Source organism: Callospermophilus lateralis, chromosome 4 (assembly GCF_048772815.1).
Source record: "Callospermophilus lateralis isolate mCalLat2 chromosome 4, mCalLat2.hap1, whole genome shotgun sequence".
Classification (NCBI taxonomy): Eukaryota; Metazoa; Chordata; class Mammalia; order Rodentia; family Sciuridae; genus Callospermophilus; species Callospermophilus lateralis.
The window spans coordinates 81087281-81159369 of NC_135308.1; the positions used below are offsets into that span (position 1 = coordinate 81087281).

At 38.1% G+C, this 72089-nt stretch overlaps 2 protein-coding genes and 1 pseudogene across 2 annotated transcripts; 1 reads left to right on the top strand and 2 right to left on the bottom strand.

Moving 5' to 3' along the window:
• Window positions 1-8499: 8499 nt before the first annotated feature.
• On the top strand, window positions 8500-29573 carry Crebl2 (cAMP responsive element binding protein like 2). Its single transcript, XM_076854136.1, has 4 exons — window positions 8500-8813; window positions 20101-20298; window positions 21662-21806; window positions 26425-29573. Exons 1-4 carry the CDS (start codon window positions 8799-8801, stop codon window positions 26427-26429), a joined length of 363 nt encoding a protein of 120 aa, XP_076710251.1. The 5' UTR covers window positions 8500-8798; the 3' UTR covers window positions 26430-29573.
• Window positions 29574-39886: 10313 nt separating this feature from the next.
• On the bottom strand, window positions 39887-41134 carry Gpr19 (G protein-coupled receptor 19). Its single transcript, XM_076852676.1, has one exon. It carries the CDS (start codon window positions 41132-41134, stop codon window positions 39887-39889), a length of 1248 nt encoding a protein of 415 aa, XP_076708791.1.
• A 29538-nt stretch (window positions 41135-70672) lies between these two features.
• LOC143398390 (solute carrier family 35 member C2 pseudogene) lies at window positions 70673-71680 on the bottom strand (annotated as a pseudogene).
• Between the last annotated feature and the right edge of the window lie 409 nt (window positions 71681-72089).

The following is a 72089-nucleotide window of genomic DNA, read 5'->3' on the forward strand; positions in this document are numbered from 1 at the left end:
CAAAGAACTTTTGTGTCAAAATATGTAGTTGCCTATACAAAGTCCCTATACTCAGCTTTGTCCAAAAGTTCTAGTTAAAGGCCCCAGAAAGTCTAAGGTTAGTACCAATCTGGAACAGAAACGGAAACAGAATATTTATTTTACTCAGATTAAAAACCAAGAAAATAGGACTAGGGAACAATTCTATGTACAAATAAAAAAAAAATTTAAAGATATATCCTGGAATGGAAATCTTCCTGTATAAACAAGAAAAACCTTTTAAAGCCTTTTAAAATTAAAGCAACTAACTATTCTTTAAAAAAAATTATTGGGGTCGGGGGTGTAGCTCAGTGACGAAGCATATGTTTGGCACTCACAAAGCTCTAAATTCCATCTCTTCTGGGGAGGACCTTAACCTAAATATGCAAGTGAATAAAAAACTACGCAAACATATATGACTATTATATGATCCCAGATAGAAAACTCAGAATACCCACAACATTTCAAAGTAATGCCAAAGAGAATCAAAGTTATGTACCTCTAACAATAGAGAGGGTCTAACTAGAGGCAGACAATACTGTTAGAACTCACATTCTGGTAAATATTGTTTGTGGCCCTTTGAAAATATCTTTAGAAGTATTTTGGTAGGCTCCCAATAGTAAATTTTAGTTTGCATCTTTTTCCCTCCAAAGTGGGTAAGATTGAAACAAAGGTTGAATAGTTAAGTCTACATATAAAGTAAAAGATGATTCCTCTGCTGCTCTTTTGAAGTTTCTAGGTACTGAAAGGACACTTATTTCTGAATGACCAAAGAGTCCTGTCTTTCACTCCTTAAAATGCAATATTCCTGGACTGGGGATGTGGCTCAAGCGGTGGCACGCTCGCCTGGCATGTGTGCGCCCAGGTTCGATCTTCAGTACCACATACAAACAAAGATGTTGTGTCCGCCGAAAACTAAAAAATAAATATTAAAAAAAAATGCAATATTCCACCAGGAACAGTGGTGTTGGTGGCAGCAAACACCTCTGATCCCAGCCTGAGGCAGGAGTATTGCAAATTCAAGGCCAACTTGGGCAACTTAACAGAACCTGTCTCCAAATTAAAAATAAAAAGAGCTGGGGATCTAGAGTACCTTGGGTTCAATCACCAATACTGGGGCCAGGGGCATGGAGGAGGAGCAAGATACAGAAGAGGAGCCCTGTCAGAATTCTATTCAGCAAGGTACTCTGGATTTATCAAATTTTGTGCTAGAAATAACCATTGAAGAAGTGAATTTTGATGGAAGCTGCTTTTTAAAAACAAAGTCTTCAAGGTACTGAGGCAGGATATAAGAAAGTTAAAAAAACTAGAAAGGAAATATAAATGAAGAACAAGGAAATAAAATGTTAATTGAGAAGTTGGGCACACTTTCCATGTTTGTTATTCCCTTCGTGACAATCTCTCTTCCAGGCCTTTCACTCCCAAATTTTTGGGAAATCTATAAATCTATCTTGTGCACTGTGGGTTAGTCTATCAATAAAGAGAACAAATAGGGGCTAGGTCTGCAACTCAGTGGTAGAGCATTTGCTTAGCGTGTGTGAGGCACTAAGTTCCATCCTCAGCACCACATAAAAATAAATAAAATAAAGGCATGCTGTCCATCTCTAACTACAAAAAAAAAAATTTTTTTTTAAAAAAGAGAATAAGTAAGAAGAGATATGACATTTTAAGAAACCTATTGTTAGGGGATTGTTTCTAACATTATCTGCTAGATCAGATAATGGAAACCATATCAGCCTGACAATGTGAAAATGACCAGACCATCAAAAACCATCTTGAAATCACCAGACTGATGTCATTCTCACATACCTTCCCATACCCACCCCTCACCAAGTTTCCTTTAAAAGAAGAGCCAGGAACTCCAAAAGCATGTCTCTTACTCACAAAATGGTGCACATTCTCCCTAGCATATACTCCCTGCTTTTATAAATAAATCTCTGTGCTTCTACTGACACATACTGAAATTCTTTTCCATCACTTTTGTCCCATATGTCAAAGATCCCACTGGTTCTGAGTCACGTTCCCCTTTCTTCTTGGGATCCTCTTCTAGAAATATCTGTTCTTCCCTGACACTCTCAATGCTGGCTGAGGTTTTTTTTTTTTTTTTTTTTTTTACTTGCTCTATAACATGCCGCAATAAGTTTAGACATCTTCAGGGCTGAGTCAATAGAATAAAATGTGCCTGGCCCGTTGTGCTGGTTAGTTAAACCCTCAGAGAATTGTGAAAGAAAGTACCTGATTACTTCTTTCTTCAGCAATCTCCTATCTCCTCACCATAGTTCCAATAGATAATTCAGTGTCTACTTGCTGATCTTTAAATGCTTAAAGCTCCATCACAGCAGTCAGATATACCTCCTTTAAAACCATATATTCCTCTATTCTCCCCCATATAAACCTCAGATTGGAGAGCCAGTAGTTCAGTTTTAAGCATTTGTTTGTTGGCTAAATAAATAAATTTTCTATTATTTCCTTGAATAAGGACATACCTTGTTCTTTTTCACTGGGTAAGGTATGGCTTAGGCAGGGCAGCAATATTTCAAGTAGAAAAGGGTAGATAGGACAGTATTAAGAACAGCTGTTGTTGAGTTTGAGGAGCAGCTTTTAGTACTTTGGTGAAGAGGAAGAAGTGAAGGAAAGTTTGAAATTGGAAGGTTTTGGTTCCTTGAACTTCATTTTCTCTTCCTTATTTTTATGCTGATTGGGTCTCTTTTTCTTCCCTGTCAACAAACTGTTTCAGTACTTTTGGACTTTATTTATTTATTTTGCTCCTGCAGACAAACTGGAGGCTGAGTTATGTGCTCACTCTGAAAACGTTCCTTCAGACTCGCAGAAAGTTAGTAGGTACTGTGCTGTATGCAAACGGGGGCATATTTGTGTAGGCCAAAAGGAGGAGAGGCATATTGCCAAATGCCTTTAGAACAAAAACAAACTTTTGAGATGGAATATTTTGTAGCATCATTGAAAATAAGCTACACTTTTAGAAAACAAAAAGTACAGAGGAATACTTATCTATAAAATAAATTTTGGGGAAAAAAACCACACACAAAACAAAACATGACTAATACTTCAACAGTGAGTTCACCTCAAGCATTTCATGAATTTCACATGACCCACCCACTTTTCCTCTGTACCTCTGAAGATTACCATATCAGCAGCAATAATACTCTGTTGTTCAAGGGCCAGATTTACATATCAACGTGGCCATGGCATTCCTGAAAGTAGAATATTCTACTGTTCCCCTCATTTGTGGTTTCTATTATAAGGTTAATTTTTGTTCTCTTACCCTCCTCTCTTAATTTCATGCCACCCCCTACCTCTCTCCAATCAGTGAATTTTTTTTTTCTTTGAATAGTTTTCCTTTCTCCTGGGTCATGATTTTAACTATCTGCAAACATCATGCAAACTATGCTATATTTTAACATCCTCATCATTCAGCACAGCTGATCAATTCTTAGAAAAGACAAACCAGGAACAGAGAAGTAATGAATGGTCATTTCTGAAATGACCCTGGGATGCTTTCTTCCCTAAGATCACCGTGTATGGTATAGACAGATCTCTTGGCCCACTTTGTCTTTCTTTCTTCCTTCCTTTCCCCCTTCCTTCCTTCCTTCCCAGGGATTGAACTCAGGGGCATTCAACCACTGAGCCACATCCCCAGCCCTATTTTGTATTTTATTTAGAGACAGGGTCTCACTGAGTTGCTTAGCACCTTGTTGTTGCTGAGGCTAGTTTTGAACTAGCAATCCTCCTACCTCAGCTTCCCAAGCCACTGGGATTACAGGTGTGTGCCACCATACTGGTTTCATCTCTTTCTTGAGAGGTCCTCCCTCCCTCTCTTCATCCCTTCTTCCCCCTTCTCCTTCTTTTTTAAAATTTTTTCCCCTTTTTAATATTTATTTTAGTTGTCAATAGACCTTTATTTTATTTATTTATATGCAGTGCTGAGAATCGAACCCAGGGCCTCACATGTGCTAGGCAAGTGCTCTACCACTGAGCCACAACCCCAGCCCCTCCTTCTTTTTTAATGATTGATATTTCTAGATTATATTGGAAATTGTTTAGCAAAAATTTCCCTGCCAAAATTGCATCAAACAATTTTCATCTTCAACGAAAGTTTGGAAAGGGCAAGGCATTATTAAAAATTTCAGGCTCATATGTGTCAAACTTAATGGAAAGTCAGCTGGAGTCTAACAAGCTATTTTAATGAGCTTCCTTTCTTTCTGATGTTCCTCTGGGAATATGTGCCTAAGCAGACCATGAGACTCTGGGAGTAACATGATCATCTTGGCTCTGTTTAGACACCTGTGTGCTCTTTTAGCCTGCAGTAAGAGAAACAGCAGAAGGAGAGAGATGAACAGAGGGAGAGAGAGAAATGAGGGCAGAGAGGGCGTGCAAAATGTGAGTGGGCATAAGGCCCCGCTGCTTAAGATGTTCCTACAAGAAACTTTTCAGCAGCAGTAGAGGCTGGATGCATCATAGGCCAACAGTGCCTCTGTGTGGGGGTGCAATGTATTTGTGTGTATTGGGGAGGGAGTGAGGAGGGAAGGAGAGGCACATACTTTTTTTTAAAAGGAATTGCATGTGTTGGAGGTTTCTTTCGAGAAGACAATATAGAAAGAAAGATTGAGAACCATGGATATAGAGAGTATGCCCCAGGATCCTAAGAGCACATTCTTCTAAATTTCTCCAGCCCCTTTTTAAAAAATGTTTGCTGTGTTCACTTTTTCTTGCCCTCAATCTCTCTGATGCTTGGCTCTCCCTACCCACCATAAACATCTTTTAAATCTCAATTCATCAAGTAGATATTAAAGTTGATTTGTATTATTTTTTACCAGTGCTTGTTTAGTGAGTGATCTTGATCTCATGCATGTATGGACTTCCCCTACTGGATTATAAAAGCCATGAGGATTTGTACTTAGAGAAGTTAATAAATCCTCTTGTTCTCTCTCCACCTCTTCCTCGACAATTCTGGGTACTTCTTTTTCTAAATCTTTTGTTTTATTTTTGCTGTGCTGGGGATTAAACCCAGGGCCTTGCACATGCTAGGATGTGCTCTACCACTGAGCTACCTCCCTAGTCCTCTGAGTACTTCTGAACATATGACTATACTTCTTCATAATATTTTCTTCCCTCCACAAAGTCTTTTATTACATGATTAGGATTCATACTTTCCAAATTAAGAATTGTTTACAAGTATTTCTATACTGTTTTTTTTTTTTTTGTGTGTGTGTGTGTGTGTGTGTGCTGGGGATTGAACCCAGGGTCTCTTGCATGCTAAGCACCTACTGTAACACGGAGCTACACTCCCAGCTGTACACTTTTTAAAGTGAGCAGGTTTATTTACACTTTAATTTTTAAAAATTCTATTCTGTGAAAATTTTTAAATATGCAGAAATATAAAAAATATGATATATACTTCATACCAACCACTACCATATTTAACATGTTTGTTTTTCTCTTTAAAAGCTAAATTATACAGCTAACTGCCCTAGGCCTTCCTTATCCTATTCCTCTCCTCTCTCCCCAAGAGATAACCATTCTCCAAAACTGGGGTCTAAGAGTCCATGACATGGCTCAAAATATCTTGGTCCTCCATCCTAAGAGGTGGGCTGAACTCTTGAGCCCAAGAGCTGCTCGCACACAGCCAAGCGTTGCAAGCAATTCTTAGGTCTCTTGAATGCTCCTTTCTTGAATTCTCCTGAATGCTGGGTGAATTTTTGTCACCTGAGAACATAACCTTCCTTTTTCTTTTTTCCTTTTCTTCCTGCACCCTCACTTCTTCTCTTTTTCTTTCTTTCTTTGTTTTTCTGGTACTGGAGATGGAAAACAGGGGTGCTTTACCACTGAGCTACATCTTCATTCCTCTTTATTTCATTTTGAGACAGAGTCATGCTGAGTTGCTGAAGGTCTCACTAAACTGCCAAGGCTGTGATCCTTGAGTCACTAGGATTATAGCTCTGAGCTACCATTCTGGCCTTGAGATAACTTTCCTTATGGCAGCTGGGATTCAGGAAGAGAAAGGAGCAGAGGACCAACCTAGAAAAGAAGTTCAACTCTAAAGAAGAGGGCTTAGCAGTGGCCAGGGCTTGGCTGGGTTGGAATATTAAAGCCTTGATGGACCCGAGGCAAAGAAGTGCCCTGAGGTGGAAAAGACTCCAGATAGGCTTTCCCTCTGCTCACGATCAGAAAAGACAGGCTTGATGTTTCTCATGCTGTAGGGACAACCAGGCTAGGTGGCCTTACATGGAAACTGACCTGCTGGAGTTCCCCCCCGAAATATTGTATAGACCTGATAGAGACCATTCAATCTTTCTGTTATTCCTCCTCAATTTAGAGTTGTCAGATAAAACAGAGATTATCCAGTTACATTTGCTTTTCAGATCAACAACACATAATTATTTTTTGGTAAAAGTATATTTCCAATATTGCATTTGAAATACTTATACTAATAGGATATTTTTCATTTGAAATACAAATGTAACTGGGTGTCCTATATATTTATTAATAAATCTGGTAAGTCTACCTCAGTTGAATTTTGGGTTACCAAAACACATTAGGAGTCTTTGAAAAGGTACAAGCCAAAGGCTTTTCAGGAGTGATATCAGTAAACACAATGTCAGGTTCTCAAAGGCCTATGAGAGGGGTCTGGGGTTGTGGCTCAGTGGTCAAGTGCTTGCCTAGCACATGTAAGGGTTTAATTCTCAACACCACATAAAAATAAATAAAAAAGATATTCTGTCCATCTACAACTAAAAATTTAAAAAAAAACAAAAGCCTTTGATAGGTTTAGACAATGACAACAAAAACAAGTTCACTGACTTTATTAGGACACAGATATTTTTAGTTATTTTTTAATCACTTCATTGAAGTATATAATTCACTCAAAGCATAAAATTCAGTGAGATTTTAGCATATTCAAAGGGTGGGCAACCACCACCAAAATCAATTTTAAAACATTTTCACCACATAAAAAGAAATCCAGTATACATTAACATTCACTTTTCTGTCCCTGCTTCCCTCCTTCCCTTTTATTCCTCTCCCTGAGCACTTGGCAACCTCTAGTGGACTTTTTGTTCCTTTAGGCCTGCTCATTCTGGGACATGTCATTAAAAATTGAATCATACATTACATGGCCTTCTGTGATTGGTTTCTTTCACTTAACACACTATTTTCAAGGTTTAAGAACAAGGTAGTATGTATTTGTACTTTATTCCTTTTTATGCCCAAATAATATTCTTTTATAGCTATGGTCCACAAATGGTCTCTCGGTCCATCCATTGATGGACATTTGGGTAATTTCTACTTTTTTGACTATTGGGAATCATGCTACTAGGAGAGAACATTATACTAAAGTGTTTGTGTAGTCACACGTTTTCACTTCTCTTGGGTATATTCCCAGGAGTGGTCACATGGTAGCCCTATGTTTAATATTCTGAGGAACTGCCAAACTGTTTCCTAAAGCAGCTGCACCATCTTACATTATAATTATCATTTTTTTTTTAAGGTGGACAGAATGCCTTTGTTTATTTTTTGTGGTGCAAAGGTTCTAATCTAGTGCCTCACACATGCGAGGCAAGCACGCTGCCACTGAGCTACAGCCCCAGCCCTCTAATTATCATTTTTAAAATAAAGAATTTAAACCAGGAGCAGTGGCACATGCCTATAATCCCAGCGGCTCAGGAGGCTGAGGCAGGAGGATCCTAAAATCAAAGCCAGCCTCAGCAAGCAAAAGTGAGGCCATAAGCCACTCAGTGAGACTCTGTCTCTAAATAAAATACAAAATAGGGCTGGGGATTTGGCTCAGTAGTCCAGTGCCCCTGAGTTCAATCCCCGATACCAAAAAAAAAAAAAAAAGAAAAAAAAAAAAGAAAAAACAACAAGAAAAGACGACTTAAACCGGGCACGGCGGTACAGGTCTGTAATCCAGGAGCTCGGGAGCCAGTTCAAAGCCAGTCACAGCAATTTAGCGAGGCTCTAAGCAACTGAGCAAGACCCTGCCTCTAAATAAAATACTTTTTTAAAAAAAGGGCTGGGGGTGTGGCTCAGAGGTTAAGCTTCCCCGGTTTCAATCCCCAGTACCAAATAAATACATAAATTAATTTTTAAAAATAACTTTATTTTGCACCTTCCCAGAGTCCCGTAAAACGCCTGCTCCCGGGGCCCTGCCTCTATCGTTGCCTCGCAGGGTCCCAAAACCTCACTCTTACTGCCCGGCAACCGCTGGCACTCCAGAACCAAACCGAAGGCCCTCCGCGCTGTGGGAAACGCAGTTTCAGAGTTCCGCAGGCCCCGCCTCCTTGGTGCTGGTAGGCCAACGGGAAAACAGACGCCCCTTTCTGAGGCTCTCTGGATATTGTAGTTCTCTTTTCAGTCAGCTGCGCAGTGACTACGCAAAGGAAAACTACAATTCCCACAATTACCGCAGCGCTACGGAAGCCGAAGGGACCATTACGCGCGCGGCACTACCGCCCACTTTCAGGACTCGGCGGCTCTCCAGGGCCTCTGTAAACACACCCAGAGACTGTCATGGAAGGGGAGGAGGAGGCGGCGGCAGTGAAGGGAGGCGTTTTGGGCTACCTCCAAGGTCCGCTCTGCCATTCCTGAACTAGTCCCTGGTCCCCGTGACTGGCATCAGGGAAGTGAACTGTTAGGCGAGAGGAGGAGACAGTCAGAACCATATCTCCTTCTTCCCCGGGGCGGGGGCCGGGCCGGGCCGGGCCGGCTGAGCCAAGGGAGGGCCGGGGGAGGGAGTGCCTGGCCGGGCCGGCCTGTCTGCCGAAATGGATGACAGTAAGGTAAGTTCTGTGGTTTGCACGCGCAGCTGCCGCCGCCGCCTGCTTTTCGCTAAGTGCTAGTCCGCCGCTGAGCCTCAGCTCAGAAGTCCATGCCAACACCCAAGCAACACCTCCCTTACACATCTCTGCTCCTCTTCACTTATTGCCTGATGGTACCCAACCAAGAATTCAGGGAACACCGAGGCTGTGTTTTTCCAGGAAGGGCCCTGTCTTTATTCCCAGCACAACCCTGTTTGCTAGCTTTTCCAGAGAATTCTAACCATCGTCCTTGACCTGCCTAGGGAAATAAGTGAAGAAACTACTCTGCTTTTTCTTTTTGCCCTTCCGTGCGCCTTCTCAGCTGTCTTCGGTTTGGAAGATTTTAACTAGTGAACCCTGAACCAGCCCTATTCCCTTTGACTAAATAGTCCCCTTCTCTCAGAATCCCTCACTCAATGCCCCATTCATATAATCAGTTCACTCCCCTTATGAGTTATTTTCCTGTGGTTGGTTGGAACACTGCTAAGCTCCTGTTGCTATTTGGCCAGAGTCTGGAATTTAACCTCCTCTAGAAAGCCTTTCTCTAAAAAGAGTAGTGAATTTATTCTTGTTAATTTACCTTAATATTCCATCTCCATCACACTTTTCCTGTCCAACATATCCATCTCTGTGATTTAAGATAATAGAGAATGTTCATTGTTGGTTAATTCATACAGTTGAACTATGTATAACCTATTCATATTGTCTTCATATCTACCAAAGTTTGTATTGTTTAGTTTTATTCCATGAATAAAACTAATATGCATTTCGCTAAGTGCTAGTCCGAAGACAGGGATGGTCAGGGATTTGCATATTGGTGTTTTACAATGTTTAAGAATTGGGCCTTTTTATTTTAAGGAATCAAACTTTTAAAAATTTGCCAGTTTTTGAAATCAGCCCTTCCCAGAGCTTTTCAAAGCCTCATTTTCTGAAATCTCTGGCATGCTCCTTGGGATAATGGTTTCCTTTGTTTGGATGCCCTTTTTACCTCCACCTAAACTACTAAATTTTGCTGTTGCTGTTTTGTTTCACACATCCTCAGAGAGATAAAAAAAAAAAAAAAAAAAAAAGTCCAGCTTTTCTTTGCTGTTTTATTCTACATTATCTTCCTTTCTTCTTCATGCAGAAGGCCTTGAGAAAAGTGATAGAAGGTAAACCCCAGCACAGTACTCTGGACTTAGTACTCACCTAGAGGAACGGATTGCTTGTGAAGCAGCAAACATTTCCTATTAGGATTGATATTTCTAACATAAGTGGTTAGTTCCAAAATTTTTCCAGAAAAAATAGAAAATAATTTTTCATAGTCTTTGCTAGTTCAGTCTTTTAGGGTTAATATCTTTTTAAAATATTTATTTTTTAGTTATAGGTGGACACAATATCTTTATTTTATTTTTATGTGGTGCTGAGGATTGAACCCAGTGCCTCACATATACTAGACAAGCGCTCTACCTCCGAGCCACAACCCCAACCCCAACCCCTTTAAGGGTTAATATTGAAAGTATATCTGAATTCGGTCCATTATAGTTCCCAGAAAATAATAATTTTGTAACCATTTAAGGATGCTGAAAGAACATATTGTTCTTTAATTTTCTCATCTGTGACTCCTACCGTATCCTAATTTTCAGTTGTTTCCTTTTCAGATCTCTAAAGCACAATAGCTTTCTTAAAGTCTTCAGTAATCTCAAATAAGTCCCAAGAAATTTTGGGTTATTCTTCTTACATATAAAATCACAAGGGGGTTATTTTTAACACTAGCACACAGTAGTAGAAGGAGGATATAAAATTTCATCTAGCAGTGTACCTCAAACAACAGAAAGTGTTACTTAATAATGATTAATTGGAGGGCTGGGGTTGTGGCTCAGTGGTAGAGCATTTTCTAGCATATGCGAGGCACTGGGTTCGATTCTCAGCACCGCATATAAAATAAGTAAATAAAATAAAGATCCATGAACAACTAAATATAAAGATATTTTTTAAAATGATTAATTGGAACAGAATAACATTAAGGTGATTGCCCAGAAGTACTTGGGCTTTATTAATCAATGTGCTCTAGTTGAGCAAAAGAGTGAGAGCATATATATAATAGCAAACGGCGAACATAGAGCAAGAGGTAGAATGGGCATCTAAGAAAGCTATCTCCCACTGATCAAAGAAAAAAGCTGTGTGCCTAGCCACACTGCTCTTTACAGCTATGAAGAAAAAACAAAGCAAGTAGTGACATCTTCATTGAATACTTTTTTTTAGTTGTTGATGCACCTTTATTTATTTATTAATTTTTTTTGTGGTGCTGAGAATCAAACCCACTGCTTCACACATGCTAGGCAAGTGCTCTACTACTGAGCCACAACCTCAGCCCATCTTCATTGAATGTTAAGGGCTACTGTTAACTTCCTTCACCACCACAACCTAGGTCTTTTATTTACCACATCTTCAGAAAGTGAGAATGTCTGATCACTTCTTTTCTGCTGCTAACCTTTCTTCCAGTTTCTCCAATCAGAAGAGAAAGAAGATAAAGTAGGCATCTCTAAATTGAGGGTTAATTCCTGCCACTCTTCTTTCAACTCCATGGCTTTGCCTTTCTCCCAACTATTCTCTTTTGAAGCTGGAGCTAAGTATACCTTCACCTAAATATAAAACAATGGCTGAAATGGTTACAAACCTATTTTAACAATGCCTGAAATGGTTACAAACATGGCTCAGCAAGATGGTCTTTATTTTACTGTCTTTGTGTCTTTCCCACCCAACTCTTCTCAAAATTCAGTTAACACATGAACCACTCCCTGGGGAACTATTAAATCCAAAAATAGACCCCATTCCCAGGGACTCTGATTCAATAGGTATCTTCTACACTTTGAAAAATACTGACCCAAAATTATCAAGCCTAGCTTATAATTTGGCCCCTGATTATCTTTCCAACATTTTCTCTGATGACAATTTTACTTGTGCCTTATGCTATAATCTCAGGGTTAGTAAAGTATGCCCTGACAGCAAGCCAAATATTGTCTGCTGCTTGCTTTTGTAAATAAAATTTTATTGGAACATAGCCATGCTCTTCCAATACATTCTGCCCATAGCTATTTTTGTGAAACAATGGAAGAATTGAATAATTACTAAAGCAATCATATGGCCTACAAGTATTTACCATCTGGCCCTTTACAGAAAGTTTGCCAATCCCTGATAATCAAAATTGGGCATCTAAAGTGGGGAGTATGGGAACATGTTAAATAGTAGAGTAAAAAACAGTCCTGCTAAAGTATATCTCCTACTAGACTAGTTGGGTAGGAAAAAATCTTAGCTAAGTTATTTAGCCTTTCTGAGTTTCTACTTTCTTATCTTTTAAATGAGGCCAATACCTTCTTTGCAGGCTTTGGTAAGGATTACAAATGAATCACATACAGAATCTAGTTCAGAGTCTTAACACATAGTTGGTACTAAAGAGCATTACTGGGGGCTGAGGATATAGCTCAGTTGGTAGAGTGTTTGCCTCATATGCATAATGCCCTGGGTTCAATCCCTAGCACCACCAAAATAAATAAATAAATAATCGCTTATGCCTTTGGGTTTAAAAAAAAAAAAACAACATTACTGTGAGGCTGGAGATGTAACTCAGTGGTAGAATACTTGTCTAGTATGTGTGAGGCGCTGAGTTTGATTCTCAGCACCACATATAAATGAATAAATAAATGTTCATCAACAATTGCTCTTTAAGATGTGTGTACCATTTTACATTCCTACCAGTCATGTATATGGGTTCCAGGTTCTCACATCTGCACAAACACTTGTTATGGCTCCCTTTTTTGTTATATAGCCAAGTCCTAGTGGTTATAAAGTGGTATCTGGTTGTTTTGATTCACAAAAAAACTAGTGATATTGAGTATTTTATTATTAGCTTATTGGCCATTTATGTATCTTTAAATATCTATTCAAATCATTTATTCTCTTTGCTTCTTTCCCACCCAACTCTTCTCAAAGTTCAGTTAGCACATGAGCCACTCCCTGGGGAACTATGAAATCCAAATTCCTAGGATGATTGCAAGTTCAAAGCCAGCCTCAGCAAAAGTGAGGCATTAAGCAACTCAGTGAGACCCCATTTCTAAGTACAAAACAGGGCTGAGGATGTGGTTCAGTGACCGAATGCCCTTGAATTCAATCCCTGTTACAAAAAAAAAAAAAAAAAAACAGATGGCAATACACCAAAAATTGATTTATAGATGGAAAAGATATGCTATCAGAATTCCACCTTTTTGCAGCAATTGTCAAGACAGTTCTAAAATTTATATGGAAATGCAAGGAATCCAGATTAGCCAAAACAATTTTGAAAAAGAAGAAAGTTGGAGGGCCCACACTTTCCAATTTCAAAACTTACTAAAAAGCCATAGAATACTCTGTTTTCTCTTCAGATCGTATAAATCTTTTGCCTTTTACTAAAAAGCCATAATATAATAATAGGCTATAGGGATATAACCCAGTGGTGGAGTACTTGCCTAGCACATGCAAGGCCCTGGGTTCCATCCTGTGCAGGAAAAAAAAAAAAAAAAGGAAGAAAAGGAAGGGCGAGGAAAGGAAAGGAAGTTGCAGTACTCAAGGCAATGTGATACTGGCACATGAATTGATACGCAGATTAATGGAAAAGAATCTAGAAATAAATCCTTACATTTGTGGCTAAATGATTTAAAAAAGTGCCAAGGGGGCATAAGGGTGTAGCTCAGTGGTAGAGTGTATGCTCAGCAAGTGCAAAGCCCTGGTTGCACTTGAGATGGATGTGCACTTGGATAGAGGATACCCAACATCCCTCTCCCACAAAACAGTGCCAGAATAATTTAATGGGGAAAGACTAGTCATCTCAATAAAGGTTGCTGGGACAGCCACAAGCCACAAACAAAGTCGGATCCCTATCATGCAATATACAAAAATTAACTAAAAATCAAAACAAAGATTGAAAAAATAAGAGCTAAAACTATAAAACCATTTTGTTTTAAGGGTACTAGGTATTAAACAGGGGCAATCTGACACTGAACTACATTACTAATCACTTTTTTATTATTTATTTTTTAAAATATTTTTTTAGTTGTTGATGGACCTTTATTTTTTTAATATTTATTTTTTAGCTGTAGTTGGACACAGTACCTTTATTTGACTTATTTAATTTTATGTGGTGCTGAGGATCGAACCCAGGGCCTTGCATGTACTAGGCGAGTGCTCTACCGCTGAGCCTCAACCTCAGCCTGAGACCTTCATTTTATTTATTTATATGTGGTGCTGAGCATCGAACCCAGTGCCTTGCACATGCTAGGCAAGTGCTCTGCCACTGAACCCAACGCCAGCCCCACCCCTTTTATTTTTATATGGAGACCAAGTCTTGCTAAATTGCCAAGGTTGTCTTGAACTTGTGATCCTCCTTCCTCAGCCTCCCCAGTCACTGGGATCACAGATGTGTGCCACCATGCCTGGCAAAAACTATAAAACTCTTAGAAGAAAATATAGGATCTAATCTTCGTGACCTTAGATTGGATGATGGTTTCTTAGATATGACACCACAAGCACAAACAATTCCCTTCCCCCACAAAAAAACTGTACTTCATTAAAATTAAAAACTGTATTTCAAGGACCGTATCAAGATAAAAAGACAAGCCCACTTAATGAGAGAAAATATTTGTAAATCATAGACATGTTATAGGATTTGTATCCAGAATACATAAAGAACTTACAAAACTCAACCTTAAAAAGACAGCCCAAATAAAATGGGGGTAATTTTTAATTGTCAATGGACCTTTATTTTAGTTATTTATATGTGGTGCTGAGAATTGAACCCAGTGCCTCACAATTGAACCCAGTGGTAGGCAAGTGCTCTACCACTGAGCCACAACCCCGCCCCTGTTTTTTCCATTTTTAGTGTATTTATTTTCACTGTAATATTTATTATTAACCTTCTGTCTGCTTGCTTTGGGTTTACTTTGCCCTTCTTTTTTAAAGTTTCTGAAGATGGAAAATTAGGTTATTGATCTTAAAACCTTTTTAAAAAAATATTTTTAGTTGTAGATGGCCACAGTATCTTTATTTTATTTATTTATTTTCATGTGGTGCAGAAGCTCCAACCCAATGCCTCACATGTGCTAGGCAAGTGCTCTACCACTGAGCCACAACCCCAGCCTCTTAAAACCTTTTGTAATATTGGTGTTCACAGCTCCCTCTGAGCAGTCCTTTTGTTGTATACTATAGAGGTTTTGGTATATTGTGCTTTCCTTTTCACTTACCTCAAATTAGTTTTTTAGTTTTCTTTGTCATCACAATCTTCTCTGACCCATTAATTATAGGGAATGCCTTTTTAAAAATTGTTTTTATTTTTTTTAATGTTTATTTTTAGTTGTATTGGACACAATACTTTGATTTTATTTATTTATTTTTATGTGGTGCTGAGGATGGAACCCAGCGCCTCGCACATGCTAGGTGAGTGCTCTACTGCTGAGCCACAACCCCAGCCCTACCTTTTTCTTTTTTTTAAATCTATCATTATTTATTTAATACTTATTACCATGTACTAAGAATTATATGATACTGTACAGGTGTTTCCTTTGTTATAATCATGCCTTGGTTCATAACTGTAAACCCAGTGGCTCTGAAGGCTGAGGCAGAAGGATCTCGAGTTTAAAGCCAGCCTCAGCAATAGTAAGGCACTAAGCAACTCAGTGAGACCCTGTCTCTAAATAAAATACAAAATAGGGTTGTGGGTGTGGCTCAGTGGTCAAATGCCCCTAAGTTCAATCCCTGGTAACACCCCTTCCAAAAAGAGTGAATCTTTTTTTTTTTTTTTTTTAACTGTAAATAAACAGATAGTTAACAGAAAATAGGACCTTTATTCTTACTTGCTTATAACCAATAACATTTAATATTTTTAACATATAATAAAGATAGACTTAGTATTGCCCGAAATCTAACGTCTTTAATATCCTGCCTTTTTGAAAGAGGTTCTCTGGAAGATATGAAAAAGTGGCTAGCAAGTTCCTTTTTTTGATGGTAGAGAGTATGGACTGAGGTCCTCTTGAGTGTTTCCTTAGGGCCTATTATCTTTAGCTCACTAATGTGTTTGGGGTGGAAAAAGAGGCAAAATGGATAGTGGTAGAGAGGTACACTGTTTTAAAGCCAGGTATTTAAATTATCATATGACTTTAAGTCAATAGAAATTAAAACAGTAGAAAAGCTAAATGTTTGGTTTTTTTCATAGTTCTTAGAGTTTGTGTTGGTACATAAAAATCAGTACTTTTATTTAGCCATATTAAAATCTTCCTCACAGAATACATATAAGGAGAGAGCAGAGGGACAAATGTAATTATATATGAGTTTGTGAAGATTTGATTTATTGGGAAGAATGTATTTTTTGGTCCAGTGATTTATATTTTTTAGTATGGGGGATTGAACCCAGGGGCATTCAAACACTGAGCCACATCCCCAACCCTTTGTATTTTGAGACAGGGTCTTTCTAAGTTGCTGAAGTCATTGCTAAATTGCTGAGGCTGGCTTTGAACTAGTCCTGCCTTAGACTCCCTAACTACTGGGATTACAGGCATACACCACTACTCCCACATGCTCCAGAGATATTTAAGGAATTTTCAGGGTTGATTTCGGTTTTAGCTTCTGATTCTTAAGTCCTAATTAACATTCCCTCTCTATTCCTCAATCTTTATGACTTATGAAATACTAAAAGTTAAGGTGTTAAAGGCAATTAGTATACTAACCAACATTTGTCTAATATTTTTACAAATTGCTTTCATATACATTTTATACTAGAGATTTATTATAGTCCTTTTTATACACATGACTTTTTTGAAAATTGGTACACATATCAGACATTATCTGGTATCAAAAACAAATAATTCAGCATATTACTGAAGAAAAGTTCAACTAGAGAAGTGGTGGTTACATGGTTTTAAATGCAATTTTATGGGAAATGACATAAAATACAGGAACCATAGATTCATTTAATGTACCTTTATAATTTAAAAAAGGAATAAATAGCTCTAATTCAAATATTTTATTATCATGAAACCTAAACAAAGGGTTATAACTATTGTTTGATTTTTATGACTTTGTTAGATTTAAAAAATCAAAGAAATCTATGAAATAACAGTGTTCTCTTGCTGACTTCAGCCATTCCTGAGTTAATTGAAAAGAATAGTATGTGAGGGGCTGGGGATGTGGCTCAAGCGGTAGCGCGCTCGCCTGGCATGCGCATGCGTGCAGCCCGGGTTTGATCCTCATCACCACATACAAACAAAGATGTTGTGTCCGCCAAAAACTAAAAAATAAAATATAAAAATTTATCTCTCTCTCTCTCCTCTCTCTCTCTTAAAAAAAAAAGAAAAAAAAGAATAGTATGTGAGATATTGGATTATAGTGTTATAATTGCTGACTCATTTTACTACATAAAGAATAGAGCTGGGTGTGGTGGTGCATGCCTGTATTCCCAGTGATTTAGGAGACTGAGCCAGGAGGATTGTGAGTTCAAAGCCAGCCTCAGCAATTAAGTGAGGCTCTAAGCAATTCAGTGAGACCCTGTTTCTAAATAACATATAAAAAAGTGCTAGGGTTAAACACTCCTGGGTTCAGACCCTGTTTCTAAATAACATATAAAAAAGTGCTCAGTGGTTAAACACTCCTGGGTTCAACCTCTGGTACCAAAAAAAAAAAAAAAGGAAAGAAAATTAAAAGTCATTATACATTTATTTTACTAGTACTTGCATTTATGCTGTAACATACTGCTTTTTAAAATTGTAATAATAGTATATTTAATTCAGGGCATTAAAAATATTTTACTAAAATTATGCAGTTGATGAGATATAATCATTATTTAAAATTTAAAAATTAGTAGTATTTGGGTCAACAAGGCCATTCTGTAATTGCTATCAAATATTTGGCTTTGAGAAGTTTCCTGATGAATATTGTTTTTTTTTTTAATTTTTTTTTGTAGTTGTAGACGCACAGCATGCCTTTATTTATTTTTATGCATTGCTAAGGATTGAATCTATTGCCTCACACATGCCAGGCAAGCGCTCTGCCACTGAGCTACAACCTCAGCCCCTAAATATATTGTTATATCTGTATTAAGACATGATGATGCAGAATAGAAAAGCTTCAAAAGACCAGTTTTTGAAAAGTTTAAATTTCTTTAAGAGTAGTCCTAAAGCAGCATTTTTTTTTTTTTTGGTACCAGGGATTGAACTCAGGGGTACTTAACCACAGAGCCACATCTCCAGCCCCCCCCCCACACCTGCCTTTTTTTTTTTCTCACTGAGTTGCTTAGGGCTTTGTTAAGTTGCTGAGGCTGGGTTTGAACTCTCACTCCTCCTGCGTCAGCCTCCAGAGCCACTGAAGCAGCTATCTTTTAAGATGATGGTAGAAAGGATACTCTTTCCCCCCCCAGACCTGGAAGTAATTGTCTCATTTCAGACTTATACTATAAAATGGTTAGCCATTATGTTATGAGTGGGATTTGGTAAATGTGGCTGATTGACATTTAACATTTGTTTTCTTGGGGATAGGGATGTAGCTCAGTGGCAGAGTGTGCATTGCCTAGCATGTGCAAGGCCCTGAGTTTGATGCCTTACACGCAATAAATATAGATTAGATATTGTTTTCTGACTAACCATTATACATAGTATTGATTTGATCTTTATAGGGTATTTGGCATTGTTGGTGTATGATGTTAATAATGATTTTGAACAAATAAATCAAGGTTTTTGTATCCAAATAAATATTGACTTAGAGTTTTGCTACCTGGGAAGCCTTTTACATTTATTTAAGTATTTGCTGGTGATTTGAATTTTGCATCTTCTCTTTTAGAATTGCTTTTAAAGCCTTAGCAGTATTCCTGTCAGTATACTGAAGGTATAAAACTTGCGTTCTCTGAGAGTGATTTGCAGTGTTGGGGATCAAACCCAGGATTTCAAGCATGTGAAGTCCACACTGTACCACTGAGCTACATCCCCAGCCTTTCTCTGAGGGTGATTTTCAGAAAAAAAACTCATCATCATTCAGAACTTCATCAAATAAATAAGATAGACAATCATACTGTTTGTGAATTTAATGAATAGTTTTAAAATAATGAGACACAGTATGAGAACTGGTTCCAATAGTACTTTCCAAAAAAGTACTTTGGAATAAATGCATCCCTTTTCAAGGTTACTGCTTTAAAGCATATTTACTTGATGTGCAAGTTTAGGTTCATGAGTTTAATTAAAACTTCATCATCTTTACTGCATAGTTAGACATAGTATAAGACCTTGGGAAGGTTTCAAAGCTAAACAAGGAGGAAAATTAAATCATTTTGTCAGTCACCTAATAATTGTGCCTAGGCAGGTAAAGATAGTGAGAGGATATTTTGTGACACCCAGTGGGAGCAAGTAGAAATCAGTCTAGGGTTATAATTATCAGCTTCTAAAGGCAAAAGAGAATTATCCTGAAGATTTCTTGGACTTTCTGTGTGTTCTTTTGGGTTGCAATTTGAAGAGGGAATTTATAGCTCAAATGCTTAGGATGTATATTTACATATATATATATATATATATATATATATATATATATATTTCAATACATGTATTTTTCTAAATTTAAACATTTCAAAATCATAAAAAAAGATCTTATAAAAGCTATTATCACATATCAGAGAAATCATCACTGACCTTGTTAACTTCTTTTCATCTGTTTATTATAATATTGAGATCATAGGAACTTGCAAATTTGAATGTTGTTTTGCTTATTTCAGTATAGTTTTTTCAAGGCAATAAAAATTCTTTATAAGCAAAATATTTAGTGGTGATATTTTAGTTTTTAAAAATATATTTTAATTGTAGATGGACACAATACCTTTATTTTATTTTTATTAATTCTTACCTGGTGCTGAGGCTCAAATTCAGTGTCTCATACATGTGAGGCAAGCACTCCACCACTGAGCCAAAACCTCAGCCCCAATATTTTAGTTTTTTATTATTCATCTCCATATGGTTTATAAAATTTACTGTTTAACTTTTAAACTTATTATTGAAGAAATAATAAAAGCTTATGTTATATCTTTTCTCACATTCATGGTATCAAAAGTATCAGAAAAAAAGAGAGACAAAGACCTGAAGGCATATGATGCAATTGGGTTTTCTTAGTTCCAGAAGCTTCACTTATTTATCATTTATAAATGTTCTCTTTGCTAATATGTGTCCATGACCACTTTGCTATATAAACTAAGAGGAAAAGCAATTATTTCTTCCCTCTCTTGTTGAAGGTGGTTGGAGGCAAAGTAAAGAAGCCTGGTAAACGTGGTCGGAAGCCAGCCAAAATTGACTTGAAGGCAAAACTTGAGAGGAGCCGGCAGAGTGCAAGAGAATGCCGGGCCAGAAAAAAGCTGAGATACCAGTATTTGGAAGAGTTAGTATCCAGTCGAGAAAGAGCTATATGTGCCCTCCGAGAGGAACTGGAAATGGTAAATTCTCTCAGTAAAATAAGCCAATCTCATCTTGGCAAAATAAATGTATACAAAAATATCAGTTTTTGTTAATCCAGTTGGCAAACATTGGAAAAAATATTAATCTGTTAGCCATGCTGTGGGCAAATAGTCATTTTTTAGGTGGGAACAAAATGTAGATGATTGTTTCATTGAGGAATTTTTTATGATAGGAAAAAATAGAAAATAACCCGGATGTGTAATAATCTAAGTCAAATAAATTATACTACATTCACATATGGGACTGCTTTGTAGCCAGTAAAAAATCACAGTGCACATATGTGTTTATTGGTTTAGAAGGATGTTCATAATATATTAATTGTGAAAAACAGTGTAACAATATGTAATTGCACAAATTATGATACCATTTGTGTTTAAATGAATTTATCTATTTTACATGTTTCATTCATTCATTCATTGTTTTTTCTTTTTGATACTGGTGATTGAACATAGGGGCATTTACCACTGAGCCACCTTCTCAGCCCTTTTTATTTTTTATTTTGAGGCAGTTTTATTTTGAGACACTGAGTTGCTTAGGGCCTTGATAAGTTGCTGAAGCTGTCTTTAAACTTGTGATTCTCCTGCCTCAGCCTCCTGAGCCACTGAGATTATAGGTGTGCACCACAATGCCCAGCCATTTAATTTTTTTAATGCATTGAATTTGACCTATGTTATAAAGTATTTTTACCTGCATTATAGGTTACTTAAGGGCTTCAACTTTGTATATACCCAAAGTCCATAGTATACACTCTGGTAGAATATACATCTCCTGTCATCTATATCTCATGGTAGTGTATATGTCTGCAATCTAGTAGATGTTTAGTTTATGAAAGCGGGAAGGGTAATTACTAAAATTATTTTTTGTGTTTGGGATAGAAATAATATTGTGACAGTTATAAAAAGTTGAGATGAATTCTAATTAATGGCATAGTATGAGGGCATGTTCTTTTAGTTAGAGGGACCTCTTTAATCTGAGCAACCCTCCAGCACATTGCAAAACTGTGCAGTAGCAGTTTTTCTGGCCTCTTCTGAAAGATGACAAATCTCATATATGATATAATGTGATAAATAAGTAATACCATGGAGTGTGGGATTCTCAGCAATCAACCTTACCTCTAATTGTGGGAGTTTGTATATCTAGGATTCTACCAGTGGTTCCTGAATTCTGTTAACTTTTTTTTTTTTTTTTTTGGTGGGGGTACTAGGAATTGATGCTTTAGCAGAGCTACATCCCAGTCCTTTCTATTTTGTAAGAGAGGAACTCACTAAGTTGGCTTTGAACTTGTGATCCTCTTGTTTCAACTGGGATTACAGGTGTGAGCTACATTTTTATATATTTCAGTACAAGCAGTGGTGCATGGCAATGGACCAAGGAAAAATCCCTTCTGAAATAAAGGCCCTACTCACTGGAGAAGAGCAGAACAAATCTCAGCAGAATTCAAGCAGACACACCAAAGCTGGGAAGACAGATGCTAATAGCAATTCTTGTGAGTATGATCCATGGGAGAATTTTTATTTATTTATTTATTTAAATTATTTTTTTGTTGTAGTTGGATAGCATGCTTTTATTTTATTCATTTATTTTTATATGATGCTGAGGATTGAACCCAGTGCCTCCCACATGCTAGGCAAGTACTCTGCCACTGAGCTACAGCCCCAGCCTTGGAAGAATTTTTATTAAGGGAGCATCTCAAGGTAGGGTTTCTGTTGATCACTTCCTCAATGTGTGTTTTTTTTTTTTTTGGAGGGTACCAGGGATTGAACTCAGGAGCCCTCGACCACTGAGCCACATCCCCATTATTTAGAGACAGGTTGCTTTGCACCTAGCCGTTGCTGAGGTTGGCTTTGAACTCACAATCCTCCTGCCTCAGCCTCCCATGTCACTGGGATTACAGGTGTGCACCACCAAGCCCCGCCTTAATTTGTCTTTAAATAAAATGAAAGGTTGATGTCATTTGCAATGCACTAGTAAGGAAGTTAAATAGCATTAGATTCTAAATACTGAAATGCCCTTTATATGAGTTCTATAAAGGGCAACTGATCCATTTATGGAAATTTTTTTATTAGGAAGATAATACATAAATAGGAATGACACTGATCTAGTTATTGTTGATACTACTATATTTTATTTGTATTTTATTTAGAGACAGGGTCTCACTGAGTTGCTTAGTACCTCGCTTTTGCTGAGACTGGTTTTGAACTTGTGATCCTCCTGCCTCAGCCTCCCCAGTTGCTGGGATTACAGGTGTGTGCCACTGTACCTAGCTTTATTTATATTTTTATTTACAGCTTACAAAGTAGTTTCCCTTATAGTTATCTTAAATATGAACTCTAATATAATCACATTAAAGAATTTAAGGGTTGATGGTATGGCTCCATGGTAGAACATGTGCTTAGCATGTGCAAGGCCTGGGGTTTAATCCCTGGCACCAAAAACAAAAACAAACAAATTATACTTATTTTTTAGATGAGAAATAGCAAAAGTCTGGGTAATGTGCCCAAGGTCACACAGCTATAATATTAGAACCTGTCCTCACCAGTCCAGGCTCTTTTTCTGTCAATATAAATATTTCTTTTCTTGCTGTGGAGATTGAACCAAGGGCCTCACATGCTAGGAAAGTGCTCTACTACTGAGCCCAACCCAGCCTAGGAATATTTTTTTCCCTCAAAATCTATTTTTTAGTTGTAGATGGACACAATATCTTTATTTTTATGTGGTGCTGAGGATCAAACCAAGTGCCTCACATGTGTGAGGCAAGTATTCTACCACTGAGCTATAGCCTCAGCCCCCCCCCACTTTTAAAAATTTATATAACAAAATTAACCATTTAAGAAAAAAATTAACCATTTTAAAGTAATAATTCAGAAGCATTTAGTATATTCACAGTGTTGTACAAGTATCACCTCTAGTTACACAATATGTAATCACTCTAAAAGAGAACCCTAAACCCACTAAATAGTTATTACCTTTATTCCTCCCCTGGCCAGTCCCTTAAGACTATGAATCTTCTTTTTGTCTATATGGATTTATCTTGGTCGGATATTTAATATAAATGGAATTATATAGTATATGACTTTTTTGTCTGGCTTCTTTCATCTAGCATGTTTTCAAGGTTAATTCACATGTCTTAGTGTTTATTCCTTTTTGTGATCAAATAATATTTTTACACATATATATATCACTGTTGTTTATTCACTTATCCATTGATGGACGATATTTTTTGTGCCTTTTGGCTCTTGTGAACAATGCTCCTATGAACATGTATGTACAGGTATTTGTATACTTATTTTCAGTTCCTTTGAGTATATACTTAGCAGTCAAATTGATGGGGCATATGGAAATTTTGTGTTTTAACTTTTTGAGAAATTGTCATGATGTTTTCCATAGTGACTAAAACATTTTATATTTCCATCAGCAATATATAACCTCTAATTTCTACACGGCTTATCAACACTTGTTATTTTTCATTTTTTATTATTTATCATTATTTATTTTTTTAAGAGACAGGGTCTTGTTATGTTGCCCAGGCTAGTCCTTATCTTCTGTGCTCAAGTGATCTTCCTTTCTTAACTCTGGGGTTGCTGGAATTATAGGCATGTACCCATGTGCCTGGCTGGATTTTTTAAAAAACAGTAGCTATCCTAATGAATGTGAAGTAGTATCTTATTGTGGTTTTGGTGTGCATTTCCCTAAATATCTAATCATTTTGTATCTTTTTTTTTTTTTAAAGAGAGAGAGAGAGAGAGAGGGAGAGAGAGAATTTTATATTTTTTTTTTAGTTCTCGGTGGACACAACATCTTTCTTTATATGTGGTGCTGAGGATTGAACCCGGGCCGCACGCATGCCAGGCGAGAGTGCTACCGCTTGAGCCACATCCCCAGCCCCGTTTTGTATCTTTTCATGTGCTGTGATTGTTGCAATTTCTTTGGAGAAATGTCTGAGTTTGCCAGTGTTTTAATTGTGCTTTCATTTTGTTGTTGAGCTGTAAGAATTTTTTCCTGGATATTAGACCTTTATCAGATATATGATTATTTTCTCTCACTCTTTTAAGCTAACTTTTCACTTTCTTGATAGTGTCCTTTTGATGTGAAGAATATTTTCATTTTGATGAAATCCAATTTACTTTTTTTTCTTTTATTGCTCATGATTTTGGTGTCATATCTAAGACTCCATTGCCAAATCCAGGGTTGTGGAGATTTATCTCTTGGTTTTTCATCTAAGAATTTTATGGTCTTTTATTTGGGTTGTTGACCCATTTTGAATTTATTTTTCTTCATGGTGTGAACACAAGGTCCCTGTATTGCATATAGGTATCCAGTTGGACCAGTACCATTTGTCTTATAGATTGTAATGATTTTGTTGGTTGATTGATTGATTGATTATTATTATTATTATTATTATTTTGATAATGGGGATTAAACCTGGGAGCACTTTACCACTGAGCCGCATCCACAGCCCTTTTAATTTAAATTTTTTTCTCTTTTTTTTATTGGTTCTTTTTAGGTATATATGATAGAATACATTTTTACATAATTATACAAGCATGGAATATATCTTATTCTAAATAAGTCTTTAGTACCTCTCCTTCTGCTTCTCTTTCCCCTCTCCCTTCTCTCTATTGATCTTCCTGACATTTACCCATAATTATTTTTTAAAATTAATTTCTTGGGCTGGGGATGTGGCTCAAGCGGTAACGCGCTCGCCTGGCATGCTCGGGGCGCTGGGTTCGATCCTCAGCACCACATAAAATAAAATAAAGATGTTGTGTCCACAGAAAACTAAAAAATAAATATTAAAAAATTCTTTCTCGGGCTGGGGATGTGGCTCAAGCGGTAGCACGCTCGCCTGGCATGCGTGTGGCCCTGGTTCGATCCTCAGCACCACATACAAACAAAGATGTTGTGTCCAACAATAACTAAAAAATAAATATTAAAATTCCAAAAAAAAAATTCTTTCTCTCTCTTTCTCTCTTAAAAAAATTATTTAAAAAAATAAAAAATAAAATAAAATAAATTTCTTGGGCATGTATATGATGATCGATTCATGTGGTATATTCATATATGTACATAGGAAAGTTATATCAGATTAATTCCACTGTCTTTCCTTTTCCTGTCCCCCCTTTAATCCACTGAACTTCTATTCCTCTCCCCACCTTATATTGGGTTAGCTTCCACATATCAGGGAAAACATTTGACCTTTGGTTTTTTTTGGATTGGCTTATTTTACTTCACTTGATAGTTTCCAGATGTATCCATTTACCAGCAAATGTCATAAAGTCATTCTTCTTTATGGCTGAATAATACTCAATTGTGCATATATATACCACAATATTTTTATCCATTCATCTGTTCAAGGGCACTTACGTTAGCTTAGATTTTTAAAAAATTTTATTCTGAAGCTGGGTATGATGGTGCATGCCTGTAATCCTAGCAACTTGGTAGGCTGTGGCAGGAGAATTGCAAGTTTGAGGCCAATTTAGGCCTCAGCAATTTAGGCCCTAAGCAACTTAGTGAGACCCTGTCTCATCAGTAAGTAAGTAAGTAAGTAAATAAATAAATAAATAAATAAATAGAAACAGGGTTGGGGATGTAGCTCAGTGGCAAAGTGACCCTCAATACCAAATAAATAAGTAAATTTTATTTGGAGACGAAGTGTTGCTAAGTTGTCCAGACTGGCCTTGACCTTGCAATCCTCTTGCCTCAGGCAGCCCCACCGAGTCGCTGGGATTATGGATGTGTGCCATTGCACCTGGTTTATAAAGATTCTAGAATAAAGGTATCAGGTGTTTTCTTCATTGCAATTACTCTGGGAGGACTTAATGTAGTTATTAGGAAATGTTATCAATTTTTTAGTCTTTAATTTTTTCTTGTATTGATATAATTGTCTTTTTGATGTTTTATTAAATGAGGTAACACTGGATCTTAATCAAAATTGAATTAGTGAAAAAAGGCAAATCAACTGTTTTTCTTTCAATCTGTATTTTTAAAAATAACCTTCCCATAGATGCTAATCTGAAAAGAAATTATACCTTTTAAAACAGATTAGTCAAATTTCATTGACCTTGAAAGCATTGTAACATTGGTGAATTTGATTTATTTTTCAGGGTGAAGATGATATAAAATGATGAATCAGTGATTGAAGCCAATATTCTAATTTCCATGGAGGAAGAATAGGCAAGATTTTGCTTCTTGGCTCCACTTACTACCTACTGCTCAGTAGTCATCTCTGTAAATCTGCAGTTTTTACCAAAATGTGGGATTACAGATTTCAGAAGATCTTGCTTTAACTTTTAATACTTAGAAATTTTTCAAACATTCAGATCTGTTCTGTACTTCTACCCATGACATTTAACATGTTAGGATGCTTGAAAACACAAGAGTAGAGAAAAGTGGTTGAAGATTGTATTTTTGCACCTTAACTCCACATTGCTTTATTGGTTAATTTATATTCATGTAATTCACATAATTGTATGTGTATGTGTGTTTAGGTGTCACCTCCTTTCATGTTTCTGATTGCCCTACAAAGAGAAACCAAATGGGCTGATTGCTAACTGTAAGTTCTCAGCCTTTATGGACCTAATATTATTTCTTTTTATTTACTTGAGTAATGTTTATTTTCTGCATGAACCATGATTTCTCCTGTGAGCCATTCCAGCATAAGCTGTGAATATGTATTAACAAATATATACATTTCTATTTTTATAATCTATAGATATGCCTGTTTTAAATAATGTATATGTTAAAAAATACATCAAGAAAAGCCTTAAGGCAGCCTATTTAAAACTTTTGTTGCTGTCTTATCCAAATGTATTTATAAAAGTTTGGTAGGTCCACACTTTGATAATAGTCAAATTTTACTTTTAAGCAGAAGTAACCTTTTAGGCATTTCAGTAGCATACATTATCTTGACAACCTAGAGTATGTATGTATATGTATATGTTTCTATTTTATGTTTATATGTGTATGTGGGGAGGACAGGAGTGAATGTTCACACATTTTCTTGTGTACTCAACTAAATCGGAGAATTTTTCTGGAGAAAGTAGGATGAGGGCTGGGATGTAGCTCAGTGGTAGAGTGCTTGACTTAGCATGCATGAGGCCCTGGGTTCAGTCCCCAGCACTGGAAAAAAAAAAAAAAGATGAAGAAATTAGCTGAATTAAACTCAAGAAATTGAGTTTCTGCCTTGAGATCTGGAAAAAAACAAGGGACAAACTATTGGTAAATTTAGTGGCTATAGCCATAAGCAGAATACTTAGTGTCTTCCATGACATGAGTTTTCTTATGAACATGTTCTGAGCCAGAAAGAAACATACTATGGTCATGCATCTGGTTCAGTCTGTGCCTCCACCTCCACTGGTATGAAGCACTGGAGCTGGAGTTGTACACAGCAGTGCAGCTAGTGTGTCCAGCAGGAAGTATGCAAGGGCAGAGGAGTTCTTTGCAGTTCCCATCATTGCTACATCTACTTTCTTCTTGACCACCAAATGGAGTGATGGTTGATGAATCAAACTTATAATATGATGTACTCAGACCTAGGAATCTTTTGATTTCCCCAGTGAGACACTTTATCACTCTTTCTCATAGTTAAATCAGTTGTATTCTCTATTGCTGCTAAATCATAATTGTTCTTCACTAATGAAACAAATGTTTGGCTTCCAAACAAATATACTTTTGTTATAGACTAGAAGTTTAATAGGAGGCATCATCATCTAGATTGTTTTTGAGGTGGGACATAAGTTGGACCACACAGTTTAAGATTAAAAGATACTTTTTTCCCTTTCTGTCAGGCCATGCATTTGAATAAAGTGCTTCCCCTTAGCCTGAGTTCCTAAAGACCTCTTGTGCTTAGGTTGCAAACTCAGATCTCTTGGCTAGTTGTGTGTAACTACTGATAAATCACTAGCCCAGCTTGTTGGGTCTCTGTATTTTGGAAGATAGGGACTTTAAGAGTATTTAATGTCTTCTTAGGACCATAAATGTGGGTAGATTAAGGATTGTTGATATTTAGACCTTCAGAATCTGTGTTTTAAATGTAATGTTCAGATTGTAATGGGTATGTTTTTGCCAGCTGGTCTACTCAATTGTATATTTTTATTTTGCAGAACAACCCAAGACTGACTTTATGTTGCTTTGTTCAGTACCTTCTGAATTCCCCAAAAGAGTTGTTTTCAAAGCAAACATTCCAAAATGAATGTGGCTCTTCAATGCAATGTCTCCATTGTGATTGAAGGATTTCTCTCTGGTTATAATTCTAAATGACAGGGTCATTTGCACTTCCTCCCCTCCTCCCTAGTATCTACAAGAGCAGGGACTTTGTCCTCAGGTAGAGGATATATAATTTTGGGTGAAAGTAAATTATAATTTATTTTAGTTTATTTCTGAACCTATCTATTTGGTATCTTGGAGTAGATCAAACTAAGAGAATGTTCCTTGGTCTTGAAAATGACTGTTGTGATTGCTTTGGGCATTGTGCTCGCTGCACACTTTGTCCACTTTGGAGCATGTGAATAAATGTCACTGATTAAAACAGTTAGAGCACTTCCCTCCCCATCCAGTGAAGGGGCAGCGTACCTAAATCTCTCCCTACCTGTGATGACAGGGCTGGGAGAGGACAGACAGTGAAGGAACCAGTGAGTACAGGAGAAGGATTGTTCTTCTTGCCCTCCGAGTGGACAGAGTAATGTTTTTCCTTTTCCTTTTTTCCCCCAAAGAAAGAAAGGTAAAGGAAAAGATATATTTGTATATTTAGACCAGGCATATTAAGTCATTATTTTAGCATCAACATTCCATATATTAGGTCAACTGAATGTAATATGGAATGAATCTGACCAGGCCAAATTCTAGGATTTAGTTGAAGTCCTTAAACATTTTTCCTATTTTATTTAAAATATTCCTATTACATCTAAATCAGAATTATCTCAGTGCAGCAAATTCATATGATTGTTTGCCAACTAATACATTACTTAGTGTTACCATTTAGCATTTAATTTTGTCATCTTTGAATTATGATTGATATGACTAATTATAGAAAGTACAGGTTTAAACTGGAGTTATCTTTAGTTAAAGGCAAATGAAATTTTAAAAATGCTGTATTTCACAAGAAATCAGTTGCTACTATCAGTTACATACTTCATTTTTAAAAGGAGGAAGATTATTGAACCACATGGTATTTGGGGGCATTGAAGGGATTTTTTCTTTCTCTGAGAGCATTGTACAATTATATTTTTATGAGAAATAAAATATCTTCACCAGAGTTTGTCTCAAGTTGTCTATTTTACAGTACTGAACTATATCTGTATAAGAGTATGGGGTTTAAATTGAAGAACTGGTCCTAGGTCCATTTTCTGAGTCACTTGAAATTATTTAATCTCTCATTCTTTTTCCTCATCTACAAAAAAAGAAGGAGAATAACTTTCACAGAGTAGCTAAGCTAAATACAAGTTAAGAGAAATTGCTTGTTAAATAGTACAAAACTATATTAAGTGTTCATTATTATGCCTGTTTGAGTGTTTTTTTGGATTTAAAAAATATAGTTCTTTAATAAGTTGGAATCTAAAAATGTAGTGTTGCACACATCATATTTCCCAAGTCTTTAGCTATATTATGTCAGTCCTTGAAATAGTGTAGTTGGGTTCTGGATGCTCTTTTTATCAACAGTAGCCTTCTATTATTAGGCTAATTTTAAGAACTAATATTCCAACTGGCAATATTATCCTATCATCTGCATAAAGCAGGTTTGCAGGCTGCTAGGTAAGTTGGTCCTCCCCTTCCCATTTCCTTCAGTTTTCTTAGTTACAGGGGTAATGAATCAGAGTTAGAACTGCATGTGTGGTTGTACTGATTGTTCTGCACAAAGGCCCTCAATTAAGAGGGTAAAGGCCCTAAAATCTAGTTTCCAATCCCTTCAACAAGCTATATGTAGAGAAAGGGGCATTTGTCATCAGTTCATCTAGGCATATATGTGTGGGGGGTCTGTCTAGAAGAGGTGGCTTTTGATGACTTGCCCAAAGTGGGTACCTCTCTCTTTTTTTTAATGTGCACAACAATGGTATGTGGCAGCTGGCTTTGCTGGCTTCCCAGAGAATGGCCAGTTTTGTGCATCTTTTCCCCACTCCATGTTCAGTGACATTGTATTGGTGGCTTTTATTCATCTTGTTTGTATGTATATAGTACTGGGGTTTAAACCCTGGGGTCCTATACCACTGAGCTACATTCCAAGCCCTTTTTATTTTTTATTTTGAGACAGGGTCTCGCTAAGTTGCCCCAGCTGGCCTTGAACTTATGATCCTCCTGCCTCAGCCTGTCTGTGTAGCTGGAATGAAAGGCATGTGCCACTGTGCCTGGCTATAAGAAGTGGTATTGAAATAACAAGTAAAAAAAAGCAAAGTCCTAAATAGTTTAATATGTTCTTAGTTGTATTTTAATGGGGATATATATATATATATATATATATATATATATGTACATATATGTATATATATATATATATACACACACACACACATATACACACATACACCCACACATATATACATATCCAGATTCTTGATTTTATTGACTTTTTGAATTTATAAATCTATGATTTTTTTTTCAGTGTTGGGGATTGAACTTAGGGCTTCACACAAACCAGGCATGCACTCTTCTGCTAGGTATATCCCCACCTCACAAGATGTGGGTTTTTTTTTTTTAATATTTATTTTTTAGTTGTACACATACCTTTATTTTGTTTATTTATTTTTATGTGGTGCTGAGGATCGAACCCAGAGCCTTGCATGTACTAGGCGAGCACTCCACCACTGAGTCACAACCCCAGCCCAAGATGTGTTTTTTAAAAACAACCTTTACCTCTAGAGAGGGATGCTGGGAAACAACTTTAGGAAAAAGATTATTTTTTACATGTCACTCTGTTGTGGTAGTCAGCTTCTAAAATGGCCCCCACGTTCCATGCCTCCTGGTACTCATGTCCTTGTATAATTCCCTTTTCTTAAGTATAGGCAGGACCTATAACTTGCTTCTGATCCAGAACACAGTACCTGTGATGGGATGTCACTTCCATGACATAAGATAGTAACTTCTGCCTTGCTAGCAGACTCTCTTCAATGGCCTTAAGAAGCAAGTTACCATTTTGGACAGACCTCTATGCTAGGACCCGAAGGCAACCTCCAGTCAGGATCAGAGGTCACCAGTCCAAAAGCCCCAGATGAACTGAGTTCTAACAATAAAACAGGCCCACAAGCAGATCCAACCTCAACTGAGTCTTCAGGTGAGTCCTGTACCCTGACTGGTACCCGATTGCAGTCTTATGAAGTATCCAATGCAGCTATGCCTGTGTCCAGATTGCTGACCCACAGAAACTATGAGAGTGTGTGCTGTTTTAAGCTGCCAAATTTTGGGATGATTTGTTATTCAACAATAACATACAGTTGTTTCATTTTTCCTTAAATATATCCTTCATGTTTAATTAAGAATAAATTAGGGACTGGGGCTGTAGCTCAGTGGCAGAGCACTTGCCTGGCATGTATGAGGTACTGGGTTTGATCCTTAGCAACACATGAAAATAAACAAATGCATTCTGGGCTGGGGTTGTGGCTTGAGGGTAGAGTACTTGCCTACCAGGCGTGAGGCGCTGGGTTCAATCCTCAGCACCACATAAAAATAAAATATCAGGGGCTAGGGTTGCGGCTCAATGGTAGAGCACTTGCCCAACGTGTGAGGCACTGGGTTTGATCTTCAGCACCACATAAAAAAATAAATAAACAAAATAAAGGTATTGTGTCCATCTATAACTAAAAAATATTAAAAAATAAATAAACTACAAAAAAATTTTAAAGAATAAATTAATTAAAAACACCTTCCAGCAGGGCACGGTGATGTAATCCCCAGCAACTCTGGAGACCGAAACAGGAGGATAGTGAGTTAAAAGCCAGCCTCAGCAATTTAGCAAGCTCTAAGCATTAAGTGAGACCCTATCTGAAAGTAAAAATTAAAAAGGACTGGGGATGTAGCTCAGTGGTAAAGCACCTCTGTGTTCAGTCCCCAGGACTGGAAAAAAAAAAAACCCACCCAAAACCCTCCCCCCAAAAAAGAAAAGCAATACTGACTTGACTTAATTTCCTTTCTTTCAGATTCCATATTCACAAACAACCTTCAAGTTATCCTTCTAGGCTCCCAATTGTTCCTAAACTGTTAAGAGGATGCCTTGAATAAGTCATCTAAGCATTCTGGTCATTGGAAATGAATATAATCCCTTTTAAATAAATACAGTGGTCTTGTGGTCAATACTTGAGTCACCTATCAAGTCACCTATCAATTGAGAGAAGAGCATCAGCCCTGGCATAGTGGATCAGCTCTGGACATGTGAGGGCAGTTTGGGATGATTCCATTAAGCTCCTTGTTAGTATCTCAGGCCTGGTAATGAATTCCACCCATCCTGCCTGGCAACCTCAGTTACCGAGTCAGGATTTCCCTTTCACCTGTAACAGCTTTTATAAACAACAACAAAAACAACTGAAACAGGTCGAGCTCTACCTTGTCAAATTCAATCAAGTTTTAATGTGTGGGCTTTTTTAGTTGAGTGTTTCTTCAAAGCACAAAACTAACAATTTTCTTCAGTATAAGTAGTATTTTCTCCTTTGTACCCAAACAATAGGCTCATATAGTTTAAAAAACAAACAAACAAAAAAAACAAGCTGGGTATGGTGGTGCACGCCTCTAATCCCAGCAGCTCAGGAGGCTGAGACAGGAGGATCCTGAAGCAATTCCTGAGACCCTGTATCTAAATAAAATACAAAATAGTGCTGGGGATGTGGCTCAGTAGTTGAGTGCCCCTGAGTTCAATTCCAATTGCCAAAACAAAAAAACTATTATGCTAGTTCTAATTTTTTTAATCAAAATAAAAGTTCTTTAAATTTTGTGTTCAAGAGTTTAAGTATTTGACTTTTTCATTCTTTCTTCCCTTTTCCACTCCAGATACAGATAGCCTTTTTTAACACCTTGACTTTGATATCATTGGATTTCACTTAGGTTTCTAGATATAGCATAATTCACTTGGTTTAACTGAAAATATGCAATTGTCCCATATTTTTGCTTCAACAACAGCCTGAAGTTAATTATGATCAAGAGAAAACTTGTTATATTTCACTGCTTTTTCATATTTCACTAGATTACATAGTAGAATTATGAGTCAATTAAGTTTTCCCCATTTGTACTCTCTTGTGTATGTGGAAATACCAACATAAGAGTGCTGATTAAAGTCTTAATTCTTATGTATTCTGTGCACCCTGACTTTTTAAACCATTCCTTATTTAAGAAATATTTCAAGGGGAAAAGCTCTAGAAGTAGACCTACCTATCTCCCTTCCACACAAGCTCCTACCCTCATTTTTTCCTTCCACCTCAAATCTTCAGAATCTTGGCCAAACTAAAAAAGCAGCTAAAGAAAGAAAGCAAAGCTACAATGTGAGGCTGGTGTTAAAAACCTGTTCCTATGAGAGTTAGCATATGTCATTGCAGTGCTAACTCAAAAGATGCAAAAATTCATTGGGTTGGCAATGACTAAGTTAAAACAGTGCCAATAGGTAACCCTCATTGATAGCTAAATCCCAAAATTTCCATAAAGGAGTTTTAATGTCGTATATCTAACTGTTATGGGCAAAGGGCTGGATCTACCTTTTCGACTGTCTGCCTGCTGAAAACCAAATTATGTTTTCAAACCTCCAGACCTGCCTCATTATCCTGAAACGAGATACTGATACACTAATCATGACAGAGCCCAGCAATCGCTGGTCATTCTTCCTCAGAACTAAAATCACATTCTTCAAATTATAAATGAATCCAAATTAAGAAATGGTAATGTGTAACTCAATTAGAGTTGATAGAAAGTTAGTAAGAGTATAATTTTAAAGCAGTTTCTTTTGAGAGAATATACAGAGTTCTTAAAGTGTGCAGTTGACCACAAGTCCAGAATGGGAGCCAGGCACTGTGGCACATGCTGTAATTCCAGCCTTTTGGGAGGCTGAGGCAGGAGCATTACAAGTTTAAAGCCAGCCTTAGCAACTTAGGGAAGTCCTGAGCAACTTAGTGAGACCCTGTCTCAAAATTTAAAAAAAAAAAAAAAAAAATTAAATGGCTAGGGATGTGACTCAGTGATAAAGAGCCTCTCTGGGTTCAATCCCCAGTACCAAAAAAAAAAAAAGTTCAGAATGGTCTGGACTGTAGGGACTGGGGAGTGAAAATATTTAAAAGGGTAGGCCTAAATAAGTAGGCCTAAAATGAATTCATTCTAAAATAAATTCAACTTCCTACTTACTAGCAGCATGAATATTTACTTGTAGGAAAACTCTAGATTACACTACTATGAAAAAAGTCCATTAATTCTTTGAATCAAATGATAAAATCAGGAGAGAGAGGCCCTGCTAAGTGGTACTACTGCCAGTTTGGTGGTCGGATTGGGCTTTTCAAAAATGATCACATTTGCAAAATGAGTTTAACACAATATTTTGACTAGTGATTTCATGTCTGTAAAGGGTATTAATTGTTTGGGAATTTTCTCCAATGTTTAGAAGCTTTGTGTTTTGAACACATTGATTGATTAGTTAGTCTACAGCTGCTTCTGGGTGCTCAGCAATTTTCACTGTCTTGTTGCTATGAGACAAGGACCTCTCTGAATTCGCTAATGTGACAGGCATCAAGAAGAGCTGCTGGGCTCTGCCGACTAGCCACAGTGCCATCAAGCGGTCATTTAGCAAAACTGCTAGAGGAAATCGGTTTGTTTCCACTGTTCTCTAAACTCGTCTCTTTTCCAGATGAATTAGCAGATTAAGTGAATAGTGCAAAATTGTGTATTTTTTTTATATATTCTACATACAATGAAGAATATTTTTCTGCAATAAGTGAATCATGCCACAGCAAACAAAATGGCAAAGTTGAAAGTATGATAAATTGTATGATCAAAGACATTGGTCTTGAGATCCTCTTCCGAATGACAATGAGTTTGGTTTAGATCTTTCAGTGTCTCTTCTGCTCTAAAAGTCTTTATTTCTTTGTTTCTCTTACATATGGTCCTTAGGGAGCAGCATAACCTCAAAGTTCATCCTGGTCAAGGATATCCAACAAATTTTGGTTATGTGACTTCAAAGTGAGTTTGAGCAAATGGCAGCAAGGAGGGACTGTTCCCACAAGGAGGGGATTAATTGCTAAATTTATCTAGCAAATGACTCAGCTCCCCATGTGCTCAATGGAAATAGACCTGGTAAATTTGCCCTTCCTAAGCAAGAAGTCTGGCCCAAAACTTGTGATGGAAGACTCACAGGGAAGCTTATCTGTGTAGGATGTACTCTCAATAGCAGGTTGGTGGGATCAATGCTTTCACTGAGGATTAGAAGAAAGCAGTATTAGAATTCCACCTCAGAGGATGCATTCATTCTTTCTGCTTCCCTAATGGTTATGGGATCGAAGAGCCAGGTGGGAGCACTATTCTGCTCTGCATCCTGCTTTCTATGGTCACCCACCATGGACGCCCATTTGGGGCCTATGTGACTGGATGCATAGGGCACCTCATTGTGTACCTGGTAAGACTGGGGTCATTTTCTTATTCTCTCCATTTGACTGTATCTTTGTGGCTTAATTCTAATTCTTTTCAAATAAATGTGAGGTGTGGTGAATGTTGTTCTTTTGTCACTGAAACTTAAGCAAATTGTCAGTCAGTGCATTGTATCCAGTTTCCTTCAACCTCAGGATCAAGTAAAATGCCAGAAATCCTGAATAGTAAACTAAACAAAAAAAAATACACTTTATTACATTCTTAGAGAACATAGCTGAATTTCATGAGACTTTGAGGCTTGCTTATGACTTTATTAACACTTTTGTCATTTGGGGGGGATTTGAAAAAACAACTCTACAACACCACAGCAGTATCAGGCTGTCTCACTGAATTTCTACCTATTGGGTATCTCACAGAACACTAAAGACAGAATGGAGTTTCAAAATCACTTAGAATAGCCCAGTCCTGTGGTGCACATTTGTAATCCCAGTGACTCAGGAAGCTGATGTGGAGGATTGCAAGTTCAAAGTGGGCCTCAGCAACTTAGAGAAACTCTGTCTCAAAAAAAAAAAAAAAAAAAAAAAATTAAAAATCTTGGGGTGTAGCTAAGTGGTAGAACATTCCTGGGTTCCATTCCCATTACCACCTCCACACACAAACAAAATCATCTAATATAACTCTTTAGTTTAAACCCAGACCTAAAGATCAGTAAAAATAAAATTGAAACAAATTACACTTTTTATAATATAACTTTAAAAAATAACATTCCATTAAAAAAGACAAAAAACAAAATCTATTGCAGGGGTCTTTTCTACTTTTTAACAAGTCCAAATGAGATAAATATATCTGGTTTGTTTTGTTAATTAGAGTACCATTTGCCAACAAAGAATTTGAAGTGGAGGAAAAGGGAGAAAGAAAAAAAAATACATATACTATATTTTGAATTTGTTGGTTGAAGGAAGCATCTCAACTTAAAATTTTCAACTCTGTAGATGTTTTATAGATTCAATGTTTTGTTGTTATTCTTTGCCCAAAATACCAAACCTAAATCATAGAATTTGCAGGGAAATGGATGGCATTAGAGCAGATTATGCTAAGTGAAGCCAGCCAATCCCTTAAAAACAAATGCCAAATGTCTTCTTTGATATAAGGAGAGTAACTAAGAACAGAGTAGGGACGAAGAGCATGAGAAGAAGATTAACATTAAACAGGGATGAGAGGTGGGAGGGAAAGGGAGAGAGAAGGGAAATTGCATGGAAATGGAAGGAGACCCTCAGGGGTATACAAAATTACATACAAGAGGAAGTGAGGGGAAAGGGAAAAAAATATAAGGGGGAGAAATGAATTACAGTAGAGGGGGTAGAGAGAGAAGAGGGGAGGGGGGGGAGGGGGGATAGTAGAGGATAGGAAAGGCAGCAGAATACAACAGACACTAGTATGGCAATATGTAAATCAATGGATGTGTAACTGATGTGATTCTGCAATCTGTATACGGGGTAAAAATGGGAGTTCATAACCCACTTGAATCAAAGTGTGAAATATGATATATCAAGAACTATGTAATGTTTTGAACAACCAACAATAAAAATTAATTAAAAAAAAGAAAAAAAAAACAAACCTAGTTTTGTATTATTTCCTGGTGTCTATGAAGTGGGAATGGACAGCTTCCCTCTCTGTCTGACATTAAGCAGCCCAAGTTCAAGAACCAAACCACAGGCAAGGGAAAAGTGAGGGCCAGCTCATTAAATTCTGTCTATACTTTTTAGAATAGCCAGATTTTTTAGACCTTACAATTTCAGCATAGTGGTCAGGAGAGCCATCAACAGTAGACTGGGGATGGCCATTTGTATTTTCTAAGAAGACATCTGAAATGTCAAGGAAAGAGCCACAAACTTGCAGTCAGAGAATCGGAGTCTGACTGCCAGCCCTGTCACATTCCAATTTGTGGAAGTCACATAATTTCAAGTGCAGTTTTCACAGCTATAAAACAAATGATGATGATGATAAACATGTCACAGAATTTTTGAGGATAAATTGAGACAACACCTGTAAAACTGTTATTATTTGCAGCTCCTGTAGAGTATGAAGGTGTATACTAGTCTTGACTGTAAGCCCTTTATTGTTTAATTTTTTTAAAAAAGTTCTGAATATGATAGTTCTAGATTTGAAATAATGGAGACCTGGGAACCAGAGGAAAAAATCCTAAGTTATCACAGGCAAAGAATAGTGTGAGTTTGGCTAGATATATTGTGGTCAGCTGGAGAGAGATGAAGGGAGAGAAGCTGTGGCTGGTAATGGCCTCGTGTCTGAGTTTCTGGGAGAAAAGGAAAGGGTGGATCCTACCTGGATGTCCTGGTAGACAGTACTAGGGCCAGGCAGTTGAAGGTTTCCCCTGGCATGCCTAACAGGAATCTGCTCATTTGCTTGCGTATAATTTTAAAAAGGGAGGTAAATGTCCTAGAAACAGTCTAAATGCCGCAAAGGTATGAGGAAAGAATCACATTGACTTTAAATTTTCAAGGCTTTCATCAGCTGCTTGGATTAAGGAAGGATGTAAAGGAGACAGAAATTTAGGCAACCCTATAAGCATTCTTCCCCTGAGAATCCTAATCACCTCGCTGCAGTACACCTCCCAGCAAGTTCCAATATATGGAGCACTTTTTTGTAGGGGATTTAGCCTGCGATTACTTGGAAGAAGGTAATGTGAAAATATATACAGTGTTAACTCTTTCTAAATGCTGCACAGTAGAAGAAATGCAAGTAGCTCAAATGAATGTCATGGAGAGTTTCATAGAATATAAGCCAATAGTTATAAATATTCAGTAGGAAGAAGAAAAAAATGAACAAACAGGATGAAGTGGAATCATTAACCAAAGAATGTGTATGATTTATGCTTTTTTGGACCTAATAATAATAAAAAATAGGTAAGAATTTTTTATACACCTAATATCGTAAAAGGACAGCTGACTATAATTTGAAGTTGAGTACTTTTCCTAAAACATAAAGCAACTAGACAGATACTTCTCAGAAGAAGATATACAATTGATCAACAAATATATGAAAAAATGTTGTTCAACATCTTTAGTTATTAGAGAAACGCAAATCAAAACTACTCTTAAGATTTCATCTCACAACAGAATAGGAATAGAAAGAAATAGAAACAACATAAGTGTTGGCAAGGATGTAGGGGGAAAGGCACACTCATACATTGCTGGTGGGACTGCAAATTGGTGCAACCACTTTGGAAAACAGTATGGAGATTCCTTAGAAAACTTAGAATGGAACCACCATTTGACCCAGCTATCCCATTCCTCAGGTTATATCCAAAGGACTTAAAATCAGCATACTATAATAATGCAGCCACATCAATGTTTATAGTAGCATAATTCACAATAGCTAAATTGTGGAACCAACCTAGATGTCCTTCAGTAGACGAATGGATAAAGAGACTGGTATATATACACAATGGAATATTACTCAACATTAAAAGAGAATAAAATTATGGCATTGGCAGGTAAATGGATAGGGTTAGAAAATATCATGCTAAGTGAAGTAAGCCAATCCCCAAAATCCAAAGACCAAATGTTCTTTCTGATAAGTGGGTGCTGATCCATAAGGAAGGGCAGGCATGGAAAAATGAAGGAACTTTGATTGGGTAAAGAAGAGGGAGGAGGAGGTATGGGGGCAGGAAAGATGGTGGAATGAGATGGACATTATTACCCTAGGTACGTGTATGACTGCATATAAGGTGCGACATTACATCATGTACAATCAGAAATGAAAAGTTGTGCTGCAATTGTGTACAATGAATCAAAATGCATTCTGCCATCATATATACCTAATTAAAATAAATAATTTTTTTAAAAAGCAACTAGAATAAAAACCACAAGTATTAGAATTACCCAATAAATGGGTACATTTTACAAAATAACTCAGCTGAGTGAAAAAAAATGTAAAAAATTTGTTTTTATAGTTAAAGCTTTTTAATCTCTGACACATAACAATAATTGAAAGAATTCTGAGAAATCAGACAAAAGTATTTGGTGGATTTGAGTTAATGGGCCAAGCAAGCTTCTTTTCCTTGGCTTCTCTGTCAAATGAATCATAGATTGAGTCTTTGGTTACAGTTTTGGCTATGGGTGGGATTTCTGAAATGCCAACATAGTTCTTTTTGGCCATCCTTGAACTTGTTGTGATAGTATAGGCATTGCTTCGGTAACATTTCATTGAGGACATGCAAAAAGTCTCTTTCATCCCTCTCCTAAAATTGGCATTATAAATTGAATACAGAGTAGGTTTAGAGGCTGAAGAACTAAAGGATATCCATGTGATAGCTGTGAAAACAAGGGAACTTTTCTTATAATCTTGTTCATGGGGGTGCCACAGCTGAACTACATGAAAAGGCAGCCAAGAAAACAAGAACAACAGATTTAAAATGAGGAACATCTTGACTGTTTTCACTTTTGTCCTTGGGACAATGTTCATTGTCCTCCTCACTGTTCGGCCATCAGTGCCTATTCTCCAAATATACTTTATGACCTTCTGGTAAAATAAGATTATGAGGACAGATGGAATCACAAAGCCCACCAAGAAGTGGATGACAGTGTAAGCAGTTCCTTCCCAAGAGGAAGGGAGGAAATAGTTACAGTGACTGTCCCAGTTGGAGCCATAGAAAAAGAACACGGGGGTCACAAAGGCTGCATCAAAGATCCATGATGCTGCAATCATTTTCTTGGCTTTTTCTCTGGACACCTTGAAGCTCAGTGGGTAGACAATGGTGTAGAACCGGTCAATGCAGATGGAGAGGAGAACGTAGATCTGGACACCTGGAGTGAGATATTGAAAGTATCGCACCATCTTGCACATTGCGGTACCCAATGTCCACCTTCCAGTGGTGAACTGGAGCAGGACAAATGGAGTGCTGGCCACGCTTATGAGAAGGTCAGCACAGGCCATGGAGACCACAAAGTAGTTGGTGGTAGACTGAGTCCTCCTGCTCCTATGGATAACCAAACAAACCAGGGAGTTGCCAAAGATAGAAAACAACCACAGAGCCCCAAAGAAAATGCTGGCTGTGGCCACTTCCCCCGGTTTCAGTCCATATTGAAGGTCTGTTCTGTTGCTCATCCAGTTGGGCTCCTCATATAAATCCATCAGGTCATGGCTTGGCAGAGGCGTGGCTGTTTCAGTGCAGCTGTGGTTCTGAAGGGACACCAGAGGTGTAGGAATAACCAAAGGTGGCTTGCTGTGATCCATTCTGTGAGCAAAAACCATATTCACTTTTTTTCTCTTAGTTCTGGATAAGAAAAGAAGAATGAGGGCTCCTGTTAAAATGGTGTCAATATAGACTGACTACTAAAACTAACAGTTTTATGACAGATTGGTTGTCATCTGTCAATGAGTGGGGCTTCTGCACTAGCAGGAAAACATAATTACTACCTGAAGAATTTATGCCCCCCCTCCATTTCTTTTTCATTTTAGAAAGAGCTCAGGCTCTCTCTGGACTCACCATTCTGACCCTTAATCAGATGTGGTAGAACTCATGTGATACCCCATCCCTGTACATGTCATTGTCTCCTTCACCCACTGAGGGTTCACAGAGGGTTGGGGAGCTCAAATCTGGCTCATGGTAAGTTTGTTACCACTAGCTGAAGAAGTGTTGGAAGTCTGGCCAACCATGTGACAAGTTCCTAGATGTCATAACACACAATGAAGCTGCAAGAGAGGAAAGCTTGGGCAGAAGGAAACAGACACTGGCTGTGGAAAAGGCAAATAGGAGTCTGTGAAAACAGACTGTCTGGCTATGGAAGAGCCCTTACTGACTGCAGACCTTCTATTAGAAAAACATTATGGTAACACATGGAACAGTCAGCACTGCTCTTAATTTAATGACATCTGTAAACAGCTTCCTTTTCCAGAAGATGATGCAGTTCGTGTACTAACAGTGTGCTACCTACCAATGACGTTACTTTGATGTCATGGTGTTGTTATTGCTTCATGAAAGAACATACAAACTGAAAAACATATGAGACGTCCTCTCATGAGCAGGTTACCAGAGACAGACAATTCAAAACAACACAATGTAATTATTAACATTTCTCAAACAACTTTTAAAAGCTTATGATCCTTACGATATAAGATAATATTATAAAGTCTAGCCTTTATTTTATACTTTTTTGTATCATCCAGTGAGAAAAAAATTGACACTTTCTAATAGGTTCAAGAGAATTTCAATAATTGTGGGTCAATTAAAATTGAAGTGATTTTAGTCATAGTTGGAGTATAAAGGTTTACTTTGGTCTGAATTAAGTAGAAAGAGAAAGTACAACTATTGAACCCACAAAAACTATAGCAACTATGATTATTGCGGTAAGAGGTAAAGATAAACACAGATGTTTTCAAAAATTTATCAACTAAAAGTAAAAGGCCCATGTGGGGTTACAGCCCCCATGTTTGTTGTGCAGAGTCCACCAGCCTGTGCCATGAGGGGACGTGGCTCTGTCAATAGGCACTAGTGGGGACTATTTTCCCTCTTGGTGGATTCCTGTGACTATACCTCATAAGAAACATTTCTGGAATGAAAGACAGGATTAAAGAAGTTTTTAATAAAGGAACTCTTCTTAGAGACACATTTTTTTCCTTGGAAGATTTTTTTTTTTTTTTTTTTTGTACTGGGGATTAAACCCAAGGATGATTTACTACTGAATCACAACCCCAGTTTTTTTATTTTTTATTTTGAGACAGTCTTGCTAAGTTGCTGAGGCTGGCCTTAAACTTGTGATCCTCCTGCCTTAGCTGCCTGAATAGCTGGGTTTATAGATATGTGCCACCAAGTCCAACTGTTATCTTGTTGATGAATTAATTCTTGTAGCATTAAGAAATATTCTTTATCTCACAGCAGACCCACAAGCCTCAAGTACTGACTTAAGGTATCTCTGTCAAGATGTGAAGTTCCAAGCCAAGAAAGAGTGTTCCCATGCCAATAACTGTTCCTATTTTCTGACTTATATTCTGCCCTGCCCAGTCTAATAACCTTACCCCTCCCATATGCCCTAATGCCTCCTTCTACATGTTGGTTAGATCTTTTTTTCTTTAAAATAATTTTAACTGACACATAATTGTGTTAGGCACAACCAATATTTTCCATATTAAAAAATCAGGATATAAAGTGTCAAAACAGGACACATACTTTAAAGTTAGTAATGCTCTAGAAAACCTGGAATGCATGACCCCCCACTTATGTGAAAATGATCTTTTAACTTTCATATTTGTAAAACCTTCAGAATTTCAAAAAACAAAAAGTTTTTTTTTTTAAGATTTAAAGCTTAAAGCTTTTTTTTTTTTTTTTTTTTTAATAGCTGAGGCCTTAAACAACAATAATAACACAGGAGTCAGTGGCACTGGCACTTTTCCTTCATCGACACAGTGAACTTCCATTTTCTCTTCCTCTCACAGCAAGACTCTGCAAAGGAAACTCAAGTTCACTGCTACAGCTAAAGCCTTGAGAGGCCTCCTGCCATCATTTTCTCCAGCTGCTTTACCGCATGGAGAATGCTGAATTCTCCAGCCCCAGCCAGCACCTAGAAGCCAGGATCCTGATGCTCAAAACAAAGTCACAGGAGTTCTGAGTCCAGGGCTCCCTAATGGTGGCACAACTTTTCTGACTCTACCTAAATTGCTGCAGCTCTGTTTATTTATTCAATAAACTAAGAAACTGCTTGGTACTAGAGAAACAAAGATTAGGAAGGCATTATAAAATAATCAGTCTGTAGGGGCTGGGGTGTGGCTCAGTTGTAGCACACTTGCCTGATATGTATGAGGCACTGGGTTCTATTCTCAGCACCACATCTATCAGCACACCACTTCCAGGGGATCAGGGTTTATAGGGCAACCAATCCTGCAGTTCTGAACTTATATGCACCCATGAAATTAACATGGCTTGGGAGGCCACACAGGCTCTTCAGAAGCTTCCTGATGCTGTCTTACTTTCTGGTCAAGAGCTAAGGCTTTGGTGTGGGATACTGAGCTAAATGTTTTATAGAACTACTTAAAGACCAAGTATCCACCAGCTTAACTATAGCAGGGAAACAGGAGACCCCTGAGGCCAAGACATGTTCTTACCGTGTGCTACCCAGATGCATGTGCCAGATAAAATACAGAATGCCAAGTTAAATGTGAACTTCATATCATTTTCTAGCTAAGCATGTCCTGTAGAATATTTAATAGCTATTCTGTATTTTTATTTATGCACCCAGAACATAATCTTCTGCTGAACAACAGGCATATTGCAAAGTGGCTGTGTATGCAGACTTCAAAATCAAGATGGCTGAAGTACAAATTATACTGTGTCATTTACTCACTATGTGACTGTGGGAAAGTCACTTACCCCTCTTGAACTTCAGTTTTCTTAGCTATAAGATGAGGATAATTGGTTCTTGTTTCATTTGATTACTATGTGAACTAAATGAGAGAATATGCTCAAGAGTTAAGCAAGTTATAATATATAAATCTGCCTGGTATGAAGAAAATAATAAGTATTATGCTTGTATAGGCTTTGAATCACCTAGCTCTGTGATAGCACATAGAAAGTGCTTCAAAGTGTTAAAAATTAACACTTTGTGACAATGCTAAATCACATAATTTAGATTTATGAAGGGTAACTGTCTTTTGTGAAGAGATATGAGTACTTAATAATTAATTACAATATTATTTAAGCAGAAAAAATTCACTGAGGCCCAAATATATAAATGCTAACTTTCTCAAAGGTAGAGTTGGTGTTATAGTGACATATTAGCTAGATCAAACTTTCTCTGCATTATATGCTAAAGTTTGTAATGTATCTGGATTGAATATCTTTTTCAAAAGTATATAGAATCTATTCAGCTTAAATTCTTTTCACTATATAATTTTGAATAATTGCAAAAGAATACCTCAGTGCTTTGAAAACAGAGCTTTCCTTTGCCACCTGATACTCCTAGTGTCACAGGCTTATATACCTGGAATTTTCTTGGATGCTCTTTTCTCTTTCCTCCTTTTATGTAATATAACTCTAAGTATTCCTCCATAATATTTCTGGCTTAGTGTTTTTTAATCAGCTTCCCAATTGAGTTTTTTTTTTTTTTTTCCTCATACCAGGGATTGAACTCCACCAGCTTAACTATAGCAGGGAAACAGAAGACTGGTGAGGCAAAGACATGTTCTTACCATGTGCTACCCAGATGCATGTGCCAGATAAAATACAGAATGCCAAGTTAAATGTATTAAGGGTGCTTAACCACTGAGCCACATCCTCAGCCCTTTTTATTTTTTAGATAGAGTCTTGCTAGGTTGCCTACAGCCTCGCTAAGTTGCCGAGGCTGGCTTCAAACTTATGATTCTCTTTTCTCAGCTCCAAGCTGCTGGAATTGCAGGTGTGTGCAACCACACCTGGCATTCAGTTTCCCAATTAGGATCAAGCAGTTTCCTGAGATGAGTCTGGGTACATTTCCTTGTTTGGATAATGGTTACACTTTCAGGGAGAACATGATTTTTTGAACAGAGAAGGATCTTCAAATGAGCCTCTTCTAATTTCCAAGATAGGCACAACAACCAATGGACATTCCTGGGTAAGAAATTCTGGATATCTAGATTTAAGGAATGAATACTTTTTCTACTACCTTTACTTCTTTGTCTTTCACAAGATCTTAAAATATCAGAAATAAACAAGGTCAGCATCGATGGCATGATTTCATGTAGCTAGGAAAATCCTACTCCTCCAACCTGTCATAATTACAGCACCATTCTTTTGAAGTCAAGGTCCCTTTATGTAATGCTTCTTAAAGAGCAAACATTTTTACATTTTATCAATAGTGATCTCTGAGGCCCATTTTTTCCCTGAAATACACAGGGACAAATACACTAACCTGTCTAGTGATAGGCTGGTCTCAGCAGGTTGTGGACTCAGGGTCTGATAGCACTGTGGCATTCTTGGTCATAGGAGCCTGGGGCTGGTCCATCCACATTGATTCTGTCCAGAACTGGGCAGAATTCCTTGGTGCAAGACCATAGGCTGGTGACCGTGATGAGGTGTTTGAGCCTATCCTAGCCCCAGAGAGAGGCTTATAGGATGGATTGACTACCTTTCCCCCAATTTATGTTGAATAACACCAATTGCAGATTTGGGGCAAACCGCACCTTGGATTGCCCTCTAGTGCTAAAACAGTGGTAACACACCAACACTGGGCTGTGATAAACCTGGATGTAGAGCACCATCTAGTGCTGAAACAGAGGAAGCCACTGCAGGCTTAGAGAATATAGCATTTTGCACGAATTTCCAAAAGACAGGCTAAACACAAAGCCAGATTATAAAGATTTAAATAAATACCTATTATGTCCGGTGTGGACAATATTACAACTAATAAGCATCAAGAACTTTCAGGGGGGAAAATTCTTTCTGGAACCATGACCTCACCTAATGATCAAAATAAGGCTAGGAACTGAACAAATGATAACTAGGATAGACAATCTCTTAAATCGGGAATTGAAAATTGCTGTTTTGGCTGGGTCAGTGGTAGTGCATGACTATAATCTCAGCGATTTGAGAGGCTGAGGCAAGAAGATCTCAAGTTCAAGACCAGTCTCAGCAATTGAGCAAAACCCAAAGCAATAGCAAGACCCTGTCTCAAAATAAAAAGTAAAAAAGGGCTTGGAGGTAGCCCAGTGGTAAAGCATTCCTAGGTTCAATTCCTCATACCAGAAATAATAATAAAAAATAAAATAAAACTGCTATTTTAAGGCACCTCAAAGATCTTCAAGAGAATTCAGAGAAATGATTCAGTACTTTTTTATTTTTAATTTTCTTAATTATAGATGAACACAATACCTTTATTTTATTTACTTATTTTTATGTAGTGCTGAGGATTGAACCCAGTGCCTCACATGTGTTAGGCAAGTGTTCTATCACTAAGCCACAAACCTAGTCCAGAGTCAATATACTTATAGACAAACTTCACAGAGAGATAGAAGCAATTTTTTAAAAAACTAAACAGGAATCCTTGAGTTGAAAAATATACTAAGAGAAATTTAAAACAATAGCAGGACAGATCAAATATAAGATTAGTGACCTTGAAGACAGGCTATTTGAAAATACAAAGCTGAAGGAAAAAAAATGAGAGGAATGGAGAAAGCTTATGGAAATTTGGGACAGCATAAAGAGCAAATATTCAGGTTATTGGGGTTCATGTGTGACAGGAGAATGTCAAAGGGGTAGAAAGCTAGTTCAAAGAGATCTAACAGAAAAAATCCTCAAATCTAAAGAAGAATACAAATATCTTAGTACAGGGAAGTCAAAGATCACCAGTCAGATTCAACTGTACCATGTCTACCCCAAGACATATTATAACCAAGCTCTTAAAGGTTAAAGGCAAAGAAAAGATTCTCAAGGCAGCAAGAGAAAAGAAATAAGCAACACTGAAGGATTTCCCAATTCACCTGCTTTGTAGGGCAAGATAAAGTGGCAAAATTATTTCACAGATTGAAGGAAAAAATCCTGCCAACGAAGGCACCCCCCAAAAAGTACCATATCTAAAGATATCCTTTAGAAATGAAGAGAGATAAGGACATTCCTAGACAAACAAAACGGAAAGACTGTAACTCCACCAGACCGTTTTAACAATAAATGCTAAAGGAAGTTCTTTGAACTGAAAGATAGTAATAACTAAGAAGAAAATTCTGGATGATACAAAACTTACTAATATGAATAACTATATAGACAAATTCAGAATGTTCTCATATTGTAAATATGGTATGTAACCATGTACATTTTAATAATGAAGGAAAAAACTCAAAATGATTAGAATAACTACAGTAATGTTATGAGATAGACAATATAATAAGATATAAAATGGGCCATTGAAAATTCAAAGTGTGGAGAAGGATAGAGTGCAAGTACAGAGAATTTTTTGTTTGTCTTTTAATTTGTATTTATTTCTTTCCTTTCTTCCTCCATGGAAATTATCTTGTTCTTGAAAAAATAATGGGTCAAGGAAGAATGCAAAAATTCTCTGATATGCGGAAGCTAACTCACAATAAGCTGTGTGTGTATGTGTGTGTGTGTGTGTGTGAGAGAGAGAGAGAGAGAGAGAAGTTATTGAATTAAACAAAGGGGAATAAAGGGAAGGGAGGGGGATAAGAATAGGAAAGACAGTAGAATGAACCAAACATAACTTTCCTATGTTCTTATATGGATATATGACCAGTGTAACCACATCATGTACAACCACAAAAATGGGAAGTTAATACTCCAAGTATGTCTGATATGTCAAAATACATTCCACTGTCATGTACAAATAAAAATAAAATAAAATAAAAACTTGCCCTGGGATGTAACTCAGTGATATAGTGCTTGCCTAGTATGCTTAAGGCCCTGGATTCAATCCCCAGTACTGGAAAAAAGAAAAACAAAAACAAAAACAAAAACCCTATCATTGCATCTTAAGAAAATAGAGGGCTGGGGATGTGGCTCAAGCGGTAGCGCGCTCGCCTGGCATGCGTGCGGCCCGGGTTCGATCCTCAGCACCACATACAAACAAAGATGTTGTGTCTGCCGAAAACTAAAAAATAAATATTAAAAAAAAAAAAAAAGAAAATAGAAAAACAAAAACAAACCAGACCCCAAATTAGTAGAAAAAAAGAAACAATAAAGATCAGAGCGAAAGTAAATAGAGACTAAAATAATAATAACAAAAAAATAAAAAATTTACAAAAGATCAGCAAAACAAAAAGCTGGATCTTTAGAAACAAAATCAACAAACCCTTAGCTAGACTAAGCAAAAGTAAGAGAAGACATAGATAAATAAAATCAAGGATGAAAAGGGAGACAATACAACTGACAATATAGAAATGCAAAGGTTCGTTATAGCTTATTCTGAGCAACTATATGCCAACAAATTTTATAACCTAGAAGAAATGGATAATTCCTTGACACATACACCTTGCTAAGTAAGACTGAATCATGAAGAAGCAAGAGAGTGGGGAAGGAGGAAGAGGAGGAGGAGGATAAGAAGAAGGAGAGAAGAAAGAAAAGAAGAATAAGGAGGTAGAGGAATAGGAGAGGCAGGAGGAGGAGGAGAAACAGAGCGGCAGCAACTTGGGAGGCTGAGGCAAGAGGATCCAAGTTCAAAACCAGCCTCAGCAATTTAATGAGGCCTAAGCAACTTAGCCAGACCCTGTCTCAAAATAAAATAATAAAAAGGGCTGCGGATGTGGCTCAGTAGTTAAGTGCCACTAGGTTCAATCCCTGGTACCAAAAAATAAAAAATAAAACTTAACTGATAGTCAATTAATCACCTGAAGGCAGGTAGGGTGTGGCTGGAGAAGGTAGAACATTGAGGGCATGGCTTTGGGATATATATTTGTAACTGGCAAGTGAAGGGCTCTCTCGCTCTCTCTCTGCTTTCTGATCATCATGTGAGCTGCTTTCCTCCACCACACTTTTCCACCATGACGATCAGCCTCACCTTGAGCCCCAGGTAATGGAGCCAGCCTTCTATGGACTAGGATGTCTGAGCCCCTAAATAAACCTTTCCTGCTCTACAATTGTTTTGGCGGGTCCTTTAGTCACAGCAGCTGAAAAGTTGACTAAAACATCACTCAAAAAGTTTGTCTCAGCCAGGTGTGTTGGCATACACCTGTAATCCCAGTGGCTCAGGAAGCTAAGGCAAGAGGATCAAGAGTTCAAAGCCAGCCTCAGCAACCTAGTGAGGCCCTAAGCAACTCATTGAAACCCTGTCTCTAAATAAAACATAAAAAAGGTTTGGGGATGTGGCTCATGGTTAAAGACCTCTGAGTTCAATCCCTGATACCCCCAAAAAAGTTTATCTCATAGAAGTTACCAGAGGCTGAGATGAGTAGGGACCAGAGGTTGATCAGTAGGTACTAAGTTACAGTTAGATAGGAGTAAGAAATTCTGATAGGGTGACTATAGATAACGAAAACATACCACATATTTTGAAAAGCTAGAAGAAAGGAATTTGAATGTTTTCATCAAAGAGAAATGATAAATGTCTGAGGAGACAGATTATGTGCAACCTGATTGAAACATTACACAAATGTACATGTGTATTAAAATATCAAAGTACTCCATTAATATGCAAAAATTCTGTTTTTATGTATACTTAAAATTAAATTTAAATTTAAAAATTACTAATTCAGAACTGGTTAGTGCTATGGATAAAAATAAAGCAGAATGAAAAACCAAGAACTGATGAGAAAGGAAATAGCACACTGTTGTCTGGTTGCCTAGTGGCCATTTCCAAGTTCTGCCTTGACTGTCTCTCACTGTAGAGACTGACAAGAGAAGATAAAATCTTCTCCACCATCTTCTGCAGCTAGGTATGGTCATATCAACATCAGCCAGAAACTAGAGAAAGTCTCTTGGAAGGGTCTTGAGAGGGTCTTGGGAAAATGTTTTTTCTTTGTGAAAGGAAAGAGGCATGTGGGGAGTGTTCTCCTGGAACTGGCTGCTCCACTCATGCTTTATAAACCTTTGCATGAAGTTGTAAGGGCTCTGGGTGGTATCTTATGAGTTCAGTTCCTGAGACTCCCAGAAATATCACACAGTGGCCTGACATTGTGGTACCTCCAGATTTTTTTATTAAATAACCAGCACATGTCACTATGGCTTAAGAGTTTTCTGTTACTTGCCTCTAGAACAAGGTTTTATTTTAGATATGGAGGTCAAAGGCAGGTTTTCTGAATAGGTGACAAGAAATCAGTCATAGCATTCTAGGCAGAAGGAACAATGGATGCAAAGCCCTGGTGCATGGCTGACCCTGGACAAGTGGTTCCCTGAACCTCCCATCCCATGCCACACTATGTCCCCTTTAGATCATGTATGTGAAAGAGAAGAATATCTTAGTTTTTTCTTAGAAGAGGAAAGAAGCAAGAAAAGCAGGGAAGTCTGACTTTCTCACCCATAGATCACTGCTCAGTGAAGTCAGAGGTTACCTACTAGGTGCACTGTGAGGATTCTGTCATCCTAGAGGATGGATAAATCACTGAGATATTGAGGTGTGCTGTGTTCCTTGCTGGGCTTCGACCCCTAACCCACTCTGAGAATAAACCTGGATTCTAAGCCCTGCCTTTCCTTATAGGAGAGTTTTATCACTGGATTTGAGACAATCAGTTTCCTTGGCTTTTATTTTCTGGAAGCTAAATTCTCTGAGAGTTTTCTTGGAGGAGGGGAAGGGAAATGTGTACTTCTGAATGAGCAATGTGACTGTGCTCCTGGGACTAATGGGAAAGGTAGACCTGAATGGGCACAAGGCATCTTTTGGAAATAATGGAAATGTTCTGAAATTGAGTTGTGGTGATAGTTATATAACTCTGCATGATTAGCAAAAATCATTGACTTGTAACATTTAAAATAAGTGAATCTGGGGCTGGGGCTGTAGCTCATTGGTAAAGTGTTTGCCTCGCATGTGTGAGGCACTGGTTCCATCCTCAGCACCTCATAAAAATAAATAAAGATACTGTGTGTTCATCTACAACTAAATAAATATTAAGAAAAAAATAATAAAATAAGTGAATCTTACGGTATGTAAATCATATCTTGCTAAAGGTAGTGGTTGTTGTTTTTTAAGGAGAGGCCTGGGACCCATGCTTCACCTCCTCACTGTGCACCAGGCCAGTGCAGAAGATAATGGAGGAGTACAGCTCAGAAGGTTGATCCAAGACATGGAGTTTCCTGGCTGGGAACAGTATAGCTGCCCACAAAGGCAATCTCGAAGCAACAGATCCAGAAGCCTCCAAGGCCCCACATTAGCTCAGACCACAATCACTTCTCTATTATAATCAGAGGGAATCCAATGGATCACTCCATATATTTTGTCCTGTGTAAGCAGTCCAGGACCTAGGAAGAGAAAGGAATTCTAGTCAAGTTCATCATTGAACTTTCCTATTACTCTGGTAGAATGGAACTTTGTCATTAATTTTAAAGGAAATCATGTGTATAGTAGGTTGAAATGGCCCCCTTAAAGGTGTCCATGCTCCAATCTCTGGAACATGTATGTGTATTTGCTATGTTAAATAGCTAAAGGGACTCTGCATATATAATTAAGGTTATGGACCTTAAAATGAAATTATCCTAAATTATAATTAATCACATGAGCCCTTAAATGCTGAGAATTTAGTTTCTGACTAGTAACAGAGAGATGTAGTACAAGCAGAAGTCAGAAAGAGATTCCAAGCAGGAGAAGGAATTGACTTAATGCTACTGACTCTGAGATTCAGGAGTCCTCATCAAAGACAAGGGGGAGTCTCTAGGAACTGTGGGTGGCTTCCATAGGGTGGGGGGTGAGGAGTGGGGGGTGTCGGATAGGGCCCACACGTCATTAGATTCCGACAACAACCTGAATGAGCTTGGAAGGGAAGTCATTCCTAGAATGTCTAAAAAGGATCACAATTCTTGTATCATCTTGATTTTAGTCCTTTGAGATTCTAAGCAGAGCAACCAACCAAGCCCACCCAGACTCTGGACCTATGGAACTGAGAAATAATAAAGGGGTATCATTCTAAACCACCAGATTTGTATTCATTTGTTATAACAGCAATAGAACCTAATTCAGTGTAGCATTTCTTAATATATAATTGAGTGTAAAAATTAAAATTCATTCTATTACTTTCAATTACCCCACCAGCATCTGGGATGGTATTAGAAACCTGAAAACCTAAAAGAGTATAGATAGTGTTTTCTACTTCACCTTGCATGTTGGATTGGAGGCTAAGAAACCTGGGTTCTAATTCTGACCACAAGCACTACACAAGTCAGGACATTCTACTCCTACTTTCATATCAGCATAAGGATCATTAAGTAAATCAATCTCTCTAAATCTTCACTGCCATGTCTAAAATATGAATTGAGTTGGCCTAGATGATTTCTAAGGTCATTTCAGTTCTAGGCTCAATGCTACCTGGAATAAGCAACATATACTCTTTACTTTATAACCTACCACAAGCATCCAGCAGAGAGCTCATTATGTGAGTACAATTTGATGACAGGAGATGGGAAGCTGGGCTCTTTCAATACCCAAGATTGACAGCATGGATCTCAAAGGGAAAGATGACTCCTACCTAAAGTCCAGCCCAGCCTTCCTCAATAATTATCCTAGATGTGTCAACAATCTCTACTGAATATTCCTGTAAGACATGGTCTGGTCCTAGAGGATCCATGTTTGCTTTCATTTCATCTAATACCAAACCTCTCAGAGGAGGAAACATTTACTGCAACACCTGTCTGTCCTCTATCAATATTTCATGCCTCTCGTCCCAGCATGGAGTCTTTTAAATTCCAAAGGAAACAATTTGGACAAGGAATTTACACCTCACCAAAAAATAATTTAATTCATCACAACATTTTTTTGAACAGCTGTTGCATGCTCATTCAGTTAAGAGAGGCAACCAGATTCTTTGGAGGTAATGTTTGGTTTCATTTCCAAACTCTGATTTTAATATCAACATCTCAACTAGTACAACTTAAATTGAAGGAGATAGCGAAGCAAAGACCAGTCTCATTACACTCAAAGCAAAGAGCTATCTGGTAGATGATTTACAGATGCACTTGCCCCTCAACATTAAGGGGAAAGAATTGGTTCCAGGATCCACTCAGACACCAAAATGTATGGAAACTCAAGTCCATTTTACAAAATGATGTAGTATTTACACGTAACCTCCGCACATCTTCTTGTACTTTAAACCATCTCTAGATTACTTACATACCTGATAATGCTATGTAAATAGTTGTTATAATATATAATTTAGGGAATAATGACAATTAAAAGTCTGTATATATTCATACAGACACAATTTTGGTAGGAGGGGATTATTTTCCTTGTTTTTTTTTCTTTTTTTGCAGAAGTGGAGATTTAACTCTGGGGCATTTTACCACTGAGCACATTCCTAGCCCCCATTTTTTATTTCGAGGCAAGGTCTCACTAAGTTGCTCAGACTGTCCTTGAACTTATGATCCTTTGCAGGAGCTGGTATTACAAGCATGTATCACCAATAATTTTGTATTAAGTATTTTCCATGGACAAATGATGCAACCATATGCAATCAGATGTCCCTGAAAATATGGCTGACCATGTATTTGCATATATGTCACATGGAAAAAATATATATTTTATGCTGCCTACTTTTATACATTGTATAAGTTAATATGTTACTATTATCATCTTTCAATTGTTTTTGCATATCATTAATGGTTCACCCAAATCAGCAACTGCTAACCTTTCTTTTTCAGAAATTCACATGACAAGCGTGTTCAGAAGAGGGATACACACTCACAGATATATCCAGAATTACATGCAACTCCAAGAGCTTGACCTATAACTCTGACCCTTTAATTTTCCACTTAAGAAATCATGTGAAAAATAAAATTGTTGGGGTGGTGGGAGATGGTGGAATGAGACATATATTATTACCCTCTATGGATATGAATGCACAAATGGTGCAACTCTATATCATGTACAACCAGAGAAATGAAAAATTGTACTTAATTTGTGTAAAAAATAAAATCAAATTAAAAATAAAATAAAATTTTTATGTAGATATTCTTAAATTTATTCCAATTAATTTAAGAAAAAACAAATCATTAGCTAGGCCTGGTGGTACACACCTGTAATCCCAGCTATTAGGGAGGCTGAGAGAGGAGGATTGCAAGTTTGAGGCCAGCCTGGATAAGTTATCAAGACCCTGTCTCAAAACAAAATTTAAAAAGGGCTGAAGGGAGCTTGCCTAGCATGCACAAAGCTGTGGTTTGATCTTTAGTACTAGGGAGAAAAAAAGGAAGACATCATTAATAATCTTTAGTACTTTAGTTATTATCAAGCAATTATTTACATAGATACCTACTGGACATAGCAATGCATTTTGACACTTTTGGATGGTAAGCAATGCATTTTGACACTTTTGGATGGTAAGCAATGCATTTTGACACTTTGGATGGTATAATATAACTATGTCCCTGAAATTTGAATTCTTGAGAGCTAAGGTGCTTAGCACAGAGAACAAGGGAAAGGTAATAAAAGTAGAAACCTAGCTATTCTCCCCACTGGAAAACTATAGAATAATCCAGACCAGCTTCTGATGCAGGAGTCTACTAATGAGCTTATCCTGGAGGTAACTGATCTCCCACCTATGATCTATAAAGCCACTGACATTCCAACAAGGTCTCATAGCCTGCACCCAAACTGGAAGATTTAGTTTGATGTAGAAGAAAATAAATTTATGTGCATCTTAATTATGAAAATGTTGTATAGTACCTGAGAACATGGGATCTACACTAGTGGTTCTCAACTGGAATAACTGCCCCCCAGGGGACATTTAGCAACATCTGGAGACATTTTTGGTTGGAAGGGGCAAGTTACTGACATCTGTTACGTAGAGGCCAGGGAAGCTGCTAAACGTTCTACAATGAACAAGACAGATTCTCAATAATAAGAATTACCTTGCCCATAATGCCAACAGTGCTGAAGATGGGACACTGATTTAGAGCCGGCCTGTCTTGGCTCTAAATAATCTGGGTAGTGTTTGGCAAGTTATAATCTGGGTAGTGTTTGGCAAGTTACTTAACATCTTTGCGCTTACTGAGTGTCTTCACCAATAAAATTACAGTATTCACCTTATTGATTTTCTGTAAGAATAAAATAAATTAGCAATAAAGGAGCTAAGAAAAATGTCTAAAACAGGTATACACCAAATGTTTGGTTTTGTTATCATTATATGCATTGAAAAACGCTAAGAAGAAATACGCTAAAATTTTAGTAGTAGTTGTTCCTAGGTGTCAAAGTGATAACAAATTTTTATTTTCATTATACTTTTATACTGCTCTATATTTTCCAAAGTTTTGAGTACGATATTTGTATTTGATATGAAAAAAAAATGTACTCTTTCTCAGTTTTGTTTTTTTGGTACTGGGAATTTGAACACAGGGTGCTTTGCCAATGAACTACATCTCTAGCACCCCCTCCCTTTTAAAAAATTTTTTTTTAGTTGTTGACAGACCTTTACTTTATTTATTTATATGCATTGCTGAGAATCAAACCCAGTGCCTCACACATGCCAGGCAAGTGTGCACTGCTGAGCCCCAGCCCCAGCCCCCAGCCCCAGCCCTTTCTAAGTTGCTTGCTGAGGTTGGCTTTGAATTTGCAATCCTCCTGCTTTAGCCTCCTGAGCTAGGATTACAGGTATGCATCACCTTTCCTGGCTCTTTTTTTTTTTTTTTTTTTTTTAGATTTTCCTGCTTTTTTTAATATTTATTTTTTAGTTTTTGGCGGACACAACATCTTTGTTTGTATGTGGTGCTGAGGATTGAACCCAGGCCGCACGCATGCCAGGCGAGCGCGCTACCGCTTGAGCCACATCCCCAGCCCTCCTGGCTCTTTTTTTTAATTTTTTTTTTTTTTTTTGCAATGCTGGGGCTCAAATCCAAGGCCTCATACATGCTTGGTAAACACTCTAACATTGAACTATATACCCAGCCCTAAATTTTTTTTTTTGGTACCAGGGATTGAACTCAGGGGCACTTGGCCACTAAGCCACATCTCTAGCCCTATTTTGTATTTTATTTAAAGACAGGGTCTTGGGCTGGAACTGTAGATCAGTGGCAAAGCGCTTGCCTAGCATGTGTGAAATACTGGGTTTGATCCTCAGCACCACATAAAAATTAACAAATAAAATGAAGGCATTCTATCCATCTACAACTATAACAAAAATTAAAAAAAAAAAAAAAAAAAAAAAGACAGGGTCTCACTGAGTTGCTTAGCACCTTGCTTTTGCTGAGGCTGGCTTTGAATACTTGATCCTCCTAAATCAGCCTCCCAAGCTGCTGGGATTACAGGCATGCACCATTGTGCCTAGCTCCTAAAACATGTGTCCTTAAAAAAAAAAGAAGAAATAATTTTATTTGTGACCTAGTAGGTAGAACACAGACTAAAAGAACTAAATTTAGATCCTGGTTCTACTAGCTGTGTGATTTCAGGCAGGTTAGTTAACCTCTCTGAGCTTCAGCTTCCTCATCAGAAATCAGGGCCAATAATACATAGACAGAACCTATGAGCAGGAAATATGATAGACATCAAGTACTGGGGAGAGTTTGTTGAATGAAAGGCTCTAGGAGATGTTCTTTTCAAGGGAAAATTACCCTACAAATAGGGGGAAGATTCATCACTGCAACTCCCCTTTTAAACTATCCTCTGTGAGAGGACAACTCCCATTTCATTCCATTTTTTGCCATGGCTCATAGAAGAGAAACTACACCCACCCTTTCTGGTCCTTTTCTCTACTCCCTCCTCTCCTGACATTTACACATTAGGAAGGATTTGATTGTTCCACTGGCAGGGCCTGACTCATTTGGCAGGGTGTATCAGCCAGCAAGTTACTATCTCTGAAAGGCAGAACCTAGCCATCACTTTCTCACATCCTTCACCCGGGCTCACTGGCCCCCTTATCTCCTCTTACACACCTGGCCTCCAAACCAAAGCACACTTGGCAAGGCCTCCTCAGGGAGAAGTCTTTCCACTTTTTTTTTTTTTTTTTTTTTCTCTCTCTCTTCTATCTTCTTCTGGCCAGCTGGCTGAATAGGTTGCCCCCATTTAGATTCAAAAGGGTTGAGCAGGAAGCCCTGGTGTGAACTAGCCCTGCTCACTTGAGAAGTCCTGCATGTGTTCAGTGGGCACGTGGCTCTTGCCCAGCTGGTCTGTGCTCCCATCAGGGCTGTTGCTTCTTATTATGTGCAGTACACTCAGTAGGCAACACTGGAGGTGAAGAGGATGAGTGGTCATGCATCCACACCCCTTGGGGCACTTGATGTCTGTCATGTTTAATCCTTATAGTAACCCTCTCTGATGTGCATTGTTAGCCCTGATTTCTGAGTTCCAATGAGGAAACTGAAGGTCAGAGAGATTCACTAACCTGCCTAAAGTCACATATACCCCTCTCCTTAAGAATTTAATTAAATGGGGAAAATAACAGAACAAAGGCTATTTTTGGTATGTTATCAGAAGGGTGACTATTTTAATCCTAGTTAGCTTGAATTCAAATCCTAAGCAAGCTTTTAGAATGTCCTGAGACAATACCTTCCATTCAGGTCCTATCTGCCATAGTTTGGGAAAGGTAGTGTGGTCCTAATCCATGCTGACATGCAGGATCCTAGAGAGAAGTCCTGAAGTTCTGCCATTTCTCTGAGCAGAAATCTGGGGACTGGAAGCCAGACTGCATTAAGAGAGGATGATATGGGGCAGGACCTCTCAACCCAAGGTGAACTGTTTCAATGTTGGGAAATTGTGCCAGGCAACACACATCAGAGGAAAATGGGACTTTGGGAGGGTGCCTCCATCTAAATACAATAAAAATTTAAGAACATCATTCTAAGTGCAAAAGTACAAATAAAAATTTCAGGAAGATAAGGATCCCCAGGACAAAATTTATGGACACATCTTGACCTCTAGTTTGCTGCTCCAGGGCCAACCTAGCTAACGTATATAAACTTCAAGCATAATTGAGACTGTTGCCAAGTTCTTAACTATACATTTGCCAGTTCACTGTCCTTCCTATAAACATATGCAAATAGAATAGACATGATCACCAAACTGGCTGTAGTAGAACATTCTTCTTTCACAAATTATAATGAAGCTTATCATACTTCAGACTGCGCTACCATAGCATGAAAGTGTTACCTAAAAAAAAAAAAAAAAGTCAATATCATAGGGGACACAACCCTGAAGGGAAACACCTCACTCAGTGAAGAATTTCACAAATTTAAGATTCCTGTGCCTTTTCATCCTCTTTGAATCTTAGATGTAGAAACTTTTGTAATTTTCCCATAGCTTATAAGAATGAGATTAGTCATCTGTTATTACCAAGGGCAAGAAGGAAATTTACAAAGACCAAAGGGAGAAAATTTTTTTTTAATGTCAGAAATCTCCAACATTAAGAAATTAACAAATTTCTTCTTTTTATCCTTAAAAATCTAAAATAATTTCCAAAGAGAGCTCCATCCCCTCAAAGTATGCAATTATTTTAAAGCAATAAATCCAGTGAGTTTGATATCATAGCTTATGTGCATAATTTTGGAAGTTTTAATCTGTTTTAAGAACTAGGTAAGTGTTTTAAAGATAATATTCTTAGGCTGGGCTTGTTACTGTGTTCTGAAGATGAAAGACTGTTTCTAGGTTCAATTTTTTAAAAATCAACCTTGATGTAATTTCAGATTTCTTATTTTCTCCCCCTCTTTAGACATCACTTGGTCACCATAGTAACATAGTGTTTTACTACCAGATATCTATACAACACAAGGGAAAGAACAGGCAATTACTTACTGGGTTATTTGGGGGCACAGAATGTGACTACTGGGATAACTCAAGATGAAATATACATTTCACTGGGGATCTGTTTTAGCCAGGCAAAATGATTTAATCTTCTAGTAGCATCAGCTGGACAAAATTTGTAGCCAAATAGACTACTGACATCATTTGAGATAATACAAACAGGCAAGCAACATAGCTCAGTGGTTAAGAGCATAGGTTTGGCAGTCAAGTTTCTTGGACTCAAATTCTAGTTTTACTATTTACTAGCTGTGTGATCATGCAAAAATTCCCTAACTGTTCTGTGCCTCAGTTTCTTCATCTCCAAAATGTGTACTGTAAAAATTAAATGATTGATTATGGTGTTTAGAATGGTACTTTGCCCATAGCAAGAAGTTTATAAGTATTTTTAAATAAACAAAATAAAAATTAAATTTCCTAGCTTCAGCTCTTTATGCTGGGTAGAAATAATCAGATATCAAGATTTGCGTTCATGGCAGATAATTTTAGCCTACAACTTTGGTAGATTCATTTGAGAACTTCCTCAGGGCTTTCTTGATAGTAATTCTATAAGGTATAGAATTCTGTCCTCAACCAGAGCTGGGAACAATCACAAGTGCTCCTGTATCAGGAACATCAGAAAGCAGATGATGGCACAGCACAAAGGAACAGCACGACTGCCCACTCAGGCTCCCTAAGCTACTGCCAATAACCTCTGGGAACATGGGCAGAGAATAAGCAGCTGAAAAGGGAATGAGACAGGATTTTATTGTAGTGACAACAAAATCTAGTTGGTTTTGACAATATTTTTTTCTTTCCAGGATTCAAGAGAAAAAAATTGTTTTCATCAATGAGTGCTTCATTTTATTATAAATTACTATACACAATTTCTATCCAGGCACTTACTCTGGAGGATTATTCATTTTACAGAACTAGCTAAGCATCTTTTCTAGACCCGTAACAAATCTAAAGCTCCTAAGGAGCATCTAAGCCAGGACAAAATCTCCAAATTCCCTGCAAAAAAAGAGAAAATATTATGTCCTCTGAGCAAAATTTTAGCTGTGATAACCGAGCGATCTCTATTACATACCTTCATCCGGACTTGATTTCAGAGAAGGTCTCCTTGGGTCTTCTTGGTCAGGCACAGACCTTGCATAGGAGTTTGGAGAATGCCATAAACCACCAGGAAATCTTGGGGACACGCTCATATCTGTCCTCTGCCTTCCCCTTGGCTCACAGCCTGCTTCCTGGTAGGGAGACAAGATGACGCTGTGCTGGGTAGACTGTTAAACCATCTTCCCGCCCCCAGCCCCACTCTCTGGGCGCCCCTCCCTTCTCCTTTCCAAGGCTCTGGAATGTGTCACATGGGAAATGGATCATGTGGCTCAAGGGGAGAATGTGGCCATCTTCTCCTTCCCTTCCCCCACTTTTCCTTTCAGCCGCAGAAATCTCTGACCTGATTGGCTCCTACCAAAAATCTCCATATGAAAAGGGGAAGATTCAACTACCCAAACCTCCAGCTTTCTCTACTTTCTTTTTTTTTTTTATCCGACAATTTCATCTTGAGCATGCAGAGCTGCTTGGTCTGGGAGGGAAATGATGCTTTCTCTCCAATCCTTCTTTTTCTCTATCATCATCAGTATCCTGACATGGCAAGGTGTTCCTTAACTCCCCTGTGGAGCCCCCTTAGCACAGCTGGGACAAAGGAGTGTTCAGCACCACGGACAGCATTACAACCCATTCAGCACTTGTTAAAGTCATTTGTCCATTTCTCTCTCAGGTAAATAAAAATATTTCAAAATATTTCCCTGAGGTCTTCTATCTAAATATAAATTATACCATATATCTGGTATTCTGACTTCCTCTACTGTCAACTTACTTATAAACTTACCTTATAAACATAATTTTTATTTCTTTAAACTCTACCCTTTAGATATGCTGTTTTTCTTTTCTTTTTCTTTTTCTTTTTGGAGGAGGATGGAGGGTGGATTTTCATAACCGTTTTACTATATGTCCATATCTCTATGCTTATGGGAAAAACCATAACAACAGAGGAATTCTTGGGTGTAAAAGCCCAGATATCTTTAGCCCCATCCCTAGGCCTCAGGCAAGGCTGAATAGAGGCAGGATGCAAGCCTGGCTTGAGCTGTTTTGTGTGGGTCTATCCTGCTTTGCTGACGTCCTGGTTGCCATGGTGCTAGGTAACTGCTGAAGGGGATGATTTCTTTCAAAACCAGTCACCATGGGACCCTGATGACTAAAGAAAGGAACAAGGAAAAGGCTGCATTGCTGAGAGGGCGTTCAATTAGTATTTTCAGAACCAAATTTACCTAATGGGACCTTTCCTTACTGAATTGTTGCTGACCCTAAATATTGAAAGGATTCTGGGAATCAGTATGAACACTGAAATGTTAACTCCTCTCATCCTCCCGTGTTGCTTCCATCTAGGTGCAACTGAATGAAAATGCCAGCCTTGTAGAATGATTGTGGAGTGTCATCATAGAGTGGTGGGAAGAACACAAGAGAGGTACTTCTCTTTAGGTTGGAACTTCTGACTTTTGGGGGGCCATTCATCTGAGTCCAAACAGTCTTAATTGACAGATACATTAGAATCAAACCTCCTAATTATTGATACTTGAAACAGTTTGCAAATGCTTTACAATTTTAGGAGAAAATGTAAAATAGTTTTGAATATAAATTGCTAAGTTATTTTAAATAAATATAAATTCAATAATTGGACAGCATTTGGATGACCCCAAATCAGGAATTTAAACTAGGTAAAAACTTGTTTCATAAGGTTGGCATAACTGCTTCTGAGATTCCAAATAAAGGCAATTATGACTATTGATGTTTTGGAGGAGAAATGCTAACATACAATGTGCATAAATGCAAACTTTGTTAAAAGAAAGGTGGCAGAGAGGAGCTGGAGTGTAATTTTAAGACCTTGACTCAACACATGGTTTAAGATATTGATATTTCTTATTTTTATTTTAGAAGAGTCAAGTTAATTCTAGTTTTTCTATATAAGACTCAAAGAAATTTAAGTCTTAATTCTGACACTTGCCACTTTCAGAAAATCCACTTATCAAGAACGCTGTATGCACAGCCAGGCCTGGTGGCACACACCTGTAATCCCAGCTACTCAGGAGCCTAAGGCAGGAGAATTGATTGTTCAAGGCCAGCCTGGGCAATTTAGTGAAAGTTTGTTTCAAAATAAAGAATAAAAAGGGATGGGGCTTAATTCAGTGGTAGAACACTCCAGGTTCAATTCCTAGTACCACCAAAAAAAAAAAAAAAAAAAAGAAGAAGAAAGAAAGCTAGATACAAATGTTAAGAAATTCTTAGGGCAACCCCTATTGGGTCCCCTCTTGCCCTGTCTCTTCTCACTTGAATAAATCCTACTTCTTAAAAAAGAATCTTAAAAGTCAGCAGGCTGGTGACTTGAATATCACCTCCTCACTTGGTCAAATAATAATAACAATAAGAACAACTAATATTTTAACACGTGCCAGGTATTTACATACATGGTATCCCTAATTGTCCTATCAACTCAATGAGAGGAATTATTATAAATATTTCTGTTTTACAAATGAAGAAACTGAGGCTCAAGAAAGCTAAGAAGCTGCATAGTTTTAGGGTGAAAGCTAGGACTTGGAAACATCTCACCTACTACAGAGGAGGAACAATGTACTATACTATTCTTTATCATGAATAAATTAGACTAAAATAATGGGTCAAATTAATGCAATATGATTCACTACTACAGGCCTTTGATAGGAGAAATCTCAAATATCTTTTGAAATTATTTGAGACCAAAGAAGAAAAAAAAGTAAGAAAAAAAAATTATTTCTCTCTTTTAAGATGATTGCATATATCCATAATGGTTTAATGACAGAATAATAAAAATAATTTACAGGGTGTCATAATCTAAAATATTGTAAGGATGGCTACAAAACATGTTATATAATGTGCTAATTCTGTGTGTGTGTGTGTGTGTGTGTGTGTGTGTGTGTACATATATTTTAGTTGTGGAGGGACACAATACCTTTTTATTTTATTTTTGTGGTGCTGAGGATGGAACCCAAGGCCTCACACATGCAAGACGAGTGCTCTACCGCTGAGCCCCAGCCCCACTAATTCTGTTTTGTTTTTTTTAATTTTTTAATATTTTATTTTTTAGTTTTCGGTGGGCACAACATCCTCGTTTGTATGTGCTGCTGAGGATCGAACCCGGGCTGCACGCATGCCAGGCGAGCGCGCTACCGCTTGAGCCACATCCCCAGCCCCACTAATTCTGTTTTTAAATGTTTAATTTGTAGATAGTTGTCTTCTATCCAAACCCACAAAACCCCACGACACTTGAAGAATTGAGGTATCTTTAAAAAAAAAAAAAGAATGTGTGTGTGTGTGTGTGTGTGTGTGTGTGTGTGTGTGTGTTTGTTTTCCCTCCTTGGCCTAGGGAGTCTAGTTGCCTTTGAATAGTGTGGCACTGTTTGAAAGTTACAAAAGTAATAGAGGGAAAAGGAATTAATATTTGCCTTCTGAAATTTAAAATAGGAGCAAAATAGACTTGAAATCTAGTCTTGACAGCCATTATCTAAATTCCTTTATTCTGCCCATGGCTTGTCATCAACTAAATCTAGATGTTGCTCACAGGTTTTTTTTTTTTTTTTTTTTAATATGTATTTTTTTAGTTGTAGATGGACACAGTACCTTTAAAAATAAAGGTATTTATTATTTTTATGTGGTGCTGAGGATCTAACCCAGTGCCTCACGTGTGCCGGAGGAGTACTCTTCCACTGAGCCCCAACTCCATCCCCCACCTCACAGTTTTTTGTATAGTAAAGCTACATCTTCATGCAAAACTTTCCAAAGGGTGTCCAAAGAGTACAGACAGTCTTATGGGAACTAATTTCAAGATCCTCAGTGTCCACAAGCACGCCTTCTGGAACTGCTTTTCCTGAGAACTGGTGCAGTCAGGACACCATGCGGCTCTCAGTTTTTCTTCCATTTTGCCATAGAATGTCAAACCTCTCACCACTGTTACCTCAAGCCCCACAATGGTGCATTCTTTGAACTTGCAAACCTCTTGAGGACCCAACAAAAGAACAACTGGGAATATTGGGGATGTTTTGAGAAAGTAAATGGCTCCAATAATTGGGTAACAAATCCTTTTAGAAGTAAGGAAATTTCCAGTTGCTTTAAACAAAATTGAAAACAAACTTCTATTCAACTGTCCACTGAGAAATTCATTAAAATGGTTTTCTTTTTGAAAAGCTCTTTTTTTTTCTTAACAGAAGAATGTCAGCTAATAAATGCAGTTTTATAATCAGAACACCATTTTTATAGCCTCCTATAAAATAACTGATTCAGGTAAAGATCATGATAGGTAATCATATTATTAGTGAAAAGTAACTGCCTGAAGAAATGAGAAGTATTTTTTAATATTTATTTTTTAGTTATAGATGGACACAATGTGTTTATTTTACTTAATGTGTTGCTGAGGAGAGTACTCTACCTCTGAGCCACAACCCCAGCCTAAGAAATGATGAATATTTATGGAGACGCAAGTGCTAATTATCCTGATGTGATTATTGAACATAGTATACATATATTAAATTTAATACTCTTCCCCACTAATATGTATAATTATTATATATCAAAAAGTTATTGGGGAGCAGGTTGTTTACAAATTATTTAGAAAGTACAAAGGGAAATGTATTGTCTTCCAAGGAAAGATTGTTGGGTGGGGGGTTACCATCTTAAACAAGTGACCAAATTTCACATCACTAATAATGGAATAATGTAAACTTAAGCCTGATGTGAAAGGATGTGATCTATTCAACATTACTGATGAAGTACTCTTTTAAAAATGTTTACCCTGAATCTGATCAAATACTGATACATAATGTCTTATCTTTTTTTAAAAGGCAAGGAGTAGACAGACAATTTAAAAGATACCACAAGGAAATAATTAGTCAAATTGAGAATATAGAATATATAAGAGAGCTAGCCTAGAATCATCTAAAAGCCAACATCATGAATAAGGTTGCCTACCACAATGAGTTACCTCCATGCTGAGAGGAGTGTTTGAGGCAAAGGATCTCTTCCTTTCTCTCCTTTTGGGACCACTGTCCAACTCCCTCATACTTCATCCCTGAATTTTTTATGGTCATTTGGGCCAATGGCAAGTTCCACAATAGCATGATCAAAAAGAGATAGGGTAGTCAATTATCCTAAGCCTGCCCTGTTCCTTTGAAACATGGATGCTGAATTAACAGCCAGGAGACTATAAAAGCTAAAGCTAGGTGACCCCATACCAGTGGCCAGTGGGAAACAAGTCTGCAGAAGGAGGTGATTTGTACTCCCTAGGAGATTTGCCCAAAACCAGAGACTGGATATGAGTTCATATCATTCATGAAGATATGAATCTTCAGCATCACAGGCCAGCAGATTCCCCAGTGATTAGGAAGATAAGGGCAATCATGCTGGGAACCTGGAGGTACCAACCAGTGCACACTGTAGGCTGAGAATGAGGCCAGGGGTACCCTTTCTGTCTCATCAGTGACAAAGATTGTGTACGTTACCCCTCAACCTCTGTACAAATGGACGTCAACTTCAGAAAAGATGACGGACTCTCCTGGGGAAGCACTATGAGAGATGAAACATTTTTATCCATAGGAGACTTATCATTGTCTAAAGTTACTTAATGAATTCCTTCTTAGTGCATATTAATTACACAGAATAATGAATTTTGTTGTAGCATATTCATATATGTATATAACATATATTGATCATTTCCATCCTTATTTAGCCCTCTTGTCCTTTCCTCCCCATTTGTTTGTTTGGGTTTTTTTTTTTTTTCCTAGTTCTAACAGGTTGTGGTGGTATTAAAATATGTCCATAAATTCTCTGATATGCCTCCTTTCAAGTGATAAAATCTAGTCTAGCTAGGCACAGTGGCACATGCCTGTAATCCCAGCAGCTTGGGAGGCTGAGGCAGGAGTATCTCAAGTTCAAAGCCAGCCTTAGCAAATTAGCGAGGCACTAAGCAATTCAGTGAGACCCTGTCTCTAAATAAAATATAGAAAGGGGCTGTGGATGTGGCTCAGTGGTTAAGTGCCCCTGAGTTCAATCCCAATCCCTGGAACCAAAAAAAAGTGATAAAACCTAGTGTTTCACCTTGAATGCAGACCAAAATTAGTTACTTGTTTCTAAGAATAGAATGTTCCAGAACTAATTCTATGTAACTTCTGAGGCAAGATCAGAATAAGGATAGTTTCTAGTTGACTCTCTTCCTCTTGAATTATTCTGGAGCAAGTCAGCCATTATAAGAACAATCCTATTGCCTTATGAAGAGGCCCATATATAGAAAACAGAGGCTTCTCACAACCAGTACCAACTAGCTAAATATGTTAGTGCGCTGCCTTGGAAGCAGATCCTCTAGCCCGTCAAGTGACTGCAGCCTAGCCAACAACTTGACTATGGCTTTGTGAAACCCTAAATTAGAAGGCCCAGCGGAGTTGCCCCCAAATTCCTGATCCACAGAAACTACAAGATAATGTTTACTATTGCTTTAAGATACTATATGGTGGGTATTTTTTATGTGATAATAAATGACTAATACACAGAGAAAACTTGACAAAATAAGAGACCTAATTTTGTGAAATATCTGAGATGTAATGAGTTAAATAAGTGTCCTTGGTATACGCATGTGTGTCTCTGATGTGGAAGGCTATGTGGTTTCATTAGTACATGAACATCAAGGGGAGAACACATTAGGTACATAACTCTATGGTCCAGTGAAAAAAAGAAGGCCACTTAGGTGGAGATGGATTTGTCGCAATGACTCAGTAATTTCAGGGAACTTAGTAAGAAGTGGCAGCCAGACCTTAGATGGAACAGAAACAGGGGCCTAGAAAGCTGTCAAAGCCAAGATAACTATTTCTTTCTCTTTGGGGTCACATGGCCTATTGTCTCTGATTCCCTCCCCCACATCTCTCTCTTCATTAGCTGCATTCATTTGCTTCTCTTGGGAGAGCAGCTAGTTTTGCTTGTTCGAAACTGCATTACTTGCCCCTAAATAGTTGCTCATGAAGGCCAGCCTTGGATCTGAAATATATGTGCCTTTACAAAGTCAATGTTCCTATCTAAATAACCTAGCCACTCATGTTCTGATTCTAAATTCTTAGGAGGCAGGGTCTGTCTGACCCAGCTTGTCATATATAGAAAGCTGTGTCCAATCAGTTGTGGGTACCAAGATAGAGAAGAATTCTATTATCTTCTCAGTGCCCCTCCCTCCCTGGTTCATGTGTGTATGTGTGTGTATGTGTAAGGGGGAGGGGGTGCATTAAACCAGGGTGCTTTACCACTGAGCTACACCCCCAGTCCTTTTTATTGAGATAGGGTCTTGCTAAGTTATTGAGGCTGGCCTCGAAATTGCAATCCTCCTACCTTGGCCTCCCGAGTCACTGGGATTACAGGCATGTGCTACCACACCCGGCACATCTGCTACTCTCTCAATATCTGCTGGGTTTCATCTCCTCTATGACTGTGTCTCATTCACTCCCCACCACTCCAAAGTATACTCACATCTTTCTTTATTTATTTTTGGTGCTGAGGATTGAACCAGGATCTTGAACATGCTAAGCATTCACTCTACCACTGAGCTATAACCTCAGCCACATCTTTCTTCTTAATTTTCACACATTACTTCTATTATTGAATACATCACATTACACTATGTTCACAGATTGTGTAAAGAGGAAAATCATCCAATCTATCTTTTTACTTCTAGGATTCAAAAAACCAAGTAGGCACTCAATAATAGTTCCTAGCACACTGAACTAGCATGACTTTTGGAGTTAACCTAAAGAAACTTAATTTTTATTTTCCACTGTCCTTGGAAAATACAGGCATGTGCAACAACATTACAGGCAGTGACTTACGCCTGTGATCCCAGTGAGGCAGGAGGATTGAGTGTTCAAAGCCAACCTCAGCAACGGCAAGGTGCTGAGCAACTCAATGAGACCCTGTCTGGAAATAAAATACAAAACAGGGCTAGGGATGAGGCTCAGTGGTTGAATGCCCCTGAGTTCAATCCTCAGTCCAAAAAAAAAAAAAAACACCTTGTAGGGTTGGACATGGGGCATGCCTGTAATCCCATGACTTGGGAGACTGAGGCAGTTTGAGGCCAGTTTGAGGCCAGCCTCAGCAATTTACTGAAATTAAATTAAATAGTAAAAATGGCTGGGGATGTGGTTCAGTGGTAAAGCACCCTGGGTTAAATTCCTGGTACCAAAAAAAAAAAGGAAAGAAAGAAAAAGAAAACACCTTGTAGGGGTTGGTTGCTCCTCTATCTCTGAATTAAAACTTCAGCTGTCCCATTACTATTTTTGTTCATCTGTAGTTAAGATATGTTAATACTTAAAAATATCCAGTCTTGTGGAATAGTCAAAATTTGGCAACCAACTTAAAGCTTAAGCTTTTTTCCCCTCTTCCCAGTATATGTTTGCTTGCTTCCAAGTCTTATATCTGTATCCAACTCTTGAACTTCTTGAACTGTATCAATTGTATAGAATTTTATGTCTAACAGTACTCAAAGAGGAAGAAAGATGGAGTCCATACCCTTCTATGTAGGACGAGAACACCATATTGGTATAATATGAAACTTTTTTTGAACAAGGTCAACAGGCATTTGACATCCACAAAGCAGAAAAGACCTAACTACAGTTTTCTTCCAGTTGGGCCTAAGCTTTTTCCTGTATGAAAGTACTGGTGGCCTACAGCAGCTGGAAGAGCTCTCAAGAACCTGAAGCATCATTTGTCATGGGCTCACTCTAACTCGTAAGAACCATCTGAAGCCTGGTGCAGTGGCACACACTTGTAACCCAGCAACTCTGATGTCTGAGGTGGGAGGATGGCAAGTTCAAGGCCCGTTTGGGCAACTTAGTGAGACCCTGTGTCAAAATAAGTAAAAAGGTTAGGGATATTGCTCAGAGGTAGAACCTTCCTGGTTTCTATCTCTAGGAAGAAGGAAGGGGGGGGGAGGAGGAAGGAGAAGAGGAAGAGGCGGAATACAAAGGAGGAAGAAGAGGAGGAGGATAAGGAGGAGGAGAAAAAATATCTGAGACAAAGACCAATCTGTCTAGCATGCCTGCCAATCCCATATGGTGTCTTTCATTAATTGTATGCTTATTTCTCAAGCAAAGGGACCCACATAAAGACAGTAACCAACATAGCAAAAGATATTCCTGACCATTATAACACTGGGTTATGGTATGAAGTACTATGGTGGTTTCAATGTCTGAATTACTCATATCTCTAGAAATCAGAATTGTCCTACTAGAAAGTAGTCTCTTAGAAGCTGAAATTCCTCTCCCAGAAATACCACCTTTCCTAAATGATTCTCTATTCACTGAAATGTTACAAAGACAGGCTTAGATCTTAATTTTCTTGTATGTCAATACCAACAAAACCACCTGTCTGGTCAGCATTGTCTCATCAACTCTGACAGGCTATGGGAAGAGATTCATAATCAAAGCCCTGCTGCACAAGCTTTCCCACCAGCTCCCTTCCACTGAAGAAGGACACCCACTTGCATGCACTTTAATCATGCCTGAGGCCCTTCCCAACTCATGGAACAGACTGTAGAAAAGCAATGAAGACATTATCATTTGTGTTGCCAGTGCTAGATTAAAGGACCAGCCTCAAATCCTTCCATCTCTACAGCAAATCCTGCATATTCCTGGCATCTATATTAATGACTTCATTACTAATCTTCCCCAAATCAGCATGCTTATTCCTGTCTTATCACAGGGTCTTCCCTTCAGAATATATCTCACGGTATCCTACTCATCCATCCATATCAAGTGTTAGCCTTTGTCCCTCTAGAAAGTTTTCAAATGTACAAGTATTCAGATCCAAAGGTCTAAATCAAAGGTCTAATTTCTTTTCTCCTTCTGGAGGGAACTGAGTTTGTTATCAATCTCTGTTTGATAATAGAGATTGAACCCTGGGGCACTTTACCTCTGAGCTTTTTATTTTTTATTTTGAAACAGGATCTCAGTTGCTTAAGGCCTTGCTAGGTTGCTGAGACTGGCCTCAAACTTGCAATTTTCCTCCTCAGTCTCCAAGGTTGCTCAATTACAAGAGTATGCCACTGTGCTTGGCTCCAAAGGAAACTCTTAAAGCAATGATGGTTCTCAGTTCCAAAATGGAGAACTTTTTAAAACATACTTATGTCCAGAGATTCTGATTGAATGGTCTAGGGGGAAATCTTGGTATTAGGATATTTTGACACTCCCTTGTGATTTTTTTTTTTTTTTTTTTACCATAAACCATTTATTTCTAAATCTGCTGAGAAAGATACTGTCCAGGTGATGAGATCCCAACCTCTTCACACCCCAACTGCCCTGCAGTCCAAAGTCAGTCCCCTTAGAAAGCTGCTATGCCTCTAAACTTAATCTTGGGCTCAGAGCCTGGTCAACAATTGAGAAAGACCCGCCCATTTCCTTCTCCACCATGAACCCAAGACAGTATGGGCCCACCTCCAACCAGGTCCAAGGCTGGCCTGGTGCTTATCCAGTTGACTAAGCTCCAAAAAGAAGGGAAGGGTAGGAGCCACAAGCCCATGACCTAGCCCCACCACAGGTGACTCCCAAGCCACCTCTCCCAGATGATGTAAAGAGCCACTAGGGCCCCAAGCTGCTGCCAAGTGGTCATCACAGTGTAGCCTGCATCCAAGTTGTTCCCCTGGCTGTTCACTGATGCCTCTGAGCATAAAGTGCTCTGCCTCCTCATTGTCCTCATCCTCTTGCTGGCTGCTTCAGAGCAGCAGCTCCAGGTCAGGGCTGGAGTCCAGGCCCTTCAGGAGTTTATATCCACCATCACCTCTGGAGTGTATTGCTTTGAGGGCAATATGAAGGGATATTCCCAAGAGGCAGAGGGCAAAGCCCAGCCAATTCAAGAGGCTAGTCTGATCACCCAGCAGGTATGCTGCCAGCAGCAAAGTGCAGACTTCCTTAAAAATGCCAGCAATGGAAAGAGTGAGGCTGGAGGTTCTGGAAGCCAGGGGAACTCAGAGAAACCCAAACTGAAGGTGAGAATCCTACCAAGGAAGAGACTCCCAAGTACCCATAGGAGCAGCCCTATATCCTTCAAATATGGCAAAAAGAGGGAAAAAGCATCAGAAACATGATGGCTGCTGGTGGAACATGGTATTGATGGGGTTCTATAGGCCCAGCTCAGCCTTCTGTAGGCGCATCTGGGTGAAGGTCCAGTGAATTCCACTGATGAATGAGGTCCCCAGTACCAGGGCGAAGTTTTCCATGTTGAAACTGGGTGGACTTGTAGATGAACGTGAAAAGGCCCCCCAACAATGAGGAGAACCACCAGGACCAGTGCTGCACTCAGCTCCCTTCTCCATCTTGAAGATCAAAGAGAAGTTCAAGATGAATAGCACAGCGGAGGACTCGGTCATGGTGTATAGAAGAGGCTGGAAACTTCTTGGAAAGCTGCTGGGAGCCAGGGAGGAGCTGAGAGCAAGGGCTGGTCCCAGAAAGTGATGGAGTAACTGGCCCATTGGCCAGGTGCACAGACAGCAGCTGGACAGACAAAGAGCTTGGCCTTCAGGGAAGCAGCAGGGCGTAGTCAGTACTCACAGTGATTGTCAGTACTCACAGTGAGATGGTGACAGAGGAAACTCCAGTTGGATGACCCCGCATCAAGTGCTGTTGCCAGTGCTATAGGGGCCACTGTTCTGAGGTAGTTGGTCCAGCTCAACACTACACAGGCCCTATGGCTGGAGCACTGAACCAGTGCCCTGGACAGGGCAGAAAAGAAGATCACAGCCAGGGGGATCATTGTCATAAAGAGGGGGAAGTGAAAGC

Bases quoted from the DNA above. Each gene is read 5' to 3' on its own strand.
- Crebl2 (XM_076854136.1), top strand. The intron at 20,299-21,661 runs GTAAATTCTCTC...TATATATTTCAG, and splicing joins TCCGAGAGGAACTGGAAATG to TACAAGCAGTGGTGCATGGC.
- Gpr19 (XM_076852676.1), bottom strand. From the start codon at position 41,134: ATGGTTTTTGCTCACAGAATGGATCACAGCAAGCCACCTTTGGTTATT.